General features: G+C 54.2%; 1 protein-coding gene across 2 annotated transcripts; it reads right to left on the bottom strand.

Annotated features, from left to right (window-relative positions):
* Positions 1–21,485: 21,485 nt before the first annotated feature.
* Positions 21,486–45,575, bottom strand: KRT80 (keratin 80). Of its 2 annotated transcripts, none has more exons than XM_019960517.2 (9): positions 44,865–45,575; positions 38,593–38,801; positions 33,983–34,043; positions 33,615–33,710; positions 25,514–25,678; positions 24,891–25,016; positions 24,057–24,277; positions 23,547–23,602; positions 21,486–23,409 (listed from the first exon to the last, which is right to left on the bottom strand). In XM_019960517.2, exons 1-9 carry the CDS (start codon positions 45,162–45,164, stop codon positions 23,285–23,287), a joined length of 1,359 nt encoding a protein of 452 aa, XP_019816076.1. In that variant the 5' UTR covers positions 45,165–45,575; the 3' UTR covers positions 21,486–23,284. The 2 variants fall into 2 exon arrangements, with proteins under 2 accessions (XP_019816076.1, XP_019816077.1); XM_019960518.2 differs by having other exon boundaries at positions 21,486–23,444; positions 44,865–45,574.
* Positions 45,576–69,577: the final 24,002 nt, after the last annotated feature.

Raw genomic sequence — 69,577 nt, 5'->3', positions numbered from 1 at the left:
GTAAAGTGTCTGCTTGCATTGCGGGAGACCTGGGTTCAATCCCTGGGTTGGGAAGATCCCCTGGAGAAGAAAATGGCAACCCACTCCAGTATTCTTGCCTGGAAAATCCCATGGACAGAGGAGCCTGGTAGGCTACAGTCCATAGGGTCGCAAAGAGCTGGACACGACTGAGCGACTTCACTTTGACTTTGACGCGCTCTGCCACTTGGGCAATCACCCTCAGGCAGCCCAGTTAGTAAAATGGGGACGAGAACACCCGCTTCACAGACTGTGGTGAGAACTGGAGCTCCAGGTGGGAAACACTAGCTCCCCACTGCCGCTGCCTGGTGGCCTGGCTGGGGAGGTGGGGAGGTGTCAGACAAGACCACCCTGAGCCCCAGGGATGGAAAGTTGTGTCAGATAGTCTGTGCTCTCAGCAAGCTGAAGGTGGAGGGTGGTAAAGGCCCATCACTAAACTGCCGGTCAGGAGGTGGGCCTGCCATCAGAAGGCACCACGGTCTGGGCTTCTGAGCAGGGGACTGCTTTGGAGGAGTGGGGGCTCCTGTTGTACCCATGCCTGAGGGAGATAGATAGGATTTGCTTCTAGACTGGAAGTGGAGGGGAGGGCAAAGCCAGGAGGCTGAAACTGCAGGGCATCAGGGGCCAGCGTGGCCCAAGGAAGGGCAGGTGGAGTGCAGCAGGCGTCCAGTTGTTGGGGTGGGTGGGTTGGCACTTTGTGGGAGTCTGGCTGTGAATTCCACAGCCAGCAGGGGAGCTTTGGGAAGACTCTGGGCAGCTCGGACCCCTGGAGGCGAGGGTGGGCTCAGAACCCGGGAGAGCAGCAGGAGTAGGGTAGAGGTGCCTGGGTGGGGACCTGGCTGGCTCCTGGAGGGATTGTTGCTGGTGTTCAGCTGTTCAGGTCGTGTCCGACACTGCGATCCCACGGACTTGCAGCACTCCAGGCTTCCCTGTCCTTCACTATCTCCTGGAGTTTGCTCAGTCTTAGATCCATTAAGTCTGTGATGCCATCCAACCATCTCATCCTGTTGCCACCTTCTCCTCCTGCCCTCGATCTTGCCCAGCATCAGGGTGAGATGGAAAGGAGAAAAAGCTCCTTCTCCCCTTGGATGGCGTTGAAGGGTATCAGGTAGGGTGACTGCGAGAATTTCCAGGGCAGACGTCTGGGGGAGCCCTGGCCTAGAGGCCTGGTCCTCCCTTACCCGTACCTGAACCCTGCCCCACCTCTCCTGGTCCCCATTGCCTCCACATGCCCCATATGCTTATCCAGGTTTCTGGGATAGCCCTGGACTGGCTGAGGTCTGAGATGGGGCAAGGCCATTTCAGCCCTAACCCTATTAGGCGGTATGTGATGAGTTAACGACCTCTCAGGGTCTCCTCTGCACACTGTGGTGGGGGGAGGCGTGGGGCCGCAGCTCCTGACAGTCCCTGTAGGGGCCGGGTCTTCAGACAGGGAGAGGCAGGTTAAGGAAAGGACACATTCAGGATCGTTTGGCTGCGGTGGGTGCAGAGCCTTTGGGGTGCAGGCCTGCCTCAGAGGGGTCCTCGGGAGTCTGCAGCATGAGGCCTTGAGGCTAGAGCTGAGGGAGAGACCTTCTCAAACCACAGCAGCCACCCGGGAGTCTGGGAGGACAGCGGAGGAGGGTGCTGAGGAGGGTGCTGATCTCGGCTTGTTTACCCAAGAGGCAGGTCCTGGCGTGCTGGGAATGCAGCCTGGGCCTGGGGGAAGGCGGTGGGGGCTGATACCAGCCGGCCAGCCTTGCTCCATCCGCCGCAGACTGCAGAGGGAGGGCCTCAAACTTGGCCTACTGGGCATGTAGACCATGGACAGGGCGTAGAAGGTGGGAGCGGGTGTTTGGGCTCTCTAGGGGGCATTGGCACAGGCCCCAGGGCCCTGGGTTTGACTCCCTCCTCTGAGGTCCGGGTACCCCACAATCTGGGGTAGAGTAGTGGTCTGGGGGCTGTACTACAGTGGGTTCCTGAGCTGGGTGGGCCAACCACCACCCTAGATGGGAGGACAGGCAGGCAAGGGCTGGCCCAGAGTCTGAATGATCCCCCATCCCCATGCAAGTTCTAACATGGGGCCACTGGGTGCAGGGACTCACGGTGCTGGCAGAGGGCTTGCTGTTCTTAACTGGGGGCGCATCCTGTCTCCGGCCCCTGCCCTCTTACCTCACCTCCAAGCTTCAGCAAATGGGCTCTGACCCACCACTGTGGATCTATGCCCCTCCTGATGCCCCCATTCCCAGCAGAGGTCTCTGATTGTCAGACAGTGGACACAGAGTGGGCTCAATGGGAGCAGTTGGGTTAGACGTGGGTTTTGGGGGAGCTTGTGACTTGGGGAGCTTGGGGAGCTGGGGGTAAGAGTAGACACAGGGTGTGGGGTGCTGCTGAGATGTGGAATAGGGTTTGGGGTTAGGGGAGAGCCTGGGAAGGCAGAGTTTGGAGGAATGTTATGGATTTGGAGCAGCAATTGGGCTGACGTTGGCATTTCGGGCAAAAGTCTGAGAGTGGGTGCAGGTCAGAGCTGCGGCTGCAGATGGGATGGCTTTAGGGCTGGGTTTTGAGGATGGGGTAGGTTTGGGCATAGAGAAGCACCCAGGTTTGGAGTGAAGTTGATTCAGGGTAGAGTTGGGGTATGGTTCAGACTTGGACTTAGGGTTCGGGTTTGTGTAGTGTCAGATCCGGCCTTGGGTCTAAGGTCGGAGGACAGGCCCAGGTTAGTGTTATGCACAGTTTGGGGTTAGGTTGGATTGGATTGGGGATCAGAGTTTCCATGTTAGGGGCAGGTATGGTTGCAACTGGTTGAGGGTTTGGGGGATCTGGTTTTCTGCCCTGTGGTGTCCCCCTGGGTCTGTCCTCTCCTTCCTGGTGGCTTGCTCTCAGCTGAGACCTTGGCTGGAGACAGGGTCCTCAGGCAGGGCCCCTCCAACGTCTGCACCCAGGTGGGGACCCAAGGTGGTGGCATTCTGCAGCTGAGCCTCAGGCTTTCTGGGGCCTGGGTATCAGCTAAAGCAGGGGCTCCATGTCACACTGGGCTGGCCTGGGGTTTGGGGCTCCTCCTTGCAGTGAAAGCAACCCCTAACCCTCACCCCCTCCCCGCCTTGTCAGTGTGAGGGGCTCCCCTGCTCTCCACGGCAGATCCCTTGGGGTGGGACAGGCCTGGGAGGCAGAGGGGCACCTGCCTGGGTGTGTTTGCCTGTGACTCAGCCTGGATGCCGAGGCCCTGAGTTGGTGGCTTTGTTCTACTGGCTGGCAGGGTACATGCCGTAGCCCTGAGTCACCAGGGTGTGGCCCAGTGGGCCAGGTGGCACTTTGGAGACACACACACACAGCTTTGTGCGCAGATGGCACTGGGGCCCGGACACGGGCGACCTGGGGGCAAAGGGGCCTGCCCAGCATGGGGCTTGCCTCAGTGCCTTTGCCTTGGTGGTGCTGTGAGCCCCTCCCTTGATGTTCCTCAGTGACCAAGGGCCCTGTGCTTCTGCACTCCCTCCAGTTAGGGCCTGGAGGAGCTGAAATGGGGTTTAGCGCCCATAGCACAGCCAGAAATCCTGGGGAGCACCCTAACCCTTCCCCAGCTGCCCAATAAAACCTGTTTGCAGGCTATTATGTGCAACAAGACGTGGGAGGAAGGCATGGCAACCCACTCAAGTATTTGCCTGGAGAATCCCATGGATAGAGAAGCCTGGTGGGCTACAGTCCACGGGGTTGCAAAGAGTTGGACACGACTGAAGCGACTTAGCAAGAGCATATCCAAACTGTCAGCCAGTGGAAACAACCTCAGGAGGAAGAAACTATCACTCCCAGTTTACAGAGAGGAAACCAGGGCTGAGGGAGGCTCACAGCTGCCCAAAGTCACACAGCTAGAGGGCGGCCAGCGGGCCTTAAAGCCCCTCATCGGATGATCACCGTGCCTGCCCCGTGTGAGGTGTGGGGGGCATCAGTGATGGTGGCCTGGCCCCACCCTGAGCGTCAGTGCTGCCCTTCACTGGGGCCCCTTGGACTCCACTCCTCACTCAGAGTCAGGCAGGGGTCCCACAGCGGCGGGTGGTGAGTGAGCAGCCCTGTTGCCTCTCCCAGCCACTAGGCCTGGGTCCTAGGCCCCTCCATGCCTCCGAGGACGGAGACAGACACAGCCCTGCCGGGCTCGTGGGCAGTGCCCAGACTGCTTTCTCTGGGCAAGAGGCAGGAGGCCCTGAGACCGTGAGAGGCAGCTCCCCCCTTGGGGAACCAGGCCTCACTGTCCCCAGGAAGGGACAGAAAGTGCAGTCTCTACACGAACCAGCCTCCCCGCTGCCAACACTGTGCTCCCCTGTCCCACCGCCTCTGACCCCCAGGCTCTGCTGTGTGCATGTCCGGGTGTGAGGGGCAGGAGAGCCAGATTGGCTGTAAACCAGGGCTGTGGGGGAAGCAGTGCAGGTTAAGGGCAGGTGATGAGGGTGGGAGCTCGGGGGTCCTGGTTCCCAGGCCAGGCTTGGGGCCTCAGACAGGCCTGCATGTTGGTCGCCTTTCTCTGACAGGCCAGGGGGCTGCTTTGGACCCCGAGGCTCAGAGAGTGCACTTGAGCGAGTGGGTAGGTGTGGCTCCACCCCTCCACCCACAGCCCTACCTGGTTCTGTCAGAAGCTGTTTGAGGGAGAAGAGAAAGCACCTTATAAGGTAACAAATGCTGTCTGCCAGGTGGAGGCCAGGCTACCTCCCTGCCTCCAGGCCTCCCCACCCTTCTCAGGAAGAAGCTGGTGTCAGTGATACCCCAGTCCGGCCCTGAACCCTACAATGCTCCCCAGCCCCCAGGGAGACCCTGGCTCCTGCCCGAGACCTGCTGCTGGGGAGGCCTGGCCTGCCCCACCTGGGAGGCAGACGAGGCAGTCGGGACTCAGAGAGTCAGCTGTGTGACCCTGGCTAAGTGGCCCCTCCTTCCCAAGCCTCAGTTTCCTCGTCCTCACTTTTAGAGTGGTGGGCTAGGGGCTGTGAATTTCCCTGAGGATCTTCAGCCCCATGGAATGTCCCTTCACTTACAGACACTTAACAAGCCAAGACTACACCCACCCAGGCCTGGCCCCCTTCCCCAAGGCCAGGAGCCTTCACTGGGTGACCCTTCTCTGTCCCAAGGATGCTGAGGTTCCAGGGCAGTTCTGGCCAGTTCTCCAGGTGAGGCAGCCTGGCTCAGCCTGTTTACTTCCAGCAGGGGGGTCTGGTGAAGATAGCCGGAGGAAGCAGGCAGCCCTTCTTTAGACCTGTCTCTGGTCTGTAATGCTCTCCATCTTCAGCTCTCAACCAGCGCCTCCCTTGAGGAGCTGACCTTCCCCGAAAGCCCCCAGCCTAGCCCTGGCCATGCTCTCCCCAGCCCTAGGGGCGGTGTGTGTTGTATCTTCCCATGCCGCTCATCCTGTGTGTGTTGGACGTACCATCTTGGAATTTCTCTCTGGAGATGAAAGATGAGAGCACTGACTGTTCCCAGAGCAGTTTTCAAGCATTATCTCATTTGACTCTTGCAACAGCCCCTCTGCCAGGACCCTTTGGCAAGTGGGTTCAACAGAGGGGTTAGAGGCATAGTGGAGGCAGAGCCCGGGCCTGGAGGCAGCCCCTGGGTTGGGTTTGGTCCCCTTGTGGGCACAGTGAAGGAAGGGAGTGTCTCTTCCTGTTGATCCTAGAACTTTCGAAGCTGGGAGTGTCCTTGGATATTATCGAGTTCAGCTCCTCACTGCAGAGTTTAGGGAACTGAGACCCAGAGCTAGGACTACAGCCTGGGACTCCTGACTCCCCAGCCCCACTGTTTCCCCAGGGGCAGGCTGTGTGTTCTCCCTGCCCCCTCCCGGTGGCTGGGCCTGGGCCCGGGGGGCTCTGGGGTCTGCGCTGGCTGCCCAGTGCACCTGGATGGCCCAGCTGGGAGAGGACAGGCTGAGGGCCGGGTCCCAAGCCTGTGCTGGGAGCAGGCAGGTCTGTGTTCCTGCATCAGGACAGAGGGCAGAGGGGGAGGGAGAGGCCTGGGGCAGGGCTCCTCCACCAGTGATTGCACAGAGGAGCTGACGAAGCAGTTTCTGCTGTGTGAAAAAAACAAGGCCAAACCTGTGAGAGTGGCTGAATCGCGCTCTCCCGTTCCGAGCCTCCCGTGCGGGAGCGGCCCTGAGAGGCCTGCCCACAGCCTCCTGCCTTGGTGCAGAAAAGACCCTTCTGAAGCCCCTAGGTGGCTCCCCTTCTTGAAAGGCCCAGGGATCAGGGAACCCCTCAGTTGCTTGCCAGTTTGGAATTCAGACAGGTCTAGCAGGAAGCTCTCCCTGGTACCTGGCTCTGGTCTCTTCTGCTGTGTTTAACCCCCTCTCTTCTTGTCCTGTCTGCTGGAGGGTTTGACTGTCCGGTGCTCAGGCCACAGTAAGTTGGAGGTCAGGATTACAGGTGTCCTTCCCACCTCTCCACTGTGAGGTCTGGGGAAACCTGAGGTTCTATTCAGAATTCCCACAGGGGTGCCCTTCTCCTTGCCCCTCCCAGCCATCTGGCCCTGCCAGGGCTTTCCACACCTCAAGCAGGCTCCCCTCTCCAGGAAGAGAACCTGCCGTCTCAGGTTCTGTCCTTGCCTCTGCATCTGAGCCTGTTGCCAGCATTTTCTCTGTGTCCCACACTAGCCTGTCTGTCCACTGCTTTGAGCGGTGCCTGACACCGGACAGGGCTCTGTAAGTGTCACGGGTTTGTTTAGAGCAGTTCTTCAAGTATTAGCACATGCTGAAAACTGTGGTCAGCTGACTCTTCCTGACTTTCCAAATGGGAAAGTCCAGGATAGACCTTGTAGGTCCAACCCACAGGGACTTTTGATTCAAAGTGCTTCAGTGGGGCATCTGAACACGTGTTGAACTTGGACTGTCTTTCTCTTCTGGCCTGTAGCTGATGCCAGGCCCTGGAGAGGAAAAGAGGGAGAAGGAGGCTGCCAGGCCTGTTCACGGCTCGTCACCCCATCCTGTCACTGACATCTCTGGGCCTGGACCAAGATTTATCAGGAGGTTCTAGAGGCCAGGACAGGGGAAGCAGAGGGCACGGTTCCTCCTAGGTCCTGGTCGCAAAGTGGGGCTGAGAGCGGGGTCACAATCCGTGAACAACTGTTCATGCATTTGGTAAGCACTGGTTGTATACAAAATCCCACACGGGCAAGTCTGATGTGGCCTTAGAAATGGCCTTTTCCTGAAGCTCAGAAACCTGGGGCTTAGAGAGGGTCCTGTGCTGCCCTGGGTCACAGAGCAGTGCATAATGGCTGGGACTAGAGTCTATGTTCCTTCTTCAGCAACTCAGCCCATAGAGCTGCCTGAGCACAGGGCACATGGCGGGGGCAGGGGGTTCCAGAGAAGGGAAGGACAGGCATGCCCAGTGTTCTGAAGCACAGCTGCCAATGGTGGGGGGACCTCGATAGGAAATCCACGGAAACCCAGACCTGGGAATTTGAACTTACTGACAGGCACAAAGTGTGTGTGTGTGTGTGTGTGTGTGTGAGGCTCTGGGCAGGCTTGTTAAATGTATGTTTATAAAGCAGGAAGAATGGTGTTTGGTCATAATAGTTGCTGCAGAAGCATTCTGCTGTTGCTACTCTGAGGGGTCTTAGAAAAGACAGGCAAGGACTGCATGGACATTCCTGGTTGGGTTGAGGGCAAGAGGAGGGGTGGGCATGGAGGGTAGCATAACAGATGGGCCTGGAGTGTGAGCAGCTTGGACATCGCGGAGAGGAGACTCCAGCTCTGCTCACTTTCTGGGCCAGGGAGTCCAGGTACTGGAGGCCACTTCTACAAGCCTGGCTGCGGGGTGTTCAGCCCGTGCGGTCTAGGGAGAGTGGGGCGTTGCCGGGGTGGCTGAGAGCCTTGGCAGGTGGACAAGACGATAGAGGGCTAAACCAGGCTCTGGCATTTTTTCCCTGAAGGACCCCCTCAGCCTCAGACCCAGGCAGGAAGTGTTTGATGAGTGACCCAGGCGGGTGGTGGGACCAGCGAGGAGCCCCCTTCTCCCGGACCTGCATCCGCCTGCGGCGGCCGGCATGAGGCGGTGCCTCACCGGCTTTGGGAGGACCCTCCTCCGCGGCCCTGGGCGGGGCGCCCCGGAATGCGGCGGGGCTCAGATGTGGCGACGCCGCCCGCGTCCCGTCCCGTCTGGTCCGGGCGGCCCCGAGCGGCCTCCCTGCCCGGGCACGCCGATCCGCGGGGCGGGCGGACACCAGGTGTCGGCGCTGCGCGAACAGAGGCTTCCGAGCCCCGCCCTGGACCCTGGCGCCACACCCGGCCCTGTCCCTGTCGGGCGCCTTTGGGGGTGGGCGCGGAGCGACTGCCGGGGACACAGGCCTGTAGTTCCTGAGGTTCCGAGCCCAGGGATCTTCCGCCTGCAGCGGCATGACACACCTGCCCTGATGGTGGGTGGCTGAGGCCCACGTGCTCAGCCCCGTTCTGGTGCCTGCCTCCCCGCCAATCCTACTGGAGGCCGCCAGAGCTGTGTTGGAGTCCTGGCTCTGGGCCTCAGTTTCCTCATCTGTAAAGGAGGGCCATGACCCTGCCTCGAGGTACTGTTGCATTGACCCATAGGAGACACTCATGGATAGTGGCTCAGGACAGTGCTAACGAACGTTCCTGCCCACCACCCCCTATTAGACTGACATCTTCCCAGTCTAGGGCAAGACTCCTCAGGAAGGTGCCCCATGGTCCCCCCCCACCCCATTCCACCGCAGAGAGGCAGGCTCTGGCAGTGGGGGTAGTGGAGGCAGGGAGGGCACAGATCCCACTGCTGTTTCACAGATGGGTAAACAGAGGCTCCGGCTTCCCTGGCTGCTCAGTCATAAAGAATCCATCTGCAGTATAGGAGACCCAGGTTCGATCCCTGGGTCTGGAAGATCCTCTGGAGAGGGCAATGGCTACCTACTCCTGTATTCTTGCCTGGAGAATTCCACGGACAGAGGAGACTGATGGGCTACAGTCCATAGTGTCCCGAAGAGTCGGACAGGACTGAATACCTAACACTCACTTTCAAATGGAGGCTCAAGTTCCGGCAATGAGTTTAGAGACAGAAACAAGACCAGAGCCAAAGCCCCTAATTCCCAGCCAGTACTCTTTTTCTGTGTGTGTGTGTGTGTTTAATCTCCACATTTTGGGGGATTTACAGCTGCAAAGTCACAGTGGTGGAGCGGGTGTGGGTCTCAGAATACACTTAGGGTCCCTCTTTCCAAACCCAGGCCTGTCTGTGGTCACACCGGTGACCCCTCTCTCATTCTGGCCATGCTCTGCTGCTGCTGCTAAGTCGCATCAGTTGTGTCGGACTCTGTGCAATCCCATAGACGGCAGCCCACCAGGCTCCCCTGTCCCTGGGATTCTCCAGGCAAGAACACTGGAGTAGGTTGCCATTTCCTTCTCCAATGCATGAAAGTGAAAAGTGAAAGTGAAGTTGCTCAGTCGTATCCGACTCTTAGCGACCCCATGGACTGCACCCTACCAGGCTCCTCCATCCATGGGATTTTCCAGGCAAGAGTACTGGAGTGGGGTGCCACTGCCCATGCTCTAGGCCCCTGCAATTCCTGAAGAGGCCCTGTGTGGGTTCTAGTCCTCCTGTCAGCCTTAAGGCTAGGCCCTAGGAAGAACTTCTTTGCAGCTTGCCCTCCTCCCAACATATCAGCTCAGTTGGGGGTGTGCTCCCCTCTTTGTCTCTCTACCCCAGCAGTCAGGCAGTCCCAGGACATAGCAAAGCTCTGAGTGGGAGATTTGCTAGAGCCCCGAAGAGGGTGCGGAGTGGTCAGAAGGCCCAGCTTCTCTCTGGGCCTCAGTCTCTCTGTCTGTAGAAGGAGGCTGTAGGCTACACTCATGGTGCTGTGTGTCACCCCGGCTGTCTGTCTACCGTCCACACCCCCACACCTATTTTGGAGGGACCTGGAAGCGGAAGGGCCTGGGTGGGTTGCACCCACTACCTTTGGGCCAGTTTGCCAAAGGATGTGCTCTCACAGTCCGAAGTGTGGGAGTATGTATGCCTCTGTCATTGCATGACACTGATGTCCCTGCCTGGTGCCCCCTGCCCGCCTGGGGGTGAGGACAGGCAAGGGGAGGAGTCCCAGTCATCCCTTTGGGGCTTGTCGATAGAAAGGCACACTTGCAAGGGATGACCTGCCATGTGACTGTCCCTGAACCCAGAAGGGTCTTCAGAGCCAGCGTTGAGCCCAACTTGTTCTCTGCTGTGGACTCAAGACAGCGAGTTCCTCTCCCTCCACCCCCACCCCTGGCCTGGGCACTGTGGTGGCCAGGGGGGTGGCCTGGGAGACAGGATTTTGTGAGGGGACTTAGAGTGCTAGGGAGAGGAGCTCACGGGGATACTGGCTGGCTTCCTTTTCCCAGGAGGCCATGTGCAGAGAATGTGTAGGGGGCGGGGCCTCCCACCTCTCAGCTTGCTGAGGGTATATAGTCTCAGCAGCCTTGGGCTTGTGAGGAGATGGAGCTGGAGAGGGGCTGTCAGGCAAGCTGGAGAGCCCCCAGGAGGGTCCCAGGGTCCCCCTGTCTCAGGGAGGGCGCCTACAGTACCACCAACTTTACTGTGGGCAGGGCAAAGCCTTTGGTGGCTTGAGGGTGGGCGGCTCCCTAACTCCTCCATTTCATACCCTAAATGTGGCCAGGAGGAAGAGGGAAGGCAGTAGGAATGCAGGAATCCTGGCCAGGCCCTGTCCCAACAGGCTAGGGTGGTAGGAGCAGGCTCCCATGTGGGTTCACGTGCTCCTCAGCCCGGCTGGTAGCTAAGCAGCCTGCACAAACAGCAGGAACACAGAGTGGCTCCGGCGTGCATGCACGAGTGCGCGCCTGTGCTGGGGGCGTCCTTGCCTCAACCCCCAGATGGGGATCCTTCTGGTTTCCTTATAGTCACTGTCACACGCAGGCCTGAGGATGGGGGTCCGTGTGCTGCCTTTCTATTTGGCAGGCCTGATCCATTTATTAGCTCCTTTAATCCTTGCAACCCGACAGACAGGCACCCTATTACCAGCTTTATAGACCAAGAAACAGAGGCTCTGAAAAGCTGCACACACAAAAGATCACGGAGTAAGAGAGTGGTAAAGCCAAATCAGAGTTCAGACAGGTCTTTCTGACTCTAGAGTCGAGTTTTCCCCAGGCATGTGGAAACACGTGTGCCCATGAGGGATGTGTGTTTGCCTATGTGTGCAGATGTGGGCTCTGATGGCAGACCTGTATCAGTCTGTCTAAGGATGCTATCTATCTACACCTATAGATAGGTGTAGGTGTGGGTACCTGTGCCTAGGCATGGAGGTGTGCACGCAATGCATATGTGTGAGCATGTGACTCACATATGTACACACAGGCATATTTGTGCATATGTGTTCACTTATACACACGTGAGCGCACATGTGTGCACACAAGCACATGCTGTGTACCTGTGTTCACATCTGCACACAGCCGTGAGCCTGTACATGTGGGGTCTTCTCCAAAGGCTGACCTTGCCCTCCTGCTCACCCACCTTGTGTCCCTTTCTCAGGCTCCTGACTCAGTTCCAAGATGGGATGCGTGGGGCTTCCCTGGTGGTCCAGTGGCTGAGACTCTTCACTCCCCATGCAGAGGGCCTGGGTTGATCCCTGGTCAGGGAAGTAGCTTTCCTGGTGGCTCAGCTGTAAAGAATCCACTTGTCAATGAAGGAGGCGCAGGTTCCACCCCCGGGTCAGGAAGCTCCCCTGGAGAAGGAAATGGCAGTCCACGCCAGTATTCTTGCCTGGGAAATCCCACGGACAGAGGAGCCTGGTGGGCTACAGTCCATGGTGTTGCAAAAGTGTCAGACACAATCAGTGACTAAATATCAACAACAACAAAAAGGGAACTAGATCCTGTATGCCGTGACTAAGATTTTGCACGCTACAGCTAAAAGATCCCGCATGCTGCGACTAGGACCTGGGACCACCAAATAAATAAATAGCTAAAAAAAAGGGGGGGATGCACCATGGCCTTGTCGATGGCACTACGTCGTCTGGGGATTTGGAAGGAAAGCCATTTTGGGGAGGGACAGGATTGACAGGGATAGGGGTTGAATATGAGGAAGACGGGGATGAGAGGGATTAAGGCTGGTGGGTGGGGACCAGCCTGGATTTTCTTCAGTCCCAGGCAGGAAAGAAGACCCTCTGTGGGCTGGCCCAGGGAGCCCCTGTCCTGTACCTCCCTGCTGGCCTTCTCTACCCTGCTCTCTCAAGGCTCAGCCCCCCATTACCCAGGAAGATGCTCCAGGGGGCCTGCAGGAGAGCACCAGGGCCGGGAGGAGGGGCCTGTGAGGTCTGTGCCCTGTCTCCATGCTGCGTGTGCCAGGAAATCCCCCCTCAAGCCAAGATGGGACTCCCCTGTGCCTCCTGGGTGTGTGGGGGGAAAGGGCTGAGACCCCAGCCCCACGAACTGAACACTACACCGCCCTCTGTCACCGAAGCCCTCGGGCTTCTGAGCCGCGGACTGCAGGCCGAGCAGCGGTCGGCAGGGGGCGCTCGGGGTCCGCGGATGGAGATGCGAGGCGCGCCCCGAAGGGGATGGGTACTGGCAGGGCGGGACTGAAACACAGGGAGGACTCACCTGATGCGTGAGAGGGCAGTGAGAGGGAGAGCACCGACTTTGTGCCAGGAGGAACAGTTTCAAAGAGGGACAGATATACACCGTCTTCACGAAGGATCTGCCCCTCCCCGCCCCCAATAGACTCACGACCCTCAGGAGGATAGGCACGGGATGCCCCCTTCCAAGTCTGGCACCTTCTGGGCTGGTGTTTGAGGGCACCGGGCGAGCCAGAGGGAGGTGGGAGTGACCAACTGGCCTCTGTGGCAGTGAGAAGGGGGCAAGGGCCCTGGACTCAGATTGGCTGTCTGATCCAACTGGGCCTCACGGGGACCCTGGGCAGGGCACTCAAGCTCTACTGGAAAGGGGGCAGTGTCTGCTAGATGCCCAGCACTGGCCTTAACACAATGGCCATGGAGCTTAATACAAATGGCCAGAGTCTCCCTCGCGGCAGAGCTGCACATTTCTTCTATAGATCTTTAATGAGCACTTGCTGAGTGCCTGGCCCTTTGTGAGACCCTCTGGGTACAGTGATGAGCACCGTGGCGTGGGGTAGCACCTGCCTCCAGGAGCTGAGGTTCTAGTGGGAGCAGGCATCCTATGGCTTGTCCTTTGATTCTCCAAAAAATGGAAAGAAAGTGAAAGTCGCTCAGTCGTGTCCGACTCTCTGTGACTCCATGGAATAGTCCATGGAATTCTCCAGGCCAGAATACTAGAGTGGGTAACCTTTCCCTTCTCCGGGGGATCTTCCCAATCCAGGGATTGAACCCAGGTCTTTTGCATTGCAGGTGGATTCTTTACCAGCTGAGCCGCCAGGGAAGTAATGGCAACAAATAAAGGTTGACAGAGAAGGTTCTTTTATTTCTTGTCAAATACTGGGCTGGGAACATTTCAGATCTTACTGTTTTGCTCTGGTCCTCTGTCTCTGACCAGAGAAGTCCGAATCTGACTCTCTGCCTCAAACTCTCCATCTGACTCAGTTGAGGCTAGAGTCTGGTAATGCCTTCGAGGCCAGGCACAGCCTGGCCCCTAGCTTGACCAGTGTCCTCTCATTGTACCCCTCGTCCCTCCACTGCCGCCTCCTCAGTGGCTTGCTTGCAGGTCCTCAAATATGCCAGGCAGGTCCTGCCTCAGAGCCTTTGCCCTTGCTGTTCTCAGACATCCATGCGGCTCCCTGCTTCACCCCCATGTGGGTTCTGATGAAATGTCCCCTTCTCACTAAGGCGTTCCCTAATATCTTCTATGACTCACCCCACCTGCAACATTTCCTGTGCGCATTTCCACTTAATTTTCTTCCATGTTGTTGTTATGTAGTTGCTAAGTTGTGTTTGACTCTTTGCGACCCCATGGACTGTAGCCTGCCAGGCTCCTCTGTCCCTGAGATTTCCCAGACAAGAATACTGGAGTGGGTTGCCATGTCCTTCTCCAGGGGATCTTCCTGACCCAGGGATGGAACCCACGTCTCCTGCATTGGCAGGTGGATTCTTTACCGCTGAGCCACCAGGGAAGCCCAGTTTTTCTCCATAGCATTTATCATTTCCATCTGGCCACCTGTATCTTTTATAATATGTTTCTTTCTTATCTGTCTCTCCCCATGAAAATGTAAACTCCATGTGAGCAGGGATTTGGGCAGATTTGTTTATGCTGTCTTCTCAGAGCCTAAAACATGTGTGGTACACTAGGTGTCGATAAAATATTTATCAAGTGAGTATTGAGAGCTGGGTCTCAGTGGCACGCATTTCTTGGTGACAGGGGCTGATGACAGGGAGGTGCCTGACTTTTAGGCCTCAGCTGAGTCGCAGCTGCCACAAACCTGGGGGTGGGGAGGAGGAGAAGGCAGGAGTGTTTTGGTTCTTTCTTGATCTTTTTGGAACTGAAGTTGAGTGGCTATGGTAATATCCACCAAACACGCCTTAGTTGAAACAGGGAGATGCAGGTCTCTCCCTTTGAAAAAAATTAAATTATTACAAAAATACAGCAATCAAAGTGGGGGAGGTGTTCTCTTTCTTTCTTTTCTTTCTTTGCCTCCTTCCTTCCTTTCTTTCTTTCTGTTTTTCCTCAACTACCTCCCATCTCTAACAACTACCAATCTAGTCTCTGTTTTGGTGAGTCTGGTTTTCTTGAATTCCTCATGTGATTGAGATCATGCAATATTTGTCTTTCTCTGTCTGACTTCCTTCTCTCAGCATAATATCCTCATGGTTCATCCATGTTGTTACAGATGGCAGGATTTCCTTCTTTTTATGGCTTAGTAGATACCACAACTTTATCTCTGCAATAGGTTATTTCCATATCATGACTGGAAGAAAGATGTCTGAACTGCAGATATCTCTTCAAGATAGTGATTTTGTTTCCTTCAGATAAATACCCAGAAGTGGATCATGTGGAAGGTCTATTTTTAATTTTGGAGAAACTTCCAAACTGTTTTCTACAGTGGCTGCACCAATTTACATTCTCACCGACAGTGCACAAGCTTTCCTTTTCCTCCACTTCCTTACCAACGCTTGCCGTCTTTATGATGATGGCCATTCAGCCAGGTGTGAGATGCTACCTCATTGTGGTTTTGATCTGCATTTCCCTGATGATGAGTGATGCTGAACATCTTTTCATGCGCCTGTTGTCCATCTGAATGTTTTCTTTGGAAAAGTGTCTATTCAGTTCCTCTGCTCATTTTTAATTGGATTATTACTGTTGTTGTTATTTGCTAATAAAAAATCATATTGGGATATAGTTGATTTACAATGCTGTGTTAATTTCAGGTATACAGCAAAGTGAATCTGTTATACATATACATACATCCACTCTTTTTAAGGTTCTTTTTCCTTATATGCCATTACAGAGTATTGAGTAGAGTTCGCTGTGCTATATAGTAGGTCCTTCTTAGTTATTACTGTTATCTGCTATTGAGTTTGTATGAATTCTTTATATATTGATAATTCAGATATTAACCTCTTAACAAAGATGTGATTTGCAAATATTTTCTCTCATTCCATAAGTTGCCTTTTTATTTTGTTGATGGTTTCTTTTGCTGTGCAGAAATTTTTTGTTTGATATGTCTCACTTGTTTATTATTGGGAAATGTCTGTGTTTCTGAACAGAGGGCTCCCAGCAGGGGGCTTGTAGGGTTACACGTTCTCCACTGGGTCACACGTGCAGTACACCTTCCGGAAGCCGACACGGGCCTCGGCCACCTCGTCAGGACGATAGCCTGGTCTTTAAGTTCCAACTGTTCCCAGTAGAAGGGAAACATTTCACCCGTCCATTCCCTGCCCCATGTCCAAGAACCAGCCTCTGGGGCCCTCACTTGAGCTCTTGGGTTGGAGTAAGGCCAACCTTTCAGCCCTAGGGATGGTGTTGAATCTGTGTTTATCTCTTATCTCTAGATAAGGAAATGGAAACTTATCTCTAGAAGGAATGGAAACCCACTCCAGTATTCTTGCCTGGAGAATCCCATGGACAGAGGAACCTGGCAGTCTATAGTCTATGGGGTTGCAAAAAGTTGGGCACGACTGAGTGTCTAAACAACAACGACAGTAAGTCCCCTACATACGAACCTTCAAGTTGCAGACTTTCAAAAGACGCAAACATGCATGCTAGCCCCTGTATGCCAGCTGTTGTATTGTATTACTGTATTTTTCAAGGTACTGTACTGTAAGGTTAAATATGTTTTTTAATTTTTTTTTTGGTTTGTTTTTGATGTACGTATTGTTAGTGTGAAAAGTATTATAAACCTATTAGAGTACAGTACTATATAGCCAATTGTGTTAGTTGAGTAACTGGGCTCAGCTAAGTGTAGTTGGACTTATGAACCTAGTCTTGGAATGGAACTCGTGTACAAACAAATGCCAGGGACTTACTGTACTTCAGCTTTCTTGCTTTCTTCTTTACACCTTCAGTACGTACACTTTCAGCTCTTTGCATTGAATCCTGTCCGTGAAATGCCTAGTCTGGTTTCCTGACCAGAATCCCAGCTGATGCATTAAAGAAAGGAAAATCAACAAGACAAAGCAAGTTGTGCTGAACACTAGGAAGAGCACAAGACAGGGTCATAATGAAATAGAAAATAAAAAGTAGTGTGGAGGTAGTAGGGGGTAGGGGCTATTTTCAATGGGCAGGGCTTTCTGAGGAGGTGACGTTTGAGTTAAATGAGAAGGAGCCACACCTAGGGGGTGAGTATTCCAGGTGGGGTCAGGGTCTCTGCGGCTTGTGGGCTGTGACAGCCCCTCAGTGGAAGCCTGCCCTTGTGGGTGATGATTGAGGGAGTGGAAGCGAAGAGAAGAGATGGCTTAGTTTGTGGCCCCAGCTCGGAGGGTTTAGCCCTGGGAGCCTCCGAGCAGAAGCCTGACATTTAGTTTAAGTATCTGCTTGGAAACGTAGTCCCACCTCCCTTCTTCCCGCCCCACCCTCCCTGGCGGGGGGAGGCCTCTGCGCGTGGCTCCCTCGCCTTAGACGTGCTGATCTCGCCGAGGCCAGTAGAGGGCAGTGGTTGCTGAGGTGCGCGCAAGCTGGCGGCCGACCTTCCCCTGGTGTAACTTGGGCGGTCAGCTTTACCAGGGAACCGGGTTGGGTCACTTCCCTTACCTTTTCTAATCCCCAGTGCCCCCAAACAGATCTCTGAGCACTGGCCTCTCCTTGGAGGCGTTGGGAGTCGGGGAGGGAGATACAGGGGAGGCTGGGCCGATGTGCAGACCCTTGCTTAACCACTCCTGGTCGAGTTCCGGTTCCAGTGGGCTAAGGGAAAGGCTCTCACAATTAGCATATTTGCTACTGTTGCAGGAAAGGGGGACCCCATTCAGGGCCCTAGAGTCAGCTCTCGTCTAACACTAGGAAACGAACTGTCCAAAGAGACACACGAGCTGACACAGCAAGAGAATTTATTGGGAAGGGTCGCCGGCCAGGATGGGGAGGAGGGTAAGGGAAACCCAGAGGACTGCTCTGCCATGTGGCTCGAAATCTCGGGTTTTATTGTGATTGGATTATTTTCCAGGTTGCCTTTCGCCAATCACTGTGACTCAGGGTCCTTCCTGGTGGCCCATACATCGCTCAGCCAAGATAGGTTCCAGTGAGAAGGATTCTAGGAGAACATGTGGACTGGCGTCTCTCCTGTCTCCTCTTGACCTTTCCCAAATTCTTCTGGTCTATGGTGGCTTATTAATTCCATGTTCCTTACCAAGATCTCTGGTAGTAAAATAACTCATACCAATGGTTATTGTGATGCCTGGCCAGGGTGGGCAGTGTCATATTTTCCCTAACACTATTATTTTTATTTTAAAGCATTTAGCATGTGTCAGGCACCGTTCTTTTATCATGCGTCATCTCTTTAAAACTTCACACCAGATTTATGAGCCAGGTACTCAGTCTCCAGAGGTTGCCCAAGATCACACAGCAAGAACTAGGATTTGCTCTACTCGTCACGTCTCAGTTCCTCTCCTGCTGCCTCCAAGGAGGGCGTCTTGCCCAGGGAATTGACTTGAGTAGGGAAGGGATGAGCAGAAGGGGATCATCAAGGGGCTGACCTGCTGGAGCACTCATCTGCTCCTTTATTCTGCAGATGAAGAATCAACTCCAGAGAGGGGACAGTGCCTTGCCAAGGGTCCCACAGAGATCACATGGTTGGCCACAACAGAGGGGACTTGGGCACTATAGGGGATCATAAGTTGGATCCTGGGCAGAAGCCAGAATTCCCTGGAGGGCAAGGACCCCTCTATACCCCACTCTTCCCTGCTGTCCCCAGTACAGGGGCAGCACATAGCAGATGCTCATAAAGTCCTCCACAATGAGTCAGTCTTGCATCCCTCAGTAGCTGTAGTCATCTGCCATTCATGACTTCATTCATTTACTCGGCATTTAGTAAGCACTGACTGAGTGCTCAGCATCCTGCTAGATGCCAGATGCACAATTGAATAAAACACAGTGCCTGCACCTGTTGGCTTATCTCCTGGTTACAGGGGGTTACTGTGGGTTACAGGGGTTACCCCCCGTTACGACTCGTGCACCCATGGTTTTCCTCATTCCTCTGCTCAGCCTGGCACTTACAGCCTGCTCTCTACCCTGGCCAGAGGCTGAGCAATCTGCTCCATTCCCTCCCCCAGGCCATTTCCACTCCCTTCTTCTCTGCCAGCCCAGACACTCCCTCCTCCAGGAAGCCCTCTTTGACTAAGTCCCCCAGCTGTTCGACAGACCCCAGTGCTGAGGTCTTGAGCTTTGCCCGGGTATCTTTGGTTCTATCTGTCTCTGTTTCTATGTGAGGCACTTCCTGCCTCCCCTCCACCATCAGGCTCTGGAGTTTCCCAAATACAGGGACTACCTCCCTTCCAGCTGTTTTCCCTCAGATCTCAATAGACCAGAAGAGGCAGGAGGGGAGGTCATGCTGCCAACTTTCAGCACACAGAACCTGCCTTGGGTTCTGGACCCCAGAGCCTCTTAGAGGAAGATTTCTCTGGAATCAGCAGGGCACTCACTTGACAGTCCTGGCCTGAGACCCCTGAGCCCTAATCTTTCATGCTGAGCCTGGGGACTCAGGCTGGGCTCCAGCTGTTGGGTACCCACTCAGCCCCAGCACCCTTTGAGTTTGAAGGTGGGGTGCCTTCAGTATCCACTTCACCAAGTCCCGGCTTTGGCTGCTTTACGTCCCTGTGGCGGGCAGTCTAGAGGTGAAAAATGGTTCCAGTGAACCAACATGCTTTCTTTTACCTGCTGGGTGACCAGAGTTACAGTGCTTGGCCTCTCTGGGCTTCTGCTAATGATACCCGTCCTGTTCGTCTCACCAGTGTTTGGGAGGACTAGAGATCAAGGAGAAGAAGGAGCCAAGCCCACGTAGGGGCTTGTTTTTGTTGTTGTACTTGGAACCGGGGTGGTGCCCTTGGCCAGGTGTTCACTGATTCACTCCAGAGGCCAGGAGTGGGAAGGAGAAGGAGGGAGCTCCCACGAGGAAGGGAAATCTGGCTCCAGACTTCCTGACAACTAGTCAGGATCTGCCAGCAGGAAAGGGGCAGGAGAGTTTCTTGTTTGGCTAGGGAGGTCACAGTTCCTTTCCCTCCCTCCCTCCCCTCCTTCCCTCCATTGCTTCCTTCCTTCCTCTATCCCTCTCCACTCCCTCTGCCTTCCTTCTCTCTCCCTCCCTCTCCTCTCTCTCTCTTTGCATAGTTACAGTGCTCCTTCAACAGGCCAGGCGTTGCATTCACACCTGGGGACACAGAGGCCAAGGAGACATGCCCTCCCCTTCATGGGACTTTTAGACTAGAAGACCCAAGCTGGGAGGTGCACCATTCATTTATTCTTTCTTTAATTTTACTTTGACTGAAAACTTGCTGTGGTCTGGGCACTGTGCAAAGCCCTGGGGAGGTCATGGGATACAGTCCCTGCCCGCAAGGAATTTAGAGGATAAAAGGCACACAAAGAGGCAAGGAAGCACTGCTAAAGCAGAGGATTAGGGAGGCTAGGATCCAGAGATAAATTCTGCTGGATTTAAGTATGTATCCATAAATGTCTGTGAGATGAGTGACCCTTATGTGCAGAGCTTTCTTAACAGCTTAACAGTCAAAGAATAAAATTGTTTTAACTAAAGGCTAATAAATAATGCTACATGTGAAGCAGTCAAAATAGTACATAAAAGGAAATTTATGGTCTTTAGAGAATCTTACATTGAAAAAAAAGAAAGATGGAAAGTTAAAACATTTAACTCAAGAAGTTGAAAGCTGATAAATTCAAAGAAAGCAAAGGAAAATAAATAACAAATAGGTTTTTAAAAAGTAATATTTATTATGAATTCAGTGTCAGAAATTCAAATTAGTGTTCAGAAATTCATAATTCAGGAGTTAATAGACTAGAAAACAAAGATAATGTAAGTAGAGAACTGGGCTCGGTTCCAGGACCTTCCTGCATAGGAATGGGGTTTGTCCATCATTCCTTCTGAGTTTTGAGAGCAGAGCCCGTCTCTTAGTGGCCCAGGTGAATGGGTAAACCCTGAGTGGAAGTCTCTGGTCTTTCAGCCCTGGGGCATGGCTATGCTGTACCCTGAAAGAGCTAGCCCCAGGCCTGGTTTTAGTTTCCCAACTAGTCTGTTAATATCTGTTAATAACTAGTCCATAATAATATCTGCTGTAATAACAACAACGATATCACTAGTAATCCTTTATTCTTGTTGAGCTGTTACAGTTCAGAGTCCTGAAGCAAGATGTGCTACTCTCGGTAGGAATGAGCCCAGCTATCTTGTCAGATCCCCAAACATCCTTTTAGGTAAATAGGGAAGCTGTGTGTTCCATTTTACAGATGGGGAAACTGAGGTTCCACTTGTCTCATTCCAGTGAGTGGGTGAGCCAGGACACAAATGCTTCAAAGGTCTTATTTCACCCCCAGAATTCCTGTCCTTGAGACACCTCTTCTTCCTGTTCCAGTTCCTGAGTTCCCTGAGCAAGCCCCTCTCCTCTCTGCCTTCTGCAGTTGGAGAGAGCGTCTCTCTTGACCTGATAGCGAGTTTCTCCAGGTGGAAGGGTGGGGAGCACTCGTAGGTGTTTTATTGCAGGGCTGGGCTTGGAGAAGGCCCTCGATCCTTGTTTGCTGATATAGAATTTGATTTCACAGGATTAGGCCTGTACCTATCAGAATATATTCTGGGCTGTGCCAACCCGCACAATGGGGCAGAAGGGCTTCAGAGGGAATCCGCCACCACGTGGGGAATGCCCCATGTCTGTGCTTGCTGAGGTGGTCACATGGTTCCTGGGCATCCTGGGAGGTACTGGAACGTAGGTCAACACTGGTATAGCCTCTTTGTGGGATGGCAGGGCAGGAGAACTTTTCCATGGCCAAGTAGCACTGGTCTGAAGGTATAACTAGGTCCTTGGACTCCCTTTCCCATAACTGGAGGATTTTCAAAGTCCTATGGTTAACCTGTTTGACCAATGATTGACCAATCCTGAGAGGGGATATAAAAGCAGACAGACACACAGCTCTATCCATGAATAATCTCAGCACTTTATTTCATCCCTTTGAGGGAGAAGGGGGCATTACCCCCCAAGAAGTCAGCCAGTGGGGTGGGTTGGCTAGAACATGTGCTGTCTCTCCAGGTAGTATAATATATAGCATTGATTATGCAGAAACAGGAAGGGAAGCAATAAGTTAAAAGCTATATAAGTTATGAAAAAATAATATATATACTTTTAATATCGTATATCCCCATTGAGGATTTGCTCCCATGGAAACCAATAAATAGGTGGAGAATAAGCAGCAATCAGCACCCTTTTGAAACTTGAGGGATAAGTATATATCTGAGTTCTTTCTGGCCTGAGCGTCAATAGCCCTTCAGCGCCCCCAACAGGCCTGGAGGACCTTCTGGCCTAGAAGGGGGCCAGGGCCTTGGGCCACCCGGTCCTGGAAAATGAGATGAATAAATCAAAGACTGGGTCCAGCAGAGGAGGTGAGGCAAGAGGGAGGTAGGGAGAGGAAAGGGAGGAAGAGAAGGTGGCTTACGGCGTGGGAAGGTGGAGCTGCCAGATTCCCTGTAAGGCCCTGAAGGCGAGAGCCAAGAGGATGAAAGAGGAGCGTTCCTCTAAGCCCCAAACCTTCTTGTTGGATTGCTGCTGCAGAATTTCTCTTTAGTTAGTCACTGGGGCCCCCCAACCTGACCTCAAGGGCTCAGAAGTTCCCAGACCTGAGCGGACAGTGCCTTCTTCATGACCCTGCTGGCAGCAGAGGGGCAGACGTGGAGGAGGAAGACAGGAAGGACCTCTGATCCACAAGTGTGTGTGCAGGGGAGGGGAGGCTTGGCCTGATGGAGGGAATGGAGACCCTCAGGAGTGGGACTCATGGGAAATGGGCCTGGAGTTTCATGGCAAGGGTGGCAAGAGGAGTCTCTAGGGTCTGGTGCATACCCAAACCAGGTTTCAGGCTGGGAAGCATCTGGATGGGAGGCAGAGAGCTCAGACCCCAGGCAGGGTGGTGAGCCCCAGGATGATAGAAAGGAGAAAGGAGGGTCCAGTTCTCCTGCCCCGTCTCCCCCACTTCCCACTTCCCCCATCAGGGAGTTTGTCATGGCAAGAAAAGCTTCTAGAAAAGGTGCTTGGGAGCTGGCGGGACAGCTGTCCAGTTCTGACCGTGACCTGCTGGGAGGGACTCACAGGAGGAGAGGAGGGGCATGGGGGTCTGGGCTGATCTCAGAGTTCTGGGCTCAGGTCCCAAACACCCAGGGAGCCTCCTCCCCTCACTCCCTAATACTGTCAGGTCTCCGGGAAGCCCAGGTGGTGCAGGAAAACCAGGTGCCTCCGCAGGAACTCTGGATAGTGGAGGGTGCCCATGTAGTCCCCACCGGCCCTTGGTCCGAGGCTAGCAGGGGCTAGGGGAGTGAGGGCACTCACTTTGGTTCCTAGTCAGAGGCAACACAAGAATTGAGATGTGAGTTTAGGGCAAGGGTTGGGCAAAGGGTCAAAGGCAGCTTGGTTAGAGTCCCCTGTTGTGCGAGGAGCAAGGAGGTGGAGGCAAAACCCCAATTCCAATTTACCCAGGCAGGAAGACCTCTCAGATATTGGAAGGGTGGACTGTGAGATATTGATATGGAGCCAAGTGACTTTGAGTAACTGGTGACAGTCCTGTCCCATTCCCGCAAAAAAGCAGTCACTGTTTTTAACCCTCTTCTCCATTCAGGATCAGATTTGCCTCCTTCCCAACCTGGAGGCTCCAGGCTGCTTTCTGGAGTCTAGCTTATGTCCTTGCTGCTGCAGGGGAGTGGCCTGGGGCTCCTGGGGTGTGGACAGCGGCTTACTCTGAGACCTCTGACTCCTGCGAGAGGAACTTTTCTGACATTTCGGTGATTTTGATCACAGGGCCTTTCTTGTCCTTCTTTTTCCGAGAGGGAGCTCTTGAGAGGCCGGACTTGGAGACAGCTACAGGGAACATAAGGGGTGGGGCAGGGTAGGGGCTGGAGGTTTGGGAGGCATTTAATATCATGCCTTTAGGGCCATGATCCCCCCCCACCCACTGTCCCCCTCCCACCATGGGTTCTTGGGGCAAGCAGGCTCACCAGTTCTGCATCTGGCCTGCACAGCGCTGACCACAGTGGCTGAGGGCATGTCCATCCTGTGGGAGGAAGAGATGGTGGGATGTGAAGGGAACCTGTGGCTCAGCTCTCCTGGGATTGGAGGCCTGGGATTAGCAGGCAGAGGCCAATTCTTGGCTGTCCCTCCCAGCTCTGGGCTGCCCTGCTGTGTGACTCTGGCTAGTCAGCTCTGTCCCCTCACCCCTGCATGAACGGCTATCATTTGCTGAGCACTGATTGGTGGCAGGTATTTGCACACGGGATTGTATGCACATGTGAGGCATACTTATCATCAGTCTATTTTCCCGATAGGAAAACTGAGAATTGAGTAAATTGGACTGAAGTTCCAGTGTGTAAGTGGCTGAGCCAGGACATGAACCCAGGCCTGCCAGGCTCACAGTATCATGCTGGGGGGTGAGGGGCTGGGTACTGGCTTCCCGTGGGGCTTCCAGTCCTCCCCTCTCTCAGGCCCGCCCCGCTGGCCCTGCTCCTTACCGGCTCTCCTCGCCCTCCATCAGCTTGCGGTAGGTGGCGATCTCGATGTCCAGGGCCAGCTTGGTGTTCATGAGCTCCTGGTATTCGCGCAGCTGCCGCGCCATGTCCTTCTTGGCCTGCTGCAGAGCATCCTCCAGCTGGGCTAACTTGGCCTTGGCATCCTGAAAGGCCAGCTCACCCTGTTCCTCGGCCACCTTGATATTCTCCTCCAGTTTCAGGCACTGAAAGTTCGGGAGGACAGAGAGAAAGAGGGGTCAGTGAGCAAGGAAGGAGGGAGAGAGCGGGTCAGGGCCAGGAGCCCGCCTCTGTCCTTGGTGGGAGTGTGCATTGGGAGGATTTGGCACGGCGTTCCTAGGCATGGTAATGGAGTGCGTTGCAGCAAGAGGCCATTCAGTTAGACCTAAGGAGACACTTTCCCAAGGCTACCAAATATGGCAGGGCTCCACAGGAGCCTGTCCCAGCTGTCCTTCCAGGATGGCACTTCTCTGAAGGCTCGTCCTGTCTGGAAGCTGGGGCTTATGCTTCCCTTCGCTTCTCCCCCATAGGGGGGAGGCGGTGGACTCTGGGTGTGTGTGTAGGGGACCCTCCAACATTCCAACAGCCCTGGCCAGTTTATGGAGCACTTTTACCGGCCAAGCTCATGTGGTCCTCAGAGCTGTCTAAGGACAGATGAGGAAATTGAGGCACAGGGATGCTAAGTGACCTGTCCAGGGTCACAAAGCCAGGGCTCACATAGACACAGCCTGTGTGAGCGTGTGTGTATGAAGGATATGAGAGAGCATGTGTCCCGCACTCTACCCTGCTCCAGCCCAGGTGGGTCCTCCGGACACTCACGTGACTCTTGATGGAGAGGATCTGCGATCGGAGCTTCTGGATGCGAACGTTGAGGTCAGCGATCTCACTGCGGCTGCTCTGGAGGCTGTTCTCAAACTCGGCTGAGCAGGCAGCCCGTTCCTCCAGCTGGAGGCCAGGGAGAGGGTGGCAGTCAGGGGAGCTCACTGTGTCCCCCCAGGACCCCTGGCCCCTCCTTCTTCCTCACCCTTGGCTTCATCCCCTCCTCTGTGGCCCACCCAGGCCAGTGTCTCCCTCCTTCCCTGCTCCTGCCTCCACCACGTCCATCTCAGGATCCCTCTCTTGGCCGCCCTGGACTGAGCCCCAAGGGCCATGCCCACACGTGGACTGGAGTCACTGGGTGGCAGCACTGCCATGAGCCTCTGAAGGGTGCAGACTGTGGCTTGCCCCTGTCCCCATCATCCCTGTGGCCCAGCACATCACTGGGCTCTCACATTCTCTGTCCCTGCATGTGAACTCACTGCTGTGGACTCCATCGCCCCTGTGTCTCGCCATTCATCTCTCCTGGACTCTCAGCACCCAGAGCTGCAGGCGGCCTTAGCCATCTCTGCTGCTGCCCATCTTGCCCTGGTTGCATCCCTCTAGTCTGCCTGCCAGTCCCAAACCTGGCTCCGGGAGTACGCCTCGGCCTCCTCCAGGCTGCGAGCCGCGACGGCATCATATTGGGCCTTCACTTCCTCTACGATGCCACTCAGGTCGATGTGGCAGCGGCTGTCCATACCCACGGTCACCGACACATCCTTCAACTGGGCTGCCAGGTCCTTCAGCTCCTGATGGGGCACAGACATGGGGCCTCAGGGCTGGTGGGGGGCCCTAGACCCTCAGCCATAGTCCCCATAATCTCTTCGTTCCCTGATGGGTGGAGGGCAGGCTTCCCTCTGTCTCCCTGGAGAGATGATCAGAGGATAAACATCTCCCTGCCCTGCCTCTGCAGCAGCTTGTACTCTTAAGAAGCAGTCCCCTCAACTCCCAACTCACCCACCTGTCGGTTTTCCTCTCTGATTTGGCAGGGAGGGCCCCTCGGCTCTGGAGGCCCACCTGCAAACCTAATTCCTCTTCAGTTCCCACCATCCCTCCCTGAACCGCCCCCTACCCCAACACACACACTGCTGTATGCTCCCAGGGTGGGCCTCCTTCCTCCTGGCAGAGGAGGAAAGGGCCCAGGACATCTGGGCCTGAGGGCATTCTATCATTAGGCTCAGTGCTGTGCAGCGTGGCCTCCCCCACCCCTGCCCTCCCAGGATGGGAGCTCCTTGAGGGCCTGGCTGAGGCATTTTCACCTCCAGGCCTCCGTATCTGGCAGGGGAGTGTCCCTGCTGAATGCATGTGGGAATGGAAGCCCATGAGTGATGAGGGCAGGAGGGGAGCAGAGGCTGACGATCATGCATCCCTGCTCTCCTGCCAGCAGCGGAGGCCCAGGTGACTTCCGGGTCACCCTGGAGACTCACTGCCCCTCCCTGTCCAGCTGAGGGGCTTGCCCAGCCGCAACGACAGGATTTAGCCTCAGTATCTTTGTCTTCTTCTGTCCTTTGGGATCCTTCTTTCCCCTCCTCTCTGTCCTCCTCTTTGCCTAGAAAATGCTAGCCTGTGTCCTCAGAGACCCCTGGAAGCGGTAAAACTTCCCATTTCCCTGGGGGCTCCTGAGAGACCAGGCAGTGTGTGTGCTAAGTGCTTTCCAGGCGTATCCACGTCTCATCCTCACCAGGCTGGCTCAACTGTCAGCCCCAGATTACAGACAAGGAAGAAGCTGCAGGACCCAGAGTTGATGGAAACAGCTGTGAGGGCGGGGCTGGTCCCAGAGCTTTGCCGCTCCTGCTAAGCTCCCTTAGAGGGGCAGGGACGGGAGCTGAAGCCCCACATATGCTTCTGTCATGCCCTGCCGTCTGATTGCTTTCCAGAGTGAAGGCTCAGAGGTGTGTAGCAAAGCCAGTGGGGATGGGGGTCTTTGGAAGGGCTGCAAGGTGTCACCTCCAGGGCCCTGGGCTGCTTCTCTGGAGGTGCTGATCAGTAGCTCGGGCCTGGGCGGGGCCCCGCGTGGAAAGGAGGAATGGGTGTAAGCAGAGTGTCCGTGGCCAGCATTGTACAGAGTGAGTCAGGTGGCTGAGGAGCCTGACAGGCAGGGAGAGCGGCCAGGCACCCAGGGAGGCACGGCGGGGCTCAGCTCAGGGGGGAGCGGTGGGATACAGATGCACAGTTACTACTGCTGGTGTTCACAGTTCATCCTCGACCCTTACTTCAGTCATCAAGATTTGGCCAGTGTTCTCATTTTACACACATATATACATGTGTGTGTGTGTTAGTCGCTCGACTGACTGACTTGGAGCAGACAAGTCGCTTGCTTGTCTGACTCTTTGCTGCCCCATGGACTGTAGCCCTCCAGGCTCCTCTGTCCATGGAACTCTCCAGGCAAGTATACTGGAGTGGGTTGCCATGCCTTTCTCCAGGCATCTCCTGCATTGCAGGTAGATTCTTTATCTCTGTGTCACTAGGGAAGCCCTATATAAAATTAAAGAAAACTACAAAAAGACCTTTTTTTGTTTGATTCAGGATCCAAACAAGGTTCATGCGCCGCCATTGGTCCGTATGTCTCTCCTATTCTGTGGATACTCTCTTCATCTCTGTCTCTTTTATTTCCCCCCTGTCTTTTTCTTATTGAATACCTCAGGTTGCTTGCCTATAGTCTGAATCTTCCTGATTGCCCCGCATGCTGGTGTTTAGCATGCTCCTCTGGCTTCTCTATTTCCTGAAAAGGGGCAATTGGATCAGGAGGCCCGCTCAGATCCAGGTTCTGTGTTTGGCTCATGACTGCATTCCAATCTTGGTTTCTGACTCTGGGCCCCCTGCTGACCCTCATCTGTCTTTTGCTCCAAGAAGCTGTGGCTGAACCTCTGGAGTCTAGATTGGCAGAGGCTGCTACTTCTGACCTGTGGCTGTGTCCCTGCGGCTGGAGACCGCAGGGGTGGGCAGCTTCGAGGCCTGCAGAGGAAGGCCACCCCTTCCCTGTCTGCTCACCGCCTGACCCTGCCCACTAGCATCCCTGGTGATCAGGATCGCCTCCTGGAAAAGAAGTTTGAGCAGTGGCAGGCCACCTGTCTCCACCCTGGAGCTGGTGGGACCCTGAGCTCAGTGGCCAGCTATCCTTTAGAGGGTCTCGTGATGGAGGGTTTTGGTTGATCTTCAAATACATCTAACAGAGATCTCTGAGCAAGAGTGGGGGAAGACCCCACCCCCTGCGGGAACACAGGCTCATGCTCCGCCTCTGCTCCCTTGGGCCTCACTGGAGATTGACATTTTCCAGATGGAACTGACATCCCAGCTGGGGCTTGGCAGCGAACCAGTTTCAGAGATGCAGCTTGGGGCCTCCTCGGTCACCATGTGCTGGGGGTTGGCAGGCATGGGGGCATTTCAGACAAAGTTCTCCAGGGCCATTTCTTCCCCAGGCTTAAGGTGGCATTCGTTATGGGCAAGGAGAAGGCCAGGGCACTGTCAGAGCACAGGGCACTATTGCAGCAAAAGGATGGGCGAAACCCGGCTGATGGGGCAGCCTCAGGTCCTTTCTGGAAAGAGCCAGTGTAAGCATAAGCGTGGTAAACAGAAGCAGGAAGTGGAGGGCTTGGATCATCTGCAGACCTGTTCAGACATGCTGGCCCTGCCGGGCTACAGAGGGCATAACAATGCTGACTTGTGTGGTGTGGGATTGCCACCGTAGCAGGGTTGGGTGGGGGGAGCCGGGGAGGATCTGCATCTCCAAGCGGGCAAGAATCAAGTTGATTCAGGTTTAGAGCTTTTCTTAGGAGCCAGAGTCTGAGGAGGCCTCCATATGTGTGCCTATTGTCATCGTGGCCCCCCCAGGTCAGGGAATATGGGGACTGAGGGGTAACAGTACTGCTCAGTAAAATGCAGTGTTCAACGGCACTGGGCTCTGAATAATGTCACCTCTTATTAGCTGGGTTAGCCCTGGCCAAGTCTTTAAACTTAGCTGAGCCTCAGTTTTCTCATTGAAAAGTGAAGTGAAGTGAAGTGAAGTGAAATGAATTCGCTCAGTCGTGTCTGACTCTTAGTGACCCCATGGACTGTAGCCCACCAGGCTCCTCTGTCCATGGGATTTTCCGGGCAAGAGTGCTGGAGTGGATTGCCATTTCCTTCTCCAGGGGATCTTCCCAACCCAGGAATTGAACCTGGGTCTCCTGCATTGCCGGAGAAGGCAATGGCAACCCACTCCAGTACTCTTGCCTGGAAAATCCCACGGACAGAGGAGCCTGGTAGGCTGCAGTCCATGGGGTCGCTAAGAGTCGGACACAACTGAGCGACTTCACTTTCACTTTTCACTTTCCTGCACTGGAGAAGGAAATGGCAAGCCACTCCAGTGTTCTTGCGTGGAGAATCCCAGGGACGGGGGAGCCTGATGGGCTGCCGTCTATGGGGTCGCACAGAGTCGGACACGACTGAAGCAACTCAGCAGCAGCAGCAGCAGCTCCTGCATTGCAGGCAGACACTTTACCATCTGAGCCACCAGGGAGGCCCATTTGAAAAGTGGGTATAATTATGGAATTGAAATCAGCTGACATTTATTAAATACTCACCATGTGCCAGACACTGTTCTAAGTGCTTTAGGATATACTAGCAAAATAAATCCTCACAACGGGCCAGTGAGCTGGGTACTATTGTCCTCCCCATTTTACAGATGAGGAAATTGAAGCATAGAAAAATAAAGGAACCAGCCCAAGTCCATATAATAATGGAGCCAGGATTCAAATCCAAGCCGCCCCAAAGTCTGTGCTCTCTTAATAATTTTCCCTACTTTATAGGTTTATTGGAAAGATTAAATGAGATTACATCTGGAGAGCACTCAGCCTGGTGCCTGGAATATAGTAGGTGCTCAATAAACAACAGCTGGGAAACTATTGGTGTGACTGGAAAACGTGATGGAGCTGGGAGGAAGTGTCCAGGGCTTGAGTAGCCTGTTCCTGGAGTGGCCTCCTGGGGCACCATGAAGGCAGGCACGTAGACAGGCCAGGTCCTTTTTGTAGGGGTCAGTATCCCGGGAGGTGTGCTGGCCACAGGGGCTTGTCAGTAGATTGCGTAGCTAATCTCCCTGGAACCAGAGTTTGCAGGTGGGGCAGGTGGCTTTCTGGCTGGATGCAGCCAGGCCCCAGAGCACTTGGGAGCTGGGGTGAATCCTGGAAGCTGAGGGGGAGTGGGAGCCCCAGGGTGCTGTCACCAGTCAGCATCCCTGGAGGTGAGGGGAAGGGGTGTTGCCCAGGTGGGTGCAGTGTGTAGACGAGGCCCTGAGCAGCCTATAGCCACTGGCTTCTGGGCAAGGCTTTCCATACATATCCTGACCTGCGTGTGTGTCTTGGGAAGAGGGAGGGCTGTGTCCTGGGGCCCTGGGGCGGGCTATACAGTAGTGCTTTTTCCGTATCTACTCCAAAGTTGAGACTGGTGCCTGGCCCCCCCCACCCCGGGGCTATGCACATCCCACTGTGTTTTTCTTCCACCCTAGCTGGCACGGCTGGTACCTTTCTTGGACCTGCTCTGCCTGATGGGGTAGCCACTGGCCCTGTGTGGTCGTGAGCACTTGAAATGTGGTCAGTCAGAACTGAGATGAGCCGGAGGTGTAAAATACACAGCAGATTTCGAAGACTTACAATGGGAAACGTGTGTGAAATAGCCCATTCATTTTTTATAATGACTACTTGTTGAATAATCATATTTTTGATATAGTGGCCTCATAGAATATATTAAAATTATTTTTTTCTGTTTCTTCACTTTAAAAAAAAATGTGACTCCTAGAAAACTTACAATTACCTATGTGGCTTGCATTATATTTTTACTAGGCAGGGCCAGCTTAGAGACCCATTGGTATAGGGAATCTTTATGGGTCAGTGTTGCCCTCTCAGCCTGCGGAGGTACATGGAGGGAAACTCAAACCTCATGTCCCGACACCAACTTGCCACCTTGCTGCTACCTGAAACAATAATAACTGCTATTGTTTTATATATGGGCATTATATAATGTGTAATAATGATAAAATATTATTTTCTACATTATATACTATATAACCATATTTTATTATTTTAATTAATATGTTATTATAATATTATATTAATATGTTAGAAATAAAACAATAAAATATGATGATATAGTATACAATATAGAAAATAATATTTTATTATTATACATTATATATACTGCACATTATATAATAATATATACTATATATATGCTACACTACATACATTGTTATAATATATGATAGTATCAATATAATATGGTAGTATCAATATAATATAGTATAAATACAATGTGATATGATACAATAGAATGTATATGTAATAATCGGGTCGGCAAGATCCCCTGGGGGCCCAGCAGCCAACTCCGGTATTCTTGCCTGGAGAATCCCACGGACAGAGGAGCCTAGCGGACTACAGTCATTGGAGTCACAAAGAGTCAGACACGACTGAGTGACTGAGCATGTACGTACGTGTAATAATGCACTCTTGCATTCACTGTGGCCCCTTCTCCACAGCAGCCCCCCAACAGCACCCTGCCTCCGTCTCCACCAAGGGCTGCCCATCCTGCTTAGAATAATGTCCACACCCCATCCTGGGCCTCTGGCCCTGCACGACCTGGCCCTTGCCCACTCTGTCTTAGCCACAGCTGCCACTTTCCCTCCCAGGATCACATCATTCCCATCTCAGGTGTTTCATACAGCCCTTCCTTCTGCTGAAGCATTTTCAAGTCTCTGCTGAGTTGGAACTTTCCAGGTTGGGGCTTCACCCTCCTCAGAGACACATGGCCCCAACCCCTCTAGCACTAAGGCATGGCCCAGTTTCTTTGCATACCAGCAACTTTTCCCCTCCAAAATGATCTTGTCCAGATGTGTTTATTAGCCTATCACCCGTGCCGTCTTAGCTAAATTGTGCTCTCCTGAAGGCAGGAAACTTGCCCGCCTGGCTCACAGCTGTGAGGTCAGTGCCTGGCACCTAGCAGGCATGCCATAAACATTTGTTAAGTGATTTACCCCATCACAGCATGATGAACCTGCTACTATCACTCTCCCCATTTAACAGATGAGGAAAGTGAGGCACAGAGAGGAGAAATAACTTGCCCCAAGTCACAGAAATGAGGGGAAAAAAAAGAGTCAGGACTGGGGCCAAGGGCTGCCAAGTCCAGAGGGAGCCGGCAGCCTGCTGTGGGGCGGGGCCCAGAAGTAGGGCAGGTGTGTCTCCTCAGTGCTCAGGTATATGGCTGGCTATGCCCAGCCTTCCTCGGCTATGTCTCTACACCCGTAGGGCCTCCGCCTGGCCCCGGCTCCCTGAGATGTTGGCGAGCAGGATGGGCTGGAGGCCCTGAAACTGTGGCCCTGCTGACGTCTGCTGGGCGGTACCAGCCCTGGTGAGTGTGGGTAGAGGAAGCTCTTACCCACTTCCCAAGCCACTCAGTGGGCACGGTGCCCTGGTGAGCCCCTCAGGGCTTAGGCCGGCCGCAGAGGACCCTGCTGGGGACAAGAAGCGTTTTGGGGTGGTCTGCCCATGAGGGCTGCCTCCCTCATGTTGGCAAGGGTTGGGAGGGTCTCTCTTCTGCTCCCTCCCATGGCTGCACAGAGGTCTCAGGTCCACGTGTAGCCACGAGGCCCAATTTCCCTCTCCACAGGGTCAGCAGCCCTTCAGGCCACCCGAGCAGATCTTTCTGGTTGCAGTGGTGACTTTGACCCCTGCTCTGCCCTGGGCTGCATTGCCATAGCTTGGCACCAGCGGCTTACAGCACACAGGCTGCTGTGCCCTGTCACACTCAGTAATGGTCCTGCCTGCTTGTAGCTGAATCAAAGCATCACTCCATCAGCCTCCTCACTCCTGAGAAGATGGGGAATGTAGAGAGGAGAACACACATCCCAAAGGAAGCCCAGGAGGTAGATGCTGCCAAGGGGCAGAGCCCAGAATTCATCTGCTGGTGGCACAGCAGATGGGACAGGCCTTGCTGGGCTACTGTCCCCCCAAGGACAGTGAGGACCTAGGGACAAATGAAAATGTGTCCGGGGGCTCCTCTGTCTGCATTTACTGGGACTGGGATTTTTTTTTTTTTTTTTTGGCCATACCACATGGCTTGTGGGATCTTAAGTTCCTTGACTGGGGATTGAACTCATGCCTCCTGCAGTGAAAGCAAGGAGTCTTAACCTCTGGACCACCAGGGAAGTCCTTCCTGAGTCATTTTTGTCTGGCAGAAGTTTGTATTGTCTGATTACCAGAGAATCTGTCTATAAATCTTCCCTGTATGATCCCCAAATGGAGGGTGCCTTGCAGGCCTAGGAGAGCTAGAGCTGTGGGTGTTTGCAATTTAAGCTGCAGGGATGAGAGAGAAATTAGTTCAATAAGAACTACTGTTCAAAGCCTCCTGGCTCACCACTCCAAGGCCACTTCCTGACCCTGCCCTGGATGTACCTGGGCCCCCTTCATGCCCTCAGTGCTCCCCAACACACGAAGGTGGGGCTTTCCCTGAGAGAGGCTTTGTGGGAACCTACCATGCTCCGTGAGATGAGTGACGAGGGGACACGGGTTATTGACTGCCGCACACAAGGGGTGTAGGAAATTGTTGCATCTGTGGCCAGCAACAGTGAGCGCCTGCTGAAGTTTCCACGACCCTGCATCCCTTACCCAGGGACCAGTTGGCTTTCGGCTCAGCGGGACCCCGGCCCCGTCTTCTCACCTGCTCATAGATGCTTTTCATCAGCTCCACAAAGCTCTGCAGGCCTTTTAACTTGGTCTCCAGTTCCGTCCGTCGAAGACATTCTGCATCCAGGTCCTGGGGGTGGGAGCAGTGGTGAATGATGGGAAAAGGAATGGAGGGATCCCAGGGCAGGGGTATGGTAAGGGGGATTTTGCTTCCTGAATATGATGGGAGAGATTCCCGGAGAAGACCTGGCTCAGAGCCTTGGAGGAGGGTGGGGACAGGTGCTTAGCTTTCTGCCTGTGGTCTTGGGACTCAGCCTGTGGGGCCTTTGTTTGGGGATCCTGAGCAAAAGAGGGCAGAGGGTCCCTGGGGAAGGAACCCATGGGGTAAGCTGGGGAGGCTACCTTCTTCAGCTGGACGAAGGTGAACTCCATGTCCGTGCGCTTGGAGATCTCGTCCTCATACCTGGGAGGTAGGGAAGGAGGAGAAGGGGAGCCAGGGAGACACACACACAGAGCCTGCTCAGCTGGATACGGTGGACTTAGCAACGGTTTGCTTAACCCTCCTTGGGTGGGGCTTGGGGCCTCTGCCATCCCTTTGGCGCCTTGTGGCAGTTAGAAAAAAGGGGTCCCTTCCTTGAGGAGGATGCAGCCCCTTGTCTCTATGACATGTCCCCTCTCCTCCCTGATACCACAGTGTTGGCTCTGGGGAAGCAGGCATCCCGCCCCTCATGCTTACTCCTTCCTGATGACCAGCCATTCCTCTCCCAGGGGCATCTGCCCCTTTCCTGGCTCTGCTCCACATTCATCTCTTCCCGGAAGCCTCTCCTGATTGCACAGTCCCTTTACCCTGATGTTTTTGTTCCCTTATCTTTATCCCATCTCCTCCCCCGAGAGTCTCAGTTTCAAACAAGCTGTGCCTTTTGTAGTGTCTGCTCCAAGCATCTTGCTCACGTCATCCTCTCCTAACTCCACCCTTCCCCGAAGCCCCACGCTTCTCCCACTGCTTTGCTAGACAGCAGGACACTATGCCATCTTCCCTCTGGAGAGAGGGCAGGAAGGCATGGGTTTTGCAGTCAGATGGGCCCCCCCATATGTTTCAGGGCAAGAAACTCCTCCCCTCCCTTGTCTCTTGGGGTGTGCACGTGCATAGGCGCATGTGTCATGGGGGCTGAAATTCACCAGCACTCCAAAGCTGTGTTCCCTCTCTTCTCAGATGTGTCTCCTCCTTACACATGTGATGAGATGTGTCGAGTACACCTCGTGTTCAGAACCAGGACACTGCTGGGTGGGGAGATGGGATCCCTGGACCCTTGACCTTACCCTCTGGGCCCCCAGGATGGATGTCTGCCTGCGGCATGCTTCCCATCCCAGCTCTGCCTGCCCCAACCGACGTGGGGATTCTGTGGCTTCCTGTTGCCTTTCCTCCTCTCTAGGGAATGCCTGAATCATTGGCGGCTCTAATTACAGCCGCCTGCCTGCCCCAGTCCCTGACCTCACAGAAGGGGCAGCATCACCCATCACCCACGTCAGGTAGCTGGACCTGCCACCCCCAGGCCTTCTCTTTCACTAGCCTCCCAGAGGGACTAAGGGGAGCAGACCCCAGAGCACGAGAGCCTGTAGAGCACTCAGCTCCCTGAAATTCAGTATGTGGAGGGTCCACACTCTCCCTGGCCACTGCGGGCTTCCAGAATCTTTGAGGGTCCCTGAGGGTGCAGGCCATGGGGACAGGGTGGTGCTATGGGTCAGGGAGACTGGTCTGTAATCTGAAGCCTTCCAGGGCAAACAAAATGCCTCTCCTGTGAGCCTCAGAGCCCCCAGCCAGGGGTGTTCCCTTGGTCTTGTTTCACAGATCAGAGGCTCAGAGAGAGGCTTGGAAGCCTGAGTCATGTGCTGGTTAAGAATGGGGTTCCAGAGCCAGACTATTTGGGCTCAAATTCCGGCTTTCTTGCTAAGTAGCTATGTGACCTTGGATAGGCTCCTTCTACGTGCCCTTGTCACAATAATGTTAACTTCATGAGGATTAAATAAATGAACACATAAAGCATTTACAAAGGTGCGTGACACCCACCAGAGCTACTGCTATTATTATCACCATCCTCTCCAACACCAGGGCTTCCGTGGTGGCTCAGACGGTAAAGAATCCGCCTGCAATGCGGGAGACCTGGGTTTGATCCCTGGGTTGGGAAGATCCTGTGGAGAAGGGAATGGCTACCCACGTCAGTATTCTGGCCTGGAGAATTCCACGGACAGAGGAGCCTGGTGGGCTACGGCCCATGGGGTCGCAAAGAGTCAGAGACAACTGAACGACTTTCACTTTCACCAACACCATGTCCCAGCTCAGCCCCTCTCTCTCAGCGTTTCCAGAAAGAAACCATGGGGATTCTCACTGCAGACAGAGTGGGCAGGTCTCTTCACACTCCTCACAAATGCTTAGGGCTGGGCTGACCTGAACAAGTTTCCCTCTGGGATCTGGGGGCCTCGGAAAAATTTCCTGACTTGTGGACAGGGGTCTGGGAGCTCCAAGCTGAGAAGCACAAATTGACTGGCCCTCCCCAAGCAAGCCCTCTGTCTAGCCTCTCCCCTCTCCTCTGATAACAGACTTCTGCCTGCCTGGGAACAGGACATTGGAGAGAGCTGTCCAGTGGGAGCCCTCTGAGGTGCCAAACCTCCCCTTACCCTTCACTGCCCTTCTCAGCTTTCCCACCTCCCTTCTCATCGACTCCACTGCAATTCAATCCCAGTTCACCCCTAGACAGCTTGAACAATTATACACAACATTTCTGAATCACTTGCTATGTGTCCTTGGGCAAGTTTCTTCCCCTTGCTGGGCCTCTGCTTCATCCCTAGTAAACAGAGGGGATAGTCAGCTAATCCTTGAGGTCCCTGCTACATCAGAGCTTCTAGAAGTCTCCATTCCTATAGAGGCTTATGCAACCCCATGTCCCCCATTCACTTCCAATCCCCTGCCCGTATGCTAGCCGCCAGCTCCCAAACCCATTCTCAGCCCTTTTCAGCTGGTCACACCCGTACCCTCTCCACCCCCCCAAACTTGTTTATTTCTAGGAGTGAAGCTGATCTCATCGGCCTTGTAGAGGCAAAGTACACCCCTCCCTGTCAGGGCTTGGCCTGGCATCTCCTGGCCTCTGGGGGCCCCAGGCTTTGCACAGCCAGGCTGCAGCTTTCCTGGCTCTGGCCTGCAGACCCAGAAACCCTCCAGCCTCACCTTCCCCAATTCAGTGGGCTCCCTACCCAGAGAGGGGGAAGAGAGGCCCTGAGCCTAAACAGTAAAATCAGGCAGCAGATGGAAACCAGGCAGCGGGCCAAATGAGGGGGCTGAGCCAGATTAAAACAACAAGCAGTGTTTGTACAGAACTTCCAGTTACAAAGTGCCTCCACGATGCGATCCGGCTGCTCTCCTGGGAGCAGCTTCACACAGTAGCTTGCCAGGCGAGGGATGGGACTTTGTACTCCTGGCTGTGTGACTAAGGACAAGCCCCCACCCTCTCTGGGCCTCTGTTTCTGTCTCCATAAAAGGAGAATCCAAGTCCACACCCAGCTCTGCTATTCTCTGATCCTTTGTAGGCCAAGGACCTGCTATGTATCAGTGAACTGAGTCTTGGGTTCTGGCACACCAGTGAGATTTCCCTCGTCGCCGTCAGAATGGGCAGTCTAATTCCCTGTATTTCCCAAGGACCTGGAAGGGCAGGGTAGGGGGAGAAGTGCCCCCCGCCCAGGTCAGGGAGGGGCCCAGCCAGATCCACAGATGAGGAAACCGAGGTCCCCAGAGAGGGAAAAGCTTCCTGTGTGACCATTCCTTCTGCATGTGGTCTCAGCAGGGGAGGCCACGCAGAGAGGCCTCGAGGAAAGGCTGTGCCACAGCCCAGGACTCCTGACAGGCTGCCTCCGCCCTCCGTCTTGGGAGGCTTTGGGCCTTACCTCAGATCACAAGGCCTGGATCTGGCCCAAGTCCTGCAGAAGGTAGGGGCTGCTTCAACCGCACCCTGTCCTTCCTTCTCTCTGGCTGGGGGCCTCCAGCAGAGACCAGCCTCTCTGCTCTGGCCCAGCTTCCCTGTCCTTGAAGCCCTGACCATTGTCTGGTCAGAGAAGGTCACCTCTCCTTTGAGCTACTCAAGTTAACTAGTCTGCCTTTCTAGACTGGCCAATTCAGTGCAGCAAACTGCTTTGTGCTGGGCATGGAGCCTTCTCCGTTGGGGGCAGAAGAGTGGCCATTTTTAACCTCCAGTAGCCATGCCAAACTCTTGGCTTCCTCCTCACACCAGCCTTAGCTTGGTATCAACCATCACCATTCCCACTCCACACAGGAGGACACGAGGTTCGTGTATGAGGCAGCTTGCCCGAGGTCACAGAGATGGTGAGGGGTATGGGCAAGGAGTAACCCCCTCCCATGGGGCACAGTCATACCCAAGCCCAGACCCTTAACAGCTGGGCCGTTCTGCCTGCCAGCTGCTTGTCCCCCCAGTCTGTGTTTTCCATGTCTCTCTAGACCCCAAGTCTGCCATCGAGTTCAGGCGTGTCTTACCTCTAGGCGATTGCTTCTTTATGCAAACAAACCTCATCATTTCTGCCCCCTGCCTTCCCTTACCCTCTTCCCTTTTCAGCTCAAGAGAGTTCAAAATCTCAAGCTACAGCCAAAGCCGGAGCCCATCTATTGCTCTCGCTAGTGACACAATTTCCCATGGACTTGGGCGCAAGGGGAGGGCGTAGGGGACAGGGCTGCAATGCCCAGAGGCTAGCAAGCGCAGCGTAGCTGTCAGCCAGCATGAGACTGGCTTTGTTGTAAGGGTCACTGCTTGGGATGTAGCTGTAGATTCACTGCCTTGTCTTCCCGGGATCTAGAATACTGCTAGCACGTTGCAGCTCTTTAGTAAGTAAGTATGGACTAAAGACTGGTTTTTCAAAGAAGTTTTCTCTTTTTCTGGCCTGGGCCCCCAGACCTTGCCCCCACACGTGAAGGTTGGTCCCCACCCTCGGCCCTCATAGGGCTCCCCTACCTGATCCGGAAATCTTCCACCTTCTCCAGCACCTGCAGCAGGTTGGCCTCGAGCTGGCCCCGCTCCTTGCTCACTTTGCGCAGCTCCTCCTGCAGCCGGCCTTGGTACTCCTCATAGAGGTGCCCAAGGTCAAAGGTGGCCGAGTCCTGGCTCTGCAGGAAGTGCCAGCGGGTCTCCAGCAGCTGGTTGCGCTGCTCCAGGGCTTGCACCTGGGAGAGCGGGAGGGTGGCAGTGAGAGGGCCAGGTGTGCCCCCGCCAGTGCCACCCTCCCCCCCCCCCCCCCCGGGGGCCTCCATGGGACGTGGCAGCTCATCTACTCAAGAGGCACCCGCCTGGGGCCCTCACTCAGCACCTTCAGGTGGCATCTCCAGTTACTGATTGTTCAACTGCAGATGGTGCGATAAGGGGGGGAATCCGAGAATCCCAGAGAGGCACAGCCAATTAGCCAAGGTTTCTTACAGGAAGTGCAGGACCAGCGAGATGAGGGAAAAGGGACCAAGCTGTGAAGGTGCCCACATATGACAGGTTCTCCAGGCTGCCTGGGGCTTGGGTGGGAGACCCCAGGGAACGTGGGGTGTCAAGAGGCCTGTCTGCCGCCCACCTAGACAAGCCTGGTCTCATCTAGCTTTGGAAACCGCAGGGTAGGGCCTGGTTAGTTCTTAAGTGCTAATCCTCCTAACATCCCTGGACTTGAGGTCTGTCCAAGCCTCAGTTTCCCCAGCTGGAAGTCAAGGTTGATGTCACTTGCTCTGCCCACCTGCAGAGAGAAAAACCTGGGGAGGTGCTTTGGAGCAGCAAACAGCAAATGCTCCTGTGGTCCCTGCTGTACACACGGCCTTGTTCTTTGAGCTGGACATCTTTAACTCAAACCCCCAAACAACCCTCCGGGGAAGATATTGTTATCAGCTGCACTCCACAGATGACGAGACAGGGCACAGGGAGGGGAAATTACCCTCCCAAGGTCACACAGTTAGCAAGCGGCAGGCCTAGGGGTGGAATGCAAGCACTTTGAGGTTTAGAATCTTTGAGCTGCTGCTCAGCAGGCCTCTGGTCTGCTGCAAGTTCTCTGCGGGGCCCCGTTGCCCTTGCTGGGCTGGCTTCTGCCTCTAGTTGGGGCCGGACTTGCCTTGAGGACAAAGCCTGGGGGGGCTCTGGACCCAGGGCTCCTCTGAAACTCTGCATCCTTCACACCCTCCTGCTCAGAGGGTTTATGCATGGATTTGCAAATCCTGCAGGGATTTGCATGGCTCCCACCCCAGCCACTGGCCAGCAGGAGGGCAGAGTCCCTCTTGGGTCCTCTTATTCCCTCCATCCAGTTCAGCTCAGCGGAGCTTGGGAGTCCCCCTCCCTCTTCTGCACTCTGCCTGTCCTCTCCAGGCCCAGCCTCTCCCTTGAGCATCATTCTCCTTCCTACCATCCCAGCCCCCGTTCCATGTGCTCCCAGCACCCCGCTGTAGGAAGCCTCCCCTCTTCCCTCCAATATCTGACCCTTGGTGTATCTGCTTCTCGTTTGTCCTCATCTACCACCCTCAACGTCAGACTGAGAGCCATCTGCATGCCTCTTGGGATGTGGCTAGGGCTACTGAGGCAAGATGGGTGGCTGGGGCTGAGCTCCTGAATGGGGCAGGCTGTTGTCATGATAGCATTGTGACAACCAGCTCAATTATGTTTCCTATGACCACAGTGGGCAGCCGAAAGTCTTTCCATCCACTGCTGGCACCAGCTCCCAAAATCACAGCCCGAAAGAGCCAGAACCACAGACCAGCCTTTTGGATCAGCTGGTCTATACCCTTCATTTACAGAGGAGGAGATGGGGACCCAGGGCAGTCAGGTGACTTGTCCAGGCTCACACAGCAACTCCGTGGCCCAGCTTCTTGACAGGCCCATCTGATGGCGGCTGCCAACTCTGGACTTTCGTGTTCCCGTTCCTCCTGAACCTGGGTATCAGGTGGGCTCTCGCCCTCTCTGTCTGCCCTACCCACATCCCCGGGTTTCCCTGAGATCTCTGATGCCCCGGGGGAGGCCCCTTGGACACTTGCAGGAGACGACATCTGTGGGAACACTCAACAATGGTGTTTGTGGGCTGCCATTCCCCTCCTTAACTCCCATTTGTACTGGTAAATTCTGCTTGAAGCCGACTTTAAGCTGTGTGCTGTCGTCACAGCCAAACAGGTTCAGTAGGGATGCGGTCAAGAGGGTTTCTGTCGTACTTGCGTGTGTGAGGGATTGCTGGGGGTGGTGGGAGGTTTCTGCTCACTCCACCTGCCCTGCGTTTTGACAAGTAGGAGCCCCGTATTTATACTGAGGGTAGGGTTGAGACAAGAGATGTGAGGCTCCCTCCTCCACCCATAAGCAACACAGAACCCTTTGGACCAGGAAGTCCTCCCCATAGTCTTACTTTGATACCCTATGCTTCGGTACTCGCTTGCTGGGAGACGGTATGCATTTGGCCAGCCAGTCTAGTCAGAGGGCATTTTTGGTTGCAGGGGATTTAGGGAAGCCTCCTTTTACTTGGGGGAGTTGCTTGTTGTCTCAGTGGGTGGGGATGAGAACTCACCCCCAACCCAGAACCTTCCATGCTGAAAGGCTCCTCCCTCTGGAAACAAAGGCGAGGGAGGGCCGGAAATCCCAGTACCCTGTGAGATGCCAGCTTCACTTCTTTCAACCTGTCAAGGCTGCCAAGCACTCCCCTCTCGTTCCTCTTTCTGCCTCTCCTGGCTGACCCCTTGCCCTTTGATCTAGGCAGCAGCTCTAGGAGGAGCCTTGGAGACCAAGGCTGTGGTCTACCTGCTTCCCATTTTACAGATGAGGAAACTGAGGCTCAGAAGCACAGAACTCACTGTGACTCAACTCCAGGGTCGTGGGCCTTCCGGCTCAAAAGCAGGCCCAGACGAGGGTGGAGAGAGACGTACTTTCTGTTTCGGGGAACTGAGCAGCATGGGCTGGGCTGGGCTGGGGCCCTCCTCAGGAGGGAGGCTGACTGTCTGGGGGGCTGCATGTGCCAACCCATGGGCCCACAGCCCAGGCAGGTGAGTGTGCAGAGTGATGCCTCTGGTGCTTCCTCAGGAAGGGGGCGGTGTCAGATCCCCTGCCTCCAGCCTCAGCTTGGCTTTGCCCAAGAGCCTCAAGGTCTCTCCATCAGGAAAGGCTGTTTTGTGCTTGCCTGCGTGCAGGCAGGGGGGTGGCCCCTGGGGCTTCCAGAGGCTACACAGGCCAAGGGAAGACACTGTGCCCACCCCTCTGGGTCCTTTCCCTACAGCCTCCTTAGGCGCTTCTGGCAATGCTTCCTCCTGTCCCATCTCCACCGCCTCTGGTGTCTGCAGCTGAAGGCCCAGCCTGGAGCCTCTGCTGTTGTCAGCATGGCCCTCGCGCTACCCCCTTGGCCTCCTTTCCTGCTGCTGCTTCTGCTCATCCTCCTTCTTCATGGCTGCAGCTGTACTAGTCTCTTGACTGGCATGAAGTCAAGGCTACCCTCGGAGCAGGAGCAGAGCAGGGAGTTGGAATCTGAAGCACAGAGAGGGGAAGTGGCTTGCCCAAGGAAACACAGCTGCAAGTGAAAGAATTGTCACTGCTCCAGGGCCCCTTGGGGGCTCCTGTGGGTCTCCTTGCCAACCCTTCTCCTCTTCCTCCTGCTCTTCCTCAATGATCTCTGATTTCTCTGGGTGCCTCAGAGGGCCCAGGAGGGAGGGCCACCCTGCCAGTCTCTTCTCTTTGCCTAGAACCCTACCCCTGCACTGGTGATGGCATCTCACCCTGGGCTCCTGCAGCTCTTTCCAGCTCCATGCTGCATCCCTACCCACTAAGCTCCTCCACCTCACCCTCCAGCAGGGCCCTTCCCTCCTTCTTCCCAGGCTCCTTCCTGCTTGCATTCGAGCTAAGTCGCTTCAGTCATGGCCAACTGTTTGCGACCCTACGGACTGTGTAGCCCACCAGGCTCCTCTGCCCATGGGATTCTCCAGGCAAGAGTACTGGAGTGGGTTGCCATGCCCTCCCCAGGGGATCTTTCTGACCCAGGGATTGAACCCATGTCTCTTATGCCTCCTGCATTAGCAGGCGGGTTCTTTACCATTGGTACCACCTGGGAAGCCCTTCCTGCCTGGCAGGGACTAAATGCCCTGGGCTGGAGTTCTCTGGGCTGGACCCATGTATGGCCTTTTCAATATAACAAAGAGAATATACCTGGTACCTGGTGAGGGCTTTCTATGTGTTTTTCAGAAATGATCCCATTTGATTCTGACAAGCCCATGACACCAATGTATACTGAGGCCCAGAGAGGTTAAATAATTTCCTTGAGATGACACAAACGTGAGAGGTGAGGCCAGGATTCAAACCCAGAAATGTGACTCCGGGTTTCACATTCTAACCTCTGCTTGCTTCCACTTGGGCCCTCGTGGTCTTTTCAAGGAGGGATACGAGCGAATAACAGACTTTCTCCATAGAGTTGGTGGATCAGTTGGGTTTCCCTGGGCAGAGCTCCAGTGATCAGGATCCCCAAGGGGCTGGCACCCCCAGTTCCCTGCCTGCCACTATGGAGAGCACTGGTCTCAAGGCCAAGCTTGAACTGGGGGTTGGGAAACTCGAGTTCTTCTAAAGACCTTCGAGGGCATTGTCCTGACTCTGGGAACAGAACCCAGACCCCTCGGGCCCCTCCCTGTACCTACACACTCCTCCTGTCCCCACGGCAGAGGCACAGGGTGATATCAGCCCTGGCGTTCACGGAGAAAAGCCACCCATCGAAGCCAAATTACATAGCTCATGAAGCATTCCTTTTAAGGGATTAAGCTGTGTTTGGAGAGGAGGTGGTTCTGCAGGGACCTGCCTCCCTCGGGCAGCGGGCTCTTCTCCTAGGGTGGACCGCCTGGCAGTCTGAATGCTGTGCAGCCACCGGGGGTGATGGAGGGAACGCTCCAGCTCAGGGGATGGTTGTTTCTCCAGTTGTCACTCCCCCTACACACCCCTACCCCAGGCACCCCAGGTGTGGGTGCAGGAATGCTGGTCTGGGCACTCAGATGTGGGGGCGAGGTGGGGAGAAATGACTCCCATTTCAGAGGCTTTGTGTCTCACAGACCTGAGTTCAAGTCCAGACCTTGCTGGTTGTGTGACCTTGGGCAAGGCGCTTTGCCTCTGGGCTGCTCCGTCTCCCCATCGGCGCGGCCGGGGAACCAGCTGTTGTGGAGTGCTGGGCAGTGGGGGCAGAACTCCAGCTGGGACTCCAGGTCTGTTACTTCATTCCCCCTGCCCTCCTCGGTGAGCCCCCACCTAGTGGAGGACACCAACCATATGTAGAGGGACACAGAGGCAGGGAGAGCAAGGGGCAGAGAAGGACCCAGCCAGCCCGGGGCAGAAGGAGAGGGGAGTGAGAAAGCTGTAAAATGGCCATAGAAGTAACTTCTTTCCTAAGGTTGAAGGAAATAGAAATAAATATGCACTCAGCACAGTTCCTGGCTCAGGGTAAGCAGTTAATCAACAGTAGCTGTTACTATCTATTATTCTCAGTCAGGGCGGGAGGGAGCAGAGCTGGGAGGGCTGGTCATGGGAGGTTTCTTGCAGGAGGTGAGTGAGGAGCAGGTTTGGGAGGTGGACAGGACTTCCTTGGAGCTCTTGAAGCCCCTGCCCTGAGCCAGAGCTTGACACCAGCGGGTCCAGGAAGTGAGGTGCAAGGGACTCAATCACTCTACTCTGGTCAGGACATGGAAGACTGGCTGGCCGCCTGTTTCAGACTCGCAGCACCCATCCCCCGCATTCCTAGCTCCTGAGGAACCACAGGTGTACCCCATGCCACTCAGCTTCCTTCCAGCTGCCCCACAGGTCCCCTTGCCCATGTCGGCGCTTCTGACCCTGGGAAGCTGAACAGATCCAACGGCCTGGACAGGAAGGTGAGCCCTGTCGGTCCACCGTGGAGTCTGACTGCAGCCCATGCCTCCATCAGCTGTTCCCAAGAGGGGGCCTCCTCTTGGTCACACTCAGAGCCCCTCCCTAGTCCCTGCCTGCGGGGAGGGTGACCCCAGGCCATGCAGTGCGTTATTATCCAGACATCCCTCAGAGGCAGGCCATCCTGACGTCCTTTTCTCTCCCATGTCAGGATGGCTAGGGACTTCCCCCTTCTGCTTCTCTCAGCTCAAAGCTAGGCCGCGAAGTTGGCAATGCTGGCTTCCCATTGGCTGGGCTGGGGAGGGGGTGGGGCATGATGCTGGGGGGAATTGCAGAGCTTAGCCACCTGCCCCAGCCCAACTGGCCTTAGTTTGGGGACCCCTCCCCCCACTTCTGCTCACCTTGCCAATCAGGGAGGCGAATTTATCGTTGAGGACCTTCATTTCCTCCTTCTCGTTGTTCTTCTGCTGCTGGATGGCTGGGTCCACCTTGAGATCCAGGGGTACCAGCAGGCTGGGGTTCACGGTCACCTTGGAGACGGTGCCGGCTGTCCAGCAGCCTGTGAGGCTGTGGGAGCTTAAGCCCGGCTCGGGGGGCCCGCAGCTGCTCCATCCAGCGGTCGCAGGCCGGGGGCTGCCCGCCGGGGTCACCTCACAGCTGCTCAGGCTGCTAAAGCCAACGACGCAGGAGCGGCAGGCCATCACCGCCCCCGGGTCCCAGAGCGCGCAGGGCGCAGGGACCGGCGAACGAGCCTTTGCGGGGTGGCGGTGGCTTGCTCCCGTCGCAGGCAGGGCAGGCTGGGGACTGAGGAGCAGACACCTGTCGCACAGTGCTCATTAGCTCCACGAGGGCGGGACGCCTCCCCTCCCAGCCAGACCAACCTGTTAGATGATGCGGCTCCCGCCCCTCCCCCCGGCACCATGTACCCATCTCCTCCCCGGGCAGGAATTTACCAGGCTGAGGGGGCTGCTCATTGTCATTGGCCTCCCAACCAAGCCTGGCCTGGCTCCAGGGGAAGGGGACATGGGCTGGGCTGGGCTGGCTGGCTGGCTGAGGGTGGGGAGGTAGTCAGAGGAAGGACAGATTCAACAAGGAAGGACAGAGAGAGAGAGAGAGAGAGAGAGCGCGCGCGCGCGAGGAGGGCGAGAGCAATGCCTCTCACCGCAGACCTCATTGCATACCTGAAGGCTGACGTATCTAGGCTTACATACCTCTGGAAAAGATGAGGCAAGCGCAGTCCCTGGGCTCCCAAGTGTAGGGCAGCCGTCCTGGGCACCGTGCCAGCCTGGCATTGGAAAATAGCACGTTGACTGTTTATTTTCTATCTGTGTTTAAGAGTCACCCTGACTTCTCCTCTCTTCTTCTTTCTTCCCCCAGCTCTCCCTTCTCCCTGCCTTTGATCTATTATTTATTAATCACCTTTATGTGCATCCCCCTGTCTCAGGGGCTGGAGAGGAAATACACGGTCAAGAGCAGTTGTCTTTGGATGACTGAGACTTGGTTCGAGACTCAGCACTCACCCCTGGCGTGGCCTCCAGCAGGCTCCTTGACTTCTGTCCTTTTGTGTTAAATGGGGGTGAATATACCAACCCCATAGGAGATGGTACATGCAGAGAATCTGGGAGAGGGTGGGCACCCAGCCCTCTGTGGATGGTGGCTGAGACCCGAGCCCACCTTCTGGGAGCTGAGCCTGGAGGGCAGAGGGCCCTGGTCAAGTGCAGCTCTGCTCCCAGGGCTGTGAGAAGGTGCCTCGGTCTCCTCCCTCCCCCTCCTTCCCATTCTTCCGGCTCCTCTTCTCCTTTCTCCACCCTGGTTTCATCTTAAATGTGAAGTGTAAATAGCGCAGACTCTGACTTGCTCCCCCAGAGCCTCTGATGGGGTGGCAGAGGGGTCAGCCAGGGCCAGGGCATTCCTTTCCACCTTCCTGGATTTCCGGAGGCCTCACTCTTCCACTTCCAAGGAGTTGCCGTTTTTCTGGGGCCTCTCTCTTCTTTCCTCCCTGCCCTGATGTTGCTGGATGATCTTGGCCAGGCTGGATGGCTCTGTGTGCCCTCCCTGGACCTGGCACACCAGCTTGGGTGGTGGTGCTGCAGAAGAGAGAGGAACGTGTCTGGGAGAAACTCTGGTGTTCAGGGGTGGAGAGATCTCAGTCCCCTCTGGGACTGAGGGAGACAGGTTGGAGATGGGAGCTCCTGCCTGGGTCACATCGCCCTGTCCAGACCCCCTGCCTCCCAGGCCAGAGCTCTGTCCTGCATAGTGGGCATTTCTGGCTCACTGAGACACAAGAATCTGTCCTGAAGCCACGAGTCTATCCCTAGACTGGATTCTGGGCTTTGATGCTGGGGGTGGGCTGCTGAGACACTTCTGGGTGATGGGGTCACTGCAGGGGTATCTGGTGCCCCCACCCCTGAGACATGCTAGCCCTTCCCCCATTCGGCACCCACTTGCATGGTCCATCCATGCAAGGACTTGCAGGTCCTTCCTGACCTGGTATCTGAATGGTGTGTGGTTGAACTCAGCACCCTGTCTGCCCCCACCTGGCCACCTCTGTGTTCTCTGCAGGGAGTGGGGAAGGCAGACAAGGGCGTAAGGGGTCTGCTGGTGCCAAAATAGCAGCAGACAGGTCAGGTACACCCCCCATACATGGATTAGCTCCCATGTCCTCATGAGACCCATCCTTTGTAGAAGCTTTAATTTTAATCGCCCTGATTTGCAGAGGAGGAAACTGAGGCTTGGAGAGGTTTACAGCCCGATCTTTTGTTTGTGTGCATGCTCAGTTGTGTCTGACTCTTTGCAACTTTGGACTGTAGCTCTCCAGGCTCCTCTGTCCATGGAATTTTTCAGGCAAGAATCCTGGAGTCGGTTGCCATTTCCTTCTCCAGGGAGTCTTCCTGACTGAGGGATCAAAACTGTGTCTCCAGTGTCTCCTGCAATGCAGGCAGATTGTTTGAGCCATCGGGGAAGCCGCAAGACCTTGTCTTCTGACAGCAATTTATGAGTAATAGATTTGAATGCAGACAACTGGAGTTATGGGCCCTTCCTCTTATCTTAGCCTCTAAGCCTGGTGGCTCCTGGAAAGGACAGTGGGATGGAAAATAAAGATGTCTTCTTACCATCAGTGGCTTGATTCCATCTCCTGTCTTTAAGCTGGATGCTCGATTCTCCAGAGCACCTCTGGATAACTCAAATCTGCTACTCCAAGTGTTTTGACAAGTCACAGTTAATTGCTAGTCCGTGGCTTTAAGGCTGGCCTTGCAGGACAGTCTCTGGGGTCCAAACACTGGGTGCCTACCTGGTGGGTGGCCTGGCTTCTTGGAGCCATGAAGGACATACTAACCTGGGCCACTACGGGTAGGAAGAAGGATGTGGTCCCACCTGCCGCTGCCTCTCTGACCCAGCAGTCCCCCTTAGGTGCAGTCACAGAGGTGATCTTTGGCTGTCACAGCCCTGGCTGCTGAACAAGAAGAGCAGCAAAAAAGCCCCAGATGTAACTCCATGGAAGGTCCCAGCCCCATTTCCTCCCTTTCTCCTTGCCTCCCCTAGCTTCACCCATGCCTCCCTCCACTCCTGAGTTAACATCCCTGGGGTCCACTGTACAGGCCTCTGCCTCTCCATCCTCACTGAGGACTTGGCATGACCCTCTTCTGGCCTTGATATGAAGCATAAACTTCCTAGGTGTTCAGGCCCCCAGGGAGCAGGAGGCCTGGCAGGGGTTGGGAGAGGAAAGATGGAGGATGGGTGAAACTTTTAGTCTCTCTGGGGATGTCTGGGTAGCTGGGCAGTCTCCCAACCATTCCTGGATGTACTCATAGACAAACCAGCTTGGGGCTTCTGGTGCGGTACGAGCTTAGGTGACCCTGCTGGAGACAGCATCTTTTGCCCCTTTGGGATTCTGGAGCCGTCCTGGTTGATCTTTACATGGTCCAGGAACAGAAATCTCCATTCTCCACCTTCCACCTCAAGTCTACCTCCTTTGTTCCGGGCCCCTGTAACTGGCAACAGAAGGTGATTCTGACCATCCTGGGGGCAGAGAGAAGAAGGAAGAGGGACAAAAGTTGGCCAGAGGTAAGAATGGGGGAGGCTGGATCTCCTGAAATTGGTCCTCAAAGAATCAAGGGGGAGCTTTCTTACTTTCTCTGCTTCCTCTTGCCTACTATTTCTCTCTCCAAGTCACTGCCTCCCCACTGCTGATGTATCTACTGCTCACTTCCTTCCACCTCTTCTTTCTTGCCTCCCTGTCTCCCTGTCCTCTGGGAGAGTCCTGGTCCAGGCCTCCTCCAGCTCTCAGCCTCGGGAGAGGAGAAGCACCCTGGCCCTACAACCCAGCGGGATGGTCTTGTAGGAATGGCATCACTGTGTCACAGTTTCAGGGCCTTGTCTGTGCCCTTTGCCCATGTGGCCTGAGGCCTGGCGTGTGGAGCAGGCACGCCTGGGATAATGCAGGACAGCAATGCATAGTTGCTGGATGAATATTCCGATGAGCACATCCCAGCCTGGCTGGGGCTCTGGAGCAGGATGTGGTTCCTGGGAAGACAGACAGTGACTCCGGGCAAGGGACTCTTAGCCTCATTCCAGCACATGGTGGTAAGGCCGGGACACTCCTCCAGGAAGCTTCCCAGAGAAACCTGCACAGGCTCCTGCCCCCCTCCTCCTCTCTCGAAAATGCACACCAACACCTATGCCTTCACCTGGGGCAGTGCCCTCTCTGTTTGAGCAACCCATGGCTGGCTGAAAAGAATTTCCGAAGGCCCCAGAACTGGAGACTAGGGAGCTGAGAGCATGCTGGGAAGGACCAAGGCCAGGAAAGAGGGACTAACAGCAAGGATGGAGACATCCAAATGGTGCCTGGTGGTCCAGTGGTTAAGACTCTATGCTCCCAGCATGGCCAAAAATAAATAAGTAAAAACAAACCCACCCCAAAACAGTGGCTGTGAAGCTCCTTCCACGTGCCAGGCAGGCTGTGGAGACATGGGAGGGGCACTGACCTGGGCGAAGGTGTTTGGGGCAGTGAGCAAAGGCCTGAAGGAAGTGGAAGCCTTGTCCAGGAAGGGGAGGGAAGGTTGTTTGAGGCAAAAACGTGTAGGACAGTGATGATGACGGGAGCCAGTGGGACCGGGGAGTCAGGAGCACGAGGAGCTCCGAGGAGCAGCAGTTCTCCCAGGAACGCCACGGTGCGGGCATCTCATCACTTGCCATAAAGCCCTTCAGTGCTCTCTGTGGATTAGGATCTAGAAGATTCCTCGGACTGTCAAATAAGACCCTTTGCGCCTGCTTCCCCTCTTCCTCTCTGTATCTCATCTCCTCACATCCTCCTGTTCTCTTCGGCCCCTGCCCATTCCCACCCCCGCCAAAGCGGCCCCATTTCCTCAAACCTGTGGGTGATGTCCTGTGTCCACGTTGGGCCCCACAGATAGGGAACATCACTGCGGACAACTCTATCCGCCAGGGCTGATACGCAAAGAAGGCATTTGAGATGGGCCAGCAGGTGGCTGTGAACTGGGTCAGGATAGATCAGAGGGCAGCATGGGATGGGGGCAGAGCTGGTTTCTGATCTGGGCTCTGCTGCTCCTAGCTGAGTGGTTTGGGGCCAAATGCTTAGACTTTCTGGGCCTCAGTCGCTTGTAAAAATAGGTTGTACTGGATGGTGTGAATTTTTTTTTAAACTTTTTTTTTTTCCTGGTTTGATTCAACAAGTAGTCCTCACACTGTGGTCAGTCCCCTTGTTATGCCAGGTACTCAGTGGTTTCCAGAATGATCCAAGGTCTTTAGCCAAGCAGTGTGCTGGGGAGGTCAGGCAGGTGTGGGCATCTCTAATGAGGGCTGGCCTCTGGGGCCAGGGAGAGGTAAGCATAGGCTAATTACACTTTCTTGTCTTCAGAGCACTTAGCCCAATTTGTAGTGATTTGTTGTTGGTTGTTTACTTGTACCTGCCTCCCCTGAGACGCTCAGTGAGCCCAGGGACCATGTGATGGTTTTATTCCTTGGTGTCCCAGGGCCTGCCACAATGCCTGGCACATAGTAGGTCCTTGATGACTACTTCCTTCTGGAATGACTGAAAGGCCACCCTTCCACACGGGGCACTTGTTATACGATGTTACAACACAGGATGCAACGTCAAAAGCTTCAGACGGTGTAGAGCAACAGACGCTAGGTGGGTCATGGAGCAAGTGAGGATGGGGAGACACCCCATAATCTTGAGGCTGGCTCCGGGGCCCCTGCCCCACGGGACCTGGCTGCCTCCTCTTCAGGCTGAGCTGGGCTGCCTGGGACGGTCCTGTGGTTGATGCTGGGTCCTCCGCTTGGGATGTGTCATGGGTCCAGCCACAGGTGGACTCCCAGAGGCCTGGCCTCAATTTCCTTTGTTCCCACTCAGCATAGGGTGGGAACTCCGATGCCCTCCTGTCATGGCCTGGTGCCTCAGACGGGAGAGAAGATGAATGGTCCTCTTCATGAAAGAAAGAGGCAGGAGGAAGTCTCCAAAAGCTAGTAGAAGCCTCATTAGGCTTAGACTTTAGTCAGGTATGCATTCGGGGCAGGGCAGGGACCAAGGCATAAGCCTCCCAGGTCCCTCTCCTTCCACGCAGGACCCGAGGATGGAACACATGTGGCCAGGACCCCTGGTCTAGGTGGAAGGTGGGCCTACCTTCCCTGGGAACCCCAGCCCATGGCCAGCTGTGTGGGTGTGAGGCTCATGCCCATGGCATCCAGCAGGGCTGCCAGGCCTGCTTCTGGGCGGAGGGGGCAGGAAGGAGGACGGCACCAAGGAAAACCAGCAGGAGGGCTCCACTTCTGGTGGCCGGTCACTGCCTCCCGGGAGGGCGCAGCGCATACCCCGTTCCCCGGGAAACACTGCACCTGCTCACCTGCTTCCTCCTCCAGGAGGAAATGCCAGGTCTCAACAACAGGGGACTCCCAGTGGCCTGCTGCCCACTCTCCATCCACCTATCATGGCTCCAACCACCACCCCCACAGGGATAGTTCCCCCCAACAGCCCTCACTTCTCAGGCCTCAGACGCTCATCTTTCTTCTTCCCTTCCCCACACCCCTCCCTCCCCCAGCTGCCTCTGAGCCTTTTTGCTGACCACTCAGCCAGCCCACCTGCCCCCTTCCTCCAGGAAGTCTCCCCAGATAGCCCACTCACTTGTCTTGGTGGGGAGAGCGCTCAAGAGCAGCCTCTGTGGTGGCCGGACTTTGTTTTACCCACTGTTCCATCACCACTGGCCCATACTAGGTTCGCACAAAATAGTTGTTGAGTTAATACAGGGCATGTCCTCTATTATTTAGCGCTTGTTTCTATGACTCTCTTAGGCAAGGGTCTCTTTCTTGAAGTATCCTCCCCCATTAGACAGGACCCTGGGGACCCCAGTTTCCCCTCCAGCGAGTCTCCCTGCGACTGGAATCCCGGTTACTGAGGACACTGTCTAATCTTACCTACCCTGGCCAACTGGGCCTTCATTGAGAAAAGGCTTTCTCCACCTCTCCTGGGCGCAGAGCAGGGGGATGTGTACAAAGATCAGTGAGGCTTTCTGATCTCTGGACTCTTTCCATCTGGCCTCTGCCTCCAGGCCAGCTGTCCATTTGGTTCCAGCCTCCTCACCCTTCCATCGCTGGCACTGCACACAGCTATTTAGGAGGCGTCCACCTCCCTGGGGCTGCTTTCAGAGAGGAACAAAGAGGGACTGGAAGGCCAGGGTGGCTGACAAAGGCAGGATGGGGAGGGGTAGGGCATCTCGAGATGCTCATTTGTCAGCTCAAACTGTGCCCTGAGCTTCAGCGACTGTTTTATCTGCCCTGATAATAGACCGAAACCATGTTCTGCTCCCTGTGGAGCGACCAGTGCCCGGCCTCTGTGAACCTGCCAGAATGGCAGCAGCCCCGGGTGGTGCTGGGGCACTGTGCCAGCTGACACAGGCCGGCTGGCACTGGGAGGCTGTGGCCAGGTGGGTAGCCATCAACCCACAGTCCAGGGATAGATATCCCACTGTGCAGGGGTAAGGCAGGGATATCCCACTCATCCAGCGGTCCTCAGAGCCCATATGGGGCACAAGGGAGACTCTCAGGATGAATCTTGAGGACTGATGCTTGAGTGATGGTGGTTTATGGTTCATTTATCTTTGTATCCATAGCACCAAGCACGATGCCTGGCATACAGTAGCAGCTCAGTGGTTGAGTAGTGTGCCCTTGGCACCTATTTATCAGAACCTGTCATGTGTAGGCAGCTGTGTCCTCCCTCTCCATCCTTTTTTTTTTTTTTTTTTAATTTATTTTATTTTTAAACATGCCGTGCAGCATGCAGGATCTTAGTTCCCCAACAAGGGATTGAAACTGTGCCCTCTGTAGTGGAAGCATAGAATTTTAACCACTGGGCTGCAGAGGAAGCACCCCACCCCCCCACCAAATTGAAGATCCAATTGGCTTTATTGGTGATTCATGAATCGGGCAGCATTCCCTCTAGGAACTAGAAGAGCTCTTCCTCCCTCTCCATCCTTCCATCTCTTCCCCCCAGCACCTGTTGGGGATCTCTGGATGCAATGAGATGTGGGGTCTCCAAGGCAGCTGTCTATGAAAGGCTGATCTGAGGTCAGCCCTGCCTGCTGCATCCCAGGGAGAAAGGGAGGAGGAAGTCCTTCCGTGTGTCCCCGAACTCAAATTAGTACCCAGGCTTACAAAAAGCACTTAAAAAGGTGACCTGGTTTCATGTCCCCAACACTCTTGTCAGCTGAACATCCCTGCGCCCTCCTTGTGCAGAGGTGTGGGACTGAAACTGGTCTTCTGCCTCAAAATGCAGCCCCCAGCCCAGGCTTCCTATAAGTTCTGAGGTTCTGGGGGAAGCTGGGAGGAGCTGGGGTGGGGATAGGCCAGGGAGGGGTGGGGAAGGGGAGGTGGGCAGAGGAACAGGATGCAAGGCTGGACACACCCCACCCAAACCCTGGGCCTGGGCTGCTGGATGGAGCCAGACTGGCCAGTGGGGATCTGACAACCTCAGCTCCTCTCTGAGGTGCCCTGTTGCCTACTGAGTGGACAAACAGTGCTGGGTGAGATCGGAGACTAATGAGTGTTTTCCAGCGGGCAATTCCTCTATGTGGAGTTTATCTTCCTGGGTCATCGTTCTGCACTCTGCACTTAGCAGGTAATGGCAGCCTGGTCTGGGGCTCCTGCCTGCCCACTGGCCCCAGGGCCCTGCAAACAGATGGCAACCGATGCGGGAGAGAAAGGCAGGAGCAAGCAGGAGTGGCAGCCCAGCCCCGCCCTGCTGCCCTGTCCCTGGTCACTGCATGTATGTGTGTCCACAGCCACGCCGGGTGACTGCCCGGATCTGGGGACCCTCACAGACACCCATACCTCCTTTCTGACCTGCTGGAGCCTCCAAAGCCCCCTCACCAGCCTCTGAGGTCCCTCACCCAGCTTTCTTGTCCTCCTCTGTCCTCAGGAAGCCAAAAAGGGAGATGACAGTGCTGCTGGCCAAGGACCCTCCCACTCACCGCGTGAGGCACCGTGCTTCCTGTTCATGTGACTTTCTAAGTCCCCAGGACCATCCATCCATGTGGTAGGAGTTATTGTTAGATTACAGTTGAAGATGCTGGACTCTGGGAGGTTAAAAGGACTTGTCCATGGTCACCAGGTGTGGTAGATAGAATAATGGACCCCCAGAGCCCGTGAATATGTTACCTTGAATGGTCATAGACTTTGCTGACATGAAAAAGTGAAGGCTCTGGAGATGGATAGATTATCCTGAATGATCAGGGTGGGCCCAGTATCATCACCAGGGTCCTTTTCATGAGGAAGAGGGTGCTGAAGGGTGATACTGTGAGAGACTCCTGGTGCTTGAAGAGGGAAGGGGACCAAGGAAGATGGGTGGTCTCCAGCAGCTGGAAAAGGTGGGGAAATGATCTTCCTCTAGGACTTTCAGAAGGAAGGCAGCCCTGCTGGCACCTGGGCTTTAGACCATTGAAACACATTTTGGACTTCTGATCTCCAAACTATAAGATAACAAAATTGTGTTGTTTTAAGTCACTAAGTTCATGGTTACAGCAGAAGCAGGAAATGAATATGTCCAACTGGTAGCAGAGCTAGGATCTGAACCCAGGACGCAGCTGGCCCCCTGCTCCTTCTACCTTACATGACTGATGTAACTGCCACTTTTTCCACCTCCCCACCCACACCCACATTTTCCAGACTGAAAGCTGGGTCCCACAGCTTGACAAATGAAAGCCAGGTGGTGAGGAGGAAGGAAGGAAAGATTCAAAACTGGGAAGGAGGCTAGATTTCAGGCATTCCTCTCCTAACCCCAGCCTCCCTTTCCTGTCTCTCTCCTGCTGGGGTCAGGAATGCTTAGAAACATGCCTGTGGTAGACCATTTCTTGGGGGTGCAGAAAACCATTTCTTGGGGTGCAAGTAAGGCAAGGCTTGTCGTGGGTGCTGCTCCTTTGAAGCAGAGTGGGTGGGATGGGAGGGGGTGTCTGAAGTCTCCTCTGGGACCCAAGGGGCGATACCTGTGTGTCTGGGAACCTGGTTATGGAAGGATCCAGGGGTCCAGCTCCTTGTGTGTGTGTGTGGACATGTGAGTGGGCAAGTGTGTGAGTCTGTGGGAGTATCTACTCACACTTCTGTTGTGTGAACATGAGCTTGGGGGAGTGGGCGCCTGCTTTCTCCTTGGTGTGAGTGTACAGGTGAGTGTGCGGGAGCTGGACTGGGGGAGGGGCGGTTTGCCGAGCCTGGCCAGCATTGCCTCACCCGTGACACAGCCGCTAATGACTGTTTGCCATTGTCTGTGTGGCGGTGGCATCACCACGGCACTAATGACAGTCTCCCCTGCCTAATGACCTGGCTTCTGCCCCATCATTTAGGAGCCACAGGAGCACTGGGCCCCGGGGCCCAGAGAGATGTTGACGAACTCAACACATTTCCCGCTGGGGTGTCAGTGGGGGTGGGGAGAAATGTAAATCCCACCCTCCCCTGAAGCCCTCAGAGGGTGCCTCGTGTGGTTTGGAATTTAAGCTGGCCGATAGCATTCCTAGGTGAGAAAGGTGGGCGGTTGCAACCTGGGCCTGGCATTGCTCCCGCTGCCCCTCCCCACGAGTCGCCCTTGACCTTTGGTAGCCAGACCTACTTTAGCTTCCATGGGCCCGAGTCAGGCTTCCAGTCCTTCCTCACCTCTGTAAATGAAGACAGCCTCTCTGAGCAAGCCTGTCTGTGTCTGGTCTGGGGGTGCCCCTGCGGGGAGCAGCGAAGGGGCCTGGGGCAGCCCAGGGCAAGCTACCCTCTGGAGTCCCACTAGTGAAGCCTCACTCACTGACCTGACCAAGCTGTCTTTATGATTGAAATGAAGGTAGAAGAGCCCTCTGGGGATTTTCCTGGCCATCCAGTAGTTAAGACTTTGCCTTCTAGTGCAGGGGGTGTGAGTTTGACCCCTGGTTGGGAAGCTAAGCTCCCACACGCATTGTGGCTAAAAAGCCAAAATGTAAAAACAGAAGCAGTATTGTAACAAATTTGATAAAGACTTAAATGGTCCACATTAAAAAAAAAAAGTCTTAAAAAAAGAGCTTTCTCGACTGAGAAGGAGATGCTGGGGAGGGGCTGTTGGTCCTTTTCTGTTTGCTCTCAGAAATGTGTTCATGTTCTCTCATAGCTTTGAACCTGCTCTAGCCTATCAGCTTCCCTGGTGGCTTAGAGGGTAAAGCGTCCGTCTGCAATGCGGGAGAGTGGGGTTCAATCCCTGAGTTGGGAAGATCCCCTGGAGAAGGAAATGGCACCCCACTCGAGTACTCTTGCCTGGAAAATCCCATGGATGGAGGAGCCTGGCAGCCTGCAGTCCATGGGGTCTCAAAGAGTTAGACATGACTGAGTGACTTCACTTTTTATCCTACTGATGTTTCCCATTCACAGGTCTGTCTCCTCCTACCGTAAGGTTATCTAGAAAAGCAGGTAAACTTAGTCCTTTGCCGAGCCTCAGTAGAGACTCACCAAAGGATTTCCGGCTTAATGAATGCACCCCCAGGACTAGCTGTGTGACCTTGAAGTGACTTGCAGCATCTTCCTTTGCAAAAAGATGGACTCCTGCTTCAGCCTGTATGGTGTATCAACACCATCTTACAAATGTGCCCATTTTATAGGCAGAAGAATCAAGGTCCGGGGGCACTAGTCCACACAATTAGTGTAGATTCAGTCCCACATCACTCTCTTGCCTCATCTTACTGCAGTGTCTGAAGGACCCCAGTGTGGACGCTGCTTTAGCTCTCAGACTGGTTCCGGAGGTCAGGGAGAAGGGAAATGATCTTGGAAGGGTTTGCAATGCTCCAGAGCGAGAAGATTCCCTTGAGGAGGAGCTGACCTCTTCCAGATACTGCCTAGAGAGTCCTGCTTGGAAAGAACCTTATCAGGGGCCTCCTGGCAATCAAGGCAAGAACTTGGCCGTGGGGAGAAGTTGCCCATTGTTGGAAGTTTCTCTGTGACATTGCTTGATTGTCAAGAGGGAAAAATTGCAGGGAAAGAGACATGACTTAGATTTTAGAGTCTTTTTTGGCACTCTGTAAGGTCAGGGACTAATCCTCTAGCAAAGTGGGCTTAATTAACAAGGGAACTCACAACAAGTGACAACGATAAGAAATATAGCTTTATGAGAACATTTGCAAAGCAACACATGAAGAAGGGCAACTGAATACAGGGAAAACTTTGGATCTAAGTGCATGGGGTGACGGAATAAGTGGCAGTAAGAGCTGGGTGGGGTTGTCCAGGGAAACCTTCCCGGAGCAGTGGGGTGTGGACTGACTGAGGAGGGGCAAAGTTATCTTTGGGGTGGGGACAGGAAGGGAGAGCATCGGGCACCTAGCATCCCAGAGGCATCATTATTCTGGAACTAGCCAATCCCCAGGAGCTGTGCCCCAGAGCTCTGGCTCAGTAACCTGCTACCCTTGAGCCAGGTCCTCCTCTCCAGGAAGCCTGGCTGAGTCTTGGCCGGTGGGCCGTCCAGGGGTCTTCTCTTGGGATGTCTGGGGAAAGAGATGAGGGAAGAGTGTGGAGCCTCTGTAGAGGCCGAGGAAGGTTCTGAGAAGTGGAGATAGGATGCTAATAAGGCCTCCTATCTCCTTCTCAGGAACCAGGGCACCAATATGGAGGACGACAGATCTGTGGTCAGTCTGTCTGCATCTTGGACTTGCTTTGGGCCTGGGCTCGAGGCCCTGGAGAGAAATGTCAGATGCACAGAGCTGCTGAATGGGAGGGGCCCTTAGTCCACCCCCTTCTGGAACAGAGAAGGACTGGAGGGCTAGAAGCTGGGAGGGGAGGATAGATTGTGTAGGTGGGGGAGGAGGTGGGACAGACCCAAGATTTGGGGAAGAGGGGCTGCTATGGTTTTTGAGGCATTCCCTGGAGGGTGACCGGCACATCCCAGACTGCCTTCCACAGTGGGAACAGCAGACATACCTCAGGCACTAGTGCTGGGCGCTGGTTGAAGAAGGAGGGGACCAGATCCGGGGTGGTGCCCTGTGGGCAGGACTGAGCAGCTGGAAGGGGCAGGCCTGGCTAGGGTTCCCTGGTTGAGGGGAGAGGGAATGTGCAGAGGGAGGCTGGCTGAGGTGAGAGCAGAACGGGGAGAAGAAAAAGCACCCGGAGGGACAGCTGTCTCCAGGCTGGGGGCCTCACCTTTGAATCAAGAGGTGAAGGGAGCCTCTGATAGCCCAGTAGAGCTTTGACTGCAGTCCCAGGACTCAGGTGACTCCTCACTCTGAGGCCTGGGGTTTCACCACCAGGTGTCCCCGTCCTGAGTCCAGGAACTGCAGCCTACTGCACCAGGGCTGGGTGGAGGGGGTCTCTTGACTCCAGAGGTGGATTTCATGGTGGATGGAGGGGAGGTAAGACACAGGAGAACCTTGGGTCTGAGGTTGACACCTCTGGGGATGCCCTGAAACTAGGACAGAAGCATCTATTTAGGGATTCATAGTCACTTTTAACTGGCATTTAGATTCATGCCTGTAGTAGCCTCAGGAATGACAAAATTTGAACATCTGTCTCCTGCCCAGCAAATTCTGCCTGCTTGGAAACAACAGCATCCCATTCAGGGCCATTCAATGATTTGGAACAGACAGAAGCCAAAAGAGGTGCAAATGGAGAGACTGATGCTCCGGGAGGAAGAAGGAGTCTCTCCTCCCCTAATCTGTTGTCATCTGGGGGACAGGTGGGCAATGGGGGAACCTGGGAAGAGGAGCCAAGATGGGGTGTCAGCAGCCAAAGGCAGTAAACAGAGGGACCTCATGTCTGAGCCCTGTGGGGACGACTCTGTTGTTGGCCCTCGCAGCCTTCCCGCCTTTTTGTCCTTGGGCTCTGTGCCCAATCCATGCTGTCAGCACCTGCTCCCTGAGCCAGCGCCTGGCAAAGGCAGCTATGAGATCATGGGGTGGGGTAAGTTGGCAGGCCCCCTGATCTCCCTGTAGGAGCTGCAGCAGGTGCAATTGTGGAGCCCTGGGCCTGGCGCCTCTGTAATCTCCTTCCTGGCCTCATCCCCTTCCAGGAAGGCGGCTCCTCTTACCAACCTGTGCAGCCTCATCCAGTTTGGTCCCCAGACTCCACCAAACGTGGAACACTGGCTCATACCATAGCATGAGGACTTGAGGCTAGACTTCCAGAAGGACTTCCTACTCAAGTGATGGGATGATGGGATAATTAGGGACACGCATTAAACACATTAAACAGTCTTCACTGGGCACTTACTCTGCACGCTGTCAGTCTCAAGCTCTTTGATATATCTTGAGGGTCCAGTGAGGTGGGCCACTGGAGGACCAGGTGGGCTCCCAGGGGCTCTCTCATTGCCTCATGTAGTGTTCAGTGGTGAATAAGACAGCCTTCTTGAGGGCAAGAAATGGAGGTGAAAGAGGCAGGAAAGATAAGAGGTGAGCTCATGTTCCAGAGGATGGAAGTTAGCACGCAGAGGTGGGTGGGCCTGTTTCTGTTTGACACCTCTTGAGTCAGAAAGGAAGCAGGCACATCAAAACTGCAGCAAGAGGGATAAGGGTGAGACACCGAGACCTCCTGACTTCCGGGGCTGTGTGTCATCGGCACGTGAAGGGCGTGTTGTCTAGGTAGGGAGAGCAGTTTGAAGGGCTCAGTCTGGAGGTGGGGGGAGGGGGATGGATGACTTGATTTTGGGGTCTTTGTGCAGGAGTTGTGTGTGTGTGCATCTGCATGGGCATGTGTGTATACTCAGCCTCTAGTGATGTATTTTCTGCCCCACCTGACTCTGAGCCCTCTAGTGCGTCTCTGTGCTTGTACCACAGGCACCCAAGGAAGAATATCCCCTTTGCTATGGTCTGGAATGTACTCTAGATTTGGGTGCAAGTCTTGACTGGGGACCATCCTTGTTCCCTGAATGTCCTCCAGTTGGACAGACCACTTATTCTGGGCCTGCCACCCTCACCCTCACCCACAAAATGTTTTCTCTGCCCCTTCTTCAGGGACCCCTACTCCCTTCCTCTTTCCTGAGGAAGAGCTAGAGTCAGGGCTTTAAGCTAGTGCTGTGCATGTCCTGAAACTTCCCTGTAAGACCTCAGTTCCACTTTGACTCATTCACCCCTGAGTGAATTCACCCCTCATCCATTCATTCCAACTTCCACAATATCAACCCTGCTGTAGTGAGTCCACATGTACAGCACGCATGTGTGGAGAAGAGGGATGCATGTGCCATCCCTGGCGTGTAACTGGGGCCAACGCTTGGTGTACCCTGTTGGGTACTGTTGGCTGCTGGCCCCTGTCTGCTCTTGGAGTTCAAGTCTGTATCCCTTTACAATAGGTTTGGGATCATATCCTGTGTTTAAGGCTCAATGGCAACATACAGAGTCAGAATCCTAGATGTCAGGGCCAGATTAGACCTTAGGGACCATCAGGGCTCATCTACCCTTCATTTATAGACAAGGGGTCCCCCAGAGAGGGAAGGGCTTTGCTCAAGGTCATACAGGAATTTGGAGCACATGTTTGGGCTTTCCCATGACACAGCCCTTTCCACCACGTACTTTGCCTCCCTAATTTTCACCAGCCCTTTCTCTCTTTTTCTCTTGTCTGTGCTTCTCTTAGACTTCCCTTTCAAATTCACCCATCAAGACCCTGCCATTCCTGAAGGCCTAGACTGCCCTCCTTCATTCTGGAACCGACCTGAGTACTCTCTCCAACCTTCTTCTGCACCATCAGCAGCATGTTCTGCTAATTCTCACTCCTTAATTGTCTGTAACACAAATTAATGCTTGAGTACTTGATGCTCTAATGACCTGGGTTCCAATCAGGCTCAATTGCTTCCCAACTGTGTAACCTTGGGCTAGTTACTTAACATTCTTAGTGCTCTGTTTTCTTGTCTGTAAAATGGGGCAGGTGTTTGAGCCTGAGTGAACAGTGAAGCTCAGAGAGCTTGACTTAGAAAACACCAAGCTTGCAATCCGGAGTGTAGTGGGTGTGGGTGGTGAAAGGCAGGCAGCAGCCAGATAGTGGGGCCCCTCAGCTGGGACAGATTATGCTCCTGGTGGTGGGGAGCCCTTGAGGTCTTTTTAGAAGGAAAGTGACAAGTCCCCACCTGGAGTCTGGGGTGGCTGTAAAGTGGGGTGGGAAGGGCATGGCCTTAGGAATCAGTGGATCTGGATTTACATTTCAGGTCTTCCACTGGTTAGCTGTGTGATGCTGTACAGATTGCTAGATCTCTCTGAGCTTCCTCTTTCTGTCTGCAAACTAAGAAGGATATCTACTCCATAGACGTAAAGGGGAGGATTAAATGAGAAAACATCTATAAATTGCTCAGCTTGGAGTCTTGCACTTAGTAAGTGCTTAATGAGGAGTAGCCATCGTGACTGTTGTGGCTGTCACCATCCACCAGCTGGTATCCACCTGCATCCTGGCCTAGCTTTGTCCCCGGGTCTGTCTGGCCCCCAGGTGACAGGGTCATTCCTCGATTTCCAGCCTGGAAGCTTCCCAAGGGCTGGGCCCGCATGCATGGTCTCCCTGCTGTAGCTGCTCCAGGAAGTGAAGGTGCTGGGAAAGCTGCTGAGGAGGGGTTGCACTTGGGGGCCTCTGGGGGGCTCTGCAGAGGCCCCAGGGACCTGCAGGTAGGAGGAGTGGAGTGCTGGTGTCTCAGACCCTCCTGGCCACCCATTGCCCTTGTAGAGTCTGAGGGGATTAAGGTGAGCAGGGAGCTGCATGTCAACAAGATGTACATCCACCCTCCTCGCTGGCATGGCGAGCCAGCTCTCCCAGAGATGGTCCTCGGGGCCCCAGACACTGCAATGGGTCTACTGCTGCTTGTGGTGTGGGGTGTTGTGGGGAATGGATGGAAATGAAGCCAGAAAAGTCTGCAGGGGTCTTGAATGCCATGCTGAGGAGTGAACACTCTCCCAAGGGGAGGGCCAGCTATGAAAGGGAGAGACATAGTCAGATGCAGGAGCTGCAGCGCTATGGGAACGGGGAAATGGGGGAGTCTGACTTCAGGTTTCATGGAGGAGGGAGTGATGGGGGATGGTGTGCTCCTGGGGACGGGGCATAGGGTGGGTTGGTTGTGGAGTGGGTTGCGGGGTGCAGGGTGTCTGGAGCACGGTGTTGAGGTGCGCCCGCACATGTGGGAAGGGTGGGAAACGGGCAGGGGTTGAGGCAGTGCTCTGCTGGAGGGGGAAGGCTGAGCATAGGGCTGAAGCTGGAGCGAGAGCAGGCCAGGGGCCTGACCGTGGCCTTGGCTCAGCCTCCTCCTCCCTTTAGGCCTCAAATGCTGGTTGGCTTCACAAGCCCTCAGACAAGACAGGCCGCTTCTCTGAACCTCAGTATTCCCATCTGAGAAATGGAGAGCACCACACCTTCCCTTTGTCATGTGGAGTATCCAACTAATAAACAAGTCGCTGTTCCTCAGTCTGGTCCCGAATTCTGGGGCATGGAAGTTCAGAGAGCCAGAATCTGTGGCAAAGGAACTTCCCTGAAGGTCCAGTGGTTAAGACTTCACCTTCCAATGCAGGGGATGTGGGTTTGAGTCCTGGTCAGGGAGCTAAGATTCCTCCGCATGCCTATAACCAAAAAACTCAAACATAAAAAAATAGAAGCAATATTGCAACAAATTCAATAAAGACTTTAAAAAAAAAGATCCATATAAATAAAAAAGACAAAGAATCTGGCAGAAGCCTCGGTGGGCTCTGGGCATGATATGAAGCTCTTGGAGTGCTTGGGAGGGGCTGCAGGGACTAGGGTTCTGGGAGTGTGTCCAGGGTGAGGAGCTGGTGGACAAGATATGGGTCCATGGCCTCCTTTGCTCCTCTGTAATCTGAGCTGGTGTCTCAGAACATTCCAGCTTACTAGGCTCACTTCCTATCCTGTGAGAATGCGACCAAGAGTGGGACCAGGGTTGGATGGAAAGGCAAGATGGGGTGACCGCTTAGACATAAAGGGGTGAGAACCTGGAACTTTCCCAGCTCCAAAAGTCTCCAAATCTTGGCGTTTTTACAGCTCGACTTCTTACTTCACAGAGCCCTGAGCAGGAGGCAATAGGCCTGTGGTTGGCAGGAAGGATTCCAGCAACAAGAAATTCCAGCTCTGTCTCAGGGGTCCCAGCTTTCTCTAGACCCCAGGGGAGCAGTTGGGTGAGCTGAGGTGAGAGATGCTCACACCCTAGGGCCCCTTCCTGAGGCACCTGCCATCTGGGTCTTGTGGGAGGGGTCTTCATGTGTTTGGTGGGTGGCAGGTTAGGGCTGGCCAAGGCACCAAGGTGGATTGCTGTTGGTGGGGTAGGATGGAGGGTGGTCCAGCCAGCCTAGGAGACAGAAAGAGCCACCCCTCTTTCTGGTCCTGGAAAAGGTGTACTGAGCCCTGTCGCCATCTGCAAGTAGCCTCTTTCCTTCTCATCTCTCACACGCCTCCCTTACCTCCTTCCTCTAGTGTCCCTCGCATCTCTGGCACATCCTTTCATCTCCCTCCGTTTCTCTCTTTTTCTTCCCCCAGTCCTTCCCTGTCTCCTGGTTCCCCCCAGGACCCCCACGTCTTCATTTTTGCCTCTGCCCCTTGCTCCCTGTGGTTCTCTTCCACTCACTTGTCCCCGTTCAGACTTCCGTCTTGGAGTCCTTGCCCACCTGGGTGGGAGGTTACGCCACACACTGCGGGAAGCTCAGAAGTTCGGGGCAGTCTTGTCTGCAGTCCCTCTCCTCCTGACGATGAGAGGACCGTGCCTAAGGCCACTTCTGTCCCCAGGGCTTTGGGCTGAGCAGCGGCCCCTGGAGGTGAGGCTGGGGATTGCGGCTTTGTGTAGGCTTCAGCTCCCTGCTGGCTCACGCTGTCACCCCAGACATCGTGAAAGTCACACTTGTTTGTGTGGGGGTGTCCCTGAGTGTGTGAAGGTGTGTGTAGATTTGGGTGTGTGTGCCTGGTGTGGGTGTGTGGTTGGAGTGTGTCTGTGGTTATGTCGAGTGCATGCAGTAGTGTGTGTGTGTGTGTGTGTGTGTGTGTGTGTGTGTGTGTGTATTTGTGAATGGAATGCAGGCTCCTGCAGACTGTTGCTTGTATGTAAGCGCCTTGGATACTGGGGCTTGTGCATGTGCACACTCCAGAGCACATGGAACAGTGGAAAGACACATGGCTTTGTGGGTTCCTGGAGGAGAGCTTGAGGGCTCTGGCAGGTAAGAGTTCATCTGTGCTTGGGGACACCACTGAGCATGGGAGTAGCATGAAGGCAGAGTGTGAGTGCGAGTGAGGGGCTGTGAGCATGCGTGTGGGACCGCTTACAGCATGCACCTGTGTGTCCAAGACAGGCTGGCTGCCCGCGAGGTAGGTTGGTGTGTATATGTGTTACCACTGCAGAGGTGGGGAGAGGAGCCCCAAGGGAGGGGGACTGGGTCTGCGGTGCACGCGACACGGAGGGTGGGGGCGGGGCAAGCTGTCTTTGTGGACCTGCGGAGCAACTCCTCCTAGGCCAGGGGTGGGGCTGAGCTGAAAGGGGAATTAGTTAGTGATTTATAAGCTTCGAAAGAAATGACTCCACCCCCAATCAGGCCCCAGACACAGTGAGTCCCACGCATCACTCAGGCCTGACATCATCCAGGCACCTGAAACCACAGGAATGAGAAGAGACTGCCTCCCTTACCTGCCCACCTGCCGCAGGCTAAGGCCGGGAGAACAAGCACATTTCCCGCACTGAAGCACCTCCTGGGTGCAGGAGCCCGCAGCCCAGCTGAGGCCCCAGTCCCAGCCAGAGAACCCTTCTCTGCTGCCGAAGCAGTACCCTGGCAGGGAGTGGGACACCTGGGGGATGCCTTGCTGGACCTGGGGGCCAGGAACCCCCCTTTCCCAGTCAAGCCTGGCTCCTCTAGGAGAGCCGGGTGGGCCCCCTGCAGGCTGCCCTCAGGGACTGAGAGGGCTTAAAGCAGAGGGCAGGAAGCCCTCAATAAATACTGGCTGGGGGAATGAAGGAACAAATGATGGTTCCCAGGGTGCTGGCTGGCCCCAGGGAATCTCTCAAGGGTAAGTGGGAGGCTGGCTCTGTGCATGATCTTTTCTGAACCTCACTTTCTTCCTTTCTAGGAATTAGCCAACAGTGTCATTATACCAATGAAATATGGCAGTGTGCCTGGTGCTTGGCCCATGGTAGGTACTTAGGGAACCATAGGTATCTCTTCCTTGAGAGCTGACAGCTGCCCTGAGCCCCTTCCAGAGTTACCCCTGGGCCAGCTACGAATCAGCTACCGTGGGGCAGCAGGAATCCCCAGGTTCCCATTCTGGAAGCATGAGTCAAGCCCGAGTCCAGGAGGAGGGAGGTCACACTGGGGTCAGATGCTGGACCCAGGCAGGAGCAGGCATGCATCTGGTTGCTACCTTATCATGATGTGATGCCCACTGCCAGTGATGGAGCCGGGAAGCCAGGGCCCTAGGGCTGAACTGAGTACCCCCAGGTCTGTGGGTTGAAGGTGTTGTTGACATGGGCTTTGTGATATGTAGATGCTTTTCAGATAAAATATCCTGAAAAGGACCCAGCCAAGCCCTGGAAGGCTTTGCTTTCATAGCTGTTGCTGCTGCTGGGGGTGGGGCCTCTGGCCCTGTGGCTGGGGACTGCCTCATTTCTATCAGAGCTCCTGAATCCAGCTTGCAACACCCAGAGACCCATCTTGATTCCTCGAGAACCTCTGTTCTTCATCTAGATTTTAGCAGTCTCCAATGAAGACCCAGATGAACTTTCTCTAGGCTTTGGTGAACATTGGAGATGTGGAAATGCTCACTTTGAACTCTCTCCTACACCTGTGACTAGGCAGGAGGTTTTGTCTTTTCCTGTCTCTGCAAACTGTGACCATTCAGCACAATGTACAGTGCCCATATATTGGGTGGGCTTAGGTGGGGATGAGTGTCTCTTGCAACATTTAGTATTTTCACTACACTATGTAGATCCCCTGGGCTTCCCAAGTGGCGCTAGTGGTAAAGAATCCACTGACTAGTGCAGGAGATCTAAGAGACCCAGATTCGATCCCTGGGATGAGAAGATCCCCTGGAGCAGAAAATGGCAACCCACTCCAGTATTCTTGCCTGGAGAATCCCATGGACGGAGGAGCCTGGTGGGCTACAGTCCAGGGGCCTCAAAGAGTCAGACAAGACTGAGCGACTGAACACACACATGCAGATCCCCATTGCCTGGTTTCTTATCTCTAGGCGTCATTGCTTCTCTGAAGCTGGGAGTTTGGGCTTCCCTGGTAGCTCAGGGAAAGCGTCTGCCCACAATGTGGGAGACCCAGGTTCCCTGGATTGGGAAGATCCCCTGGAGAAGGAAATGGCAACCCACTCCACTATTATTGCCTGGAGAATCCCTTGGACGGAGGAGCCTGGTGGGCTACAGTCCATGGGGTCGCAAAGAGTCAGACACGACTGAGTGACTTCACTTTCACTTTCTTTCAAGGACAACAAACTATGACTTACCCATTCTCAGTTGCTAAACATACCACTCCAGACATCCATGTACAACATGTGATTTGCATTGAGATGGCTCAGAGAGCCTTTGCACGTGGAAAATTAGGGGGAAGTTGTGGTGATGGGACTTATCTCTGCCACTCAGACATGAAAAAAAGAAGTCCACTGAAGCACATACATGCACACACACACACACACACACACACACACACAGAGAAACAGCATTCATGGAGCACTGGCTGTGCCCCAGCCCATATTAGAGACTGGGAAAGAGTGGATAAAGCGATGCCACTTGAGGTTGACTTTGCACAGCTTTCACCTACAGCAGCTCATAGTCACTCGGAGGAGATGTTGTTCAATCGCTAAGTCGTGTCTGGTCTGACTCTTTGTGATTCCATGGATTGTCACATGCCAGAATCCTCTGTCCTCCACTATCTCCCAGAGTTTGCTCAAATTCATGTCCATTGAGTTGGTGATACTATTGAACCATCTCATCATCTGCTGCCCACTTTTGCCTTAAATCTTTCCCAGCATGAGGGGCTTTACCAATGAGTCAGCTCTTTGCATCAGGTGGCCAAAGTATTGGAGCTTCAGCTTCAGTCTTTCCAATGAATATTCAGGATTGGTTTCCTTTAGGATTGATTGGTTTGATCTCTTTGTAGTCCAAGGAACTCTCAAGAGCCTTCTCCAGCACCACAATTTGAATGCATCAATTCTTTGGTGCTCAGCCTTCTTTATGGTCCAACTCTCACATCTGTACATGACTATTAGAAAAACCATAACTTTGATTATACAGACTTTTGTCAGCAAAGTGCTGTCTTTGCTTTTTCATACGGTGTCTAGGTTTATCACAGCTTTTCTTCCAAGAAGCAAGCATCTTTTAATTTCATGGGTGCAGTCCCTGTCCTCAGTGATTTTGGAGCCCAAGAAAATAAAACCTGTCACTGATTCCACTTTTCCCCCTTCTATTTGCCATGAAGTGATGGGACAAGATGCAATTTGTTTTTCAAATGTTGAGTTTTAAGCATCTTTTCCCTCTTCTCTTTCACCCTCATTAAGAGGCTCTTTTAGTTCCTCTTTACTTTCTGCCATTAGAGTGATATCATCTGCGTATCTGAGGTTGTTGATATTTCTCCTGGCAGTCTTGATTCCAACTTGTGATTCATCCAGTCTGGCATTTCGCTTGATGTACTCTGCATAGAAGTTAAATAAGCAAGGTGACAAGATATAGCCTTGATGAACTCTTTTTTCCCAATTTTGAACCAATCCGTTGTTCCGTGTCTGGTTCTAACTGTTGCTTCTTGATTCACATACAAGTTTCTCAGGAGATAGGTAAAATGGTCTGGTACTCCCATCTCTTTAAGAATTTTCCACAGTTTGTTGTAATCAACACAGTCAAAGGATTTAGTGTAGTCAACGAAGCAGAAGTAGATGTTTTTCTGAAATTCCCTTTCTTTCTCTATGATCCAGTGAATGTTAGTAATTTGATCTCTGATTCCTCTTACTTTTTCTAAACCTCTGCCTTTCGAATAGCTGGAAGCTCTCGATTCATGTACTGCTGAAGCCTAACTTGAAGGATTTTGAGCATAACCTTCCTTGCTAGCATGTGAAATGAGTGTAATTGTATGGTAGTTTGAATATTCTTTGGTATCGCCCTTCTTTGGGATTGGGAAGAAAACTGACCTTTTCCAGTCCTGTGGCCACTGCTGAGATATGTATTGACAAATGTGTATTTCTTTTCCATTCTTGAAATTTGCAGAATTAGCTCAGGGAAAACAATAAACCTACTAAAATATGCAAAAAATGAAGCAGCAACTTTGCTGAGTAGCCGGAAAACCCCAAACCTCGCAATCCCGCAATGACTGACTACTGGGACACCTGCTCCCAAAACAGCCCTCTCCTGGGTCCCTAGGCTACCGCATCAGCGGGGTCCTGCCCCCTGCTGCTGGGGACACGATGCTGGGAAACGGCACAGAGGTCCAAGGACAACAGAGTTTGGTGACTTTATGGACTAAATACATATTTATTGTATCAACAATGTGACGGTACCAGAAATTCAAGGTCATTTGCTCTTCTCTCTCCTTCTCCCTTTCCTCTTTTCTCCAAGCTCTGCCTTCTCTCATCCTTTAGGGTCTGATGGGAGGGGGCTTGGTGCTAGCAAGGTGTGGAAAGTATCCTGGTTTGCTCCTCCTCTTAACCTGAGTCCCAGAGATCATAAGCTTCTGAGCTCTTCCTAAGTGTCCCACGCTGAAGTTCCTCACATAAGGCATGGCTGAAGCTGCCACCCCAGCCCTCTCAGCCCCTGGTCTGATCCCTTGAGCTGTTTGCCCAACCCACGCCTGGCAGTCTGTCCCCAACCGTCAAGACAAACAGGTTTGGCTGACCGAACTGGTTGCAGCCTTTGCTTTTAGTAAGATAAAGAGTCAGAGCTTCTGGCCACAGCTGAAATAAACTTTTTGAACTTAATTTTCCTCTGAATCATCTCTAACTTATGGAAAAGTGGCAAGGATAGTACAAAGAACTTTTTTTTCTGAACCATTTTGAGAGTGAGTTACTGACCTGATGTTCCTTTACCACTCAAATATTTCATGTGTATTTCTTACAAAGACATTCTCTTTCACTCAACCACATTAGAGCCATCAAAACCAGGAGATTAGTATTGATACACTGCTGCCACCTAATCATCAGACCCCAATCTGAGGGGGTCTCAGATTTTGCCAGTTGTCTCCGTAATATCCTCTGTAGGGAAAGCATCCAGCGTTAACTGCATTTGGTCATCACATCTTCTTAATCCCTTTTAATCTGGAACAGTTTCTCAGTCTTGATTTTCATGACCTTGACACTTTTGAGGATTATAATAAGCCAGTTATCTTGTAGAATGATCCATGAGTTGGGTTTGTCTGGTGTTTCTTTGTGAGTATGCGTTATGGGCAGGAGTACCACAGAAGGGATGTTGTGTGTCTCCCTCCGTATCCTGTAAGGCAGTGAATGATTTCAACTTGTCCCATTATTGATGATGCTAACTTTGATAATAGCTGGCCAGGTTTCTCCACTCTAAAGTACCTTTTTTTCTCTTTGTAAATAAAATGTACCTTGTGGAGAGATACTTGATCTCCAAAGGATCAGGATACAATTTAAGAATCCTGATCCTTACCAAATTTCCTCCCACTAGGACAGCTGCTGTTTCTTGGCTTCTTACTATACTGATTGCCAAATCCAGGAT

Source organism: Bos indicus, chromosome 5, assembly GCF_029378745.1.
Source record: "Bos indicus isolate NIAB-ARS_2022 breed Sahiwal x Tharparkar chromosome 5, NIAB-ARS_B.indTharparkar_mat_pri_1.0, whole genome shotgun sequence".
Lineage (NCBI taxonomy): Eukaryota > Metazoa > Chordata > Mammalia > Artiodactyla > Bovidae > Bos > Bos indicus.
This window is presented reverse-complemented; position numbering and strand designations above follow the sequence as displayed.

What these genes read in the sequence shown, in the direction of transcription:
- KRT80 (XM_019960517.2), bottom strand. Translation starts at nt 45,164, where the DNA reads ATGGCCTGCCGCTCCTGCGTCGTTGGCTTTAGCAGCCTGAGCAGCTGT. An exon ending in AGGCGTACTCCCGGAGCCAG is followed by an intron (nt 25,017 to 25,513) that starts GTTTGGGACTGG and finishes CCTGGCCTCCAG; the next exon opens with CTGGAGGAACGGGCTGCCTG. An exon ending in TCCTCTCCATCAAGAGTCAC is followed by an intron (nt 24,278 to 24,890) that starts GTGAGTGTCCGG and finishes CCGAACTTTCAG; the next exon opens with TGCCTGAAACTGGAGGAGAA.